The 72,089-nt window shown below is 41.9% G+C and overlaps 2 protein-coding genes across 5 annotated transcripts in view; one reads left to right on the forward strand and one right to left on the reverse strand.

The window, feature by feature from the left end:
• On the forward strand, positions 485–59,605 carry ADGRE3 (adhesion G protein-coupled receptor E3). Its single transcript, XM_021083689.1, is given in 17 exon segments — positions 485–622; positions 8,073–8,123; positions 16,700–16,822; positions 18,420–18,575; positions 23,694–23,731; positions 28,409–28,592; positions 32,631–32,744; positions 38,962–39,146; positions 43,116–43,182; positions 43,185–43,282; positions 44,680–44,877; positions 45,273–45,508; positions 45,999–46,065; positions 46,285–46,376; positions 48,827–48,995; positions 54,785–54,880; positions 57,830–59,605. Coding segments are annotated over 17 exon segments (1,914 nt in total). The 5' UTR covers positions 485–597; the 3' UTR covers positions 57,845–59,605.
• The window catches only part of CLEC17A (C-type lectin domain containing 17A), a 17,095-nt gene continuing 11,286 nt past the window's right edge, over positions 66,281–72,089 (reverse strand). For 2 of the 4 annotated variants that reach the window (XM_013994657.2, XM_013994658.2), the window contains exon 10: positions 66,285–67,600. In XM_013994657.2, coding sequence (XP_013850111.1) covers positions 67,468–67,600 — 133 coding nt within the window. In that variant the 3' untranslated portion in view covers positions 66,285–67,467. Of the gene's footprint in view, positions 67,601–72,089 lie in introns of all 4 variants that reach the window. The other 2 variants (XM_003123367.4, XM_013994659.2) reach the window with 2 other exon arrangements.

A 72,089-nucleotide genomic window follows, 5' to 3' on the forward strand; every position in this document is an offset into this window, starting at 1 on the left:
AATGATTTAGAGGCCTTTTCTCCTAAATCCTGAAATTGGTCTAGCTAGCCCCAAATAACCAAATAATACATCACCTTCTATGAGACTTTGAGACTCCAGTCAGATCTGGTCAGTGCCACATTCTGGGGGAAAGGAGATCCCAAGACTTGTAAAAAGTGACACTTCCAGAAACTTTTGATATCAGTAGAGATACTCTAAATCCTGGCTTACCCAGCTCAAAACCACAGGGTTATTTAAGGTTTATTTTGGCCCACAGTCACTTCCTGCTCTTCGGACAATTTTCTGTAGGTAAAGGACATTCTTTTCCTAGGATCCATTGCTTCTGTAAGCTCAAAGGCAAGCAACAATAACTAGGAAAACCTACTATAAAGGAAGCATATGAAAATAAGAAAAGTTACAGAAAACAAACAAATGAAAAGCAGAACCATGGTCTGATGGTGAAAGACAAAGAAGTTCACTTTTCTGATAGCAGTTTCCTAGGTCAGCTGACATATGTACCAATTCTCGTGAGATTCCCTTAAGATAGGAAACGTGGTTAGGAAGGAGCACATCAGGGAGCTTTGAGAACTGGCTGGTGAGGATTGCGTGCACCCAGGAATGCGAGGGTCATTGCTTCTTCCAGGTATGTGTAACCTTGACAATGACTGTGCCTTAACCTACCCCATATCAGAAACTACTTGGTTCAACAATTATTCTCTTTTCCTTATCTTCTTATTTATGCTCTGATTTGAACACACACTTTTTCCCCTTGCATGACTGTTTACTCCCTCGCCACCATATTCAAACTACACTCTTAGATATCCCTAAAATTTTCCTTATGAATTTTCCAGTTCAATGAGTTGTTCATCTTGCTCTTCACAGGTTTTGTTTTCTAATCAATATCCTCTCCTGCTTGATAACCTCTGAGACCTAGTACTGCCCTGACGACTTTCTCTCTGCCTTTCTTGCTATTCTTTCTTCCCCTCCTTTTTCCCTTTCCTGAGTGTTAATAACCAACATTTTGGAGCACTCACTATGAACTTTGTGTATTAGCCCATGTAATCCTCATAAAAGGCTCATGATGTGGATATTAATATTATTCCCACCCTACAGATAAGAAAACTGGGGCACAGAGTGGTAATGTTCCTTGTCCAAGGTCACCTAGCTTTTAAAAGGCAGAGCCAGAATTTGAACCCAAGCTCCCTGGCTCCAGATCTTTGTTAATATGTCTTTGTTTTTACTTCTCTTTTCTACTTCTCCCTTGAGGAATCTCAAGCTCCCACGGCTTCAACCACCACCTCTGTGCAGATGGTCCTCCAGCTTTGAAATCTTTTCCATGCTCTAGCTCCAGATCAAATAACAATATTAGACATTGCAGTATCAACAATAGTTAACACATATTGAGCACCTACTTTAGCATGGTATCAGGGTAAGACTGCTTCTACATTCATTATTGTACACTGCAGATGCAAAATGGCATCACAGAGAGGTTGCTCAAAATCTCAGAATTATTTAGTTGCAGAGGCAGGTAATAAAGTCTATCAAAATAATATAAATTACTTGAAGGCAATGCCAGGTCCCCTCACCTTTGCAGCTCCTTCCACATCTTACGTTTGAGAGGTATCCAATATATATCTGTGGAATTAAATTTAAGTGAGAGAATGTGTAACTTTTTTGTAGATCAATTGTACTTCAGTAAAGCTAAAAAATTCTGTTTTATTTTTATGTTTATTTTTATAATGATTTTTATTTTTTTCATTATAGCTAGTTTACGGCATTCTCTCAATTTTCTACTGTACAGCATGGTGACCCAGTTACATGTATAGATTGTTTTTTCTCACATTATCATGCTCCATCATAAGTGACTAGATATAGTTCCCAGTGCTACACAGCAGGATCTCTAAAAAATTCTTTTAATGAGAGAATTCAAACAAGATGTTTCCTGCTTTGGGACAACTGCAGGCAGAGTCCTGGAAACATCGATTATTTGTGAATTTCAGCTATCCATGCACTCTCTGCCTGGATCACTAGATGGAACAGGCCTTGTCTTAGAATGAGCATCAGGTAAAAATTAAAATAGAATTCTAATGCAAATAAAATGATAATAGAGGCAGCTAGCATTTATGAAGTTATTTCAGTCAGACATTGTGTTTTACACATTCCCTCATTTATGTCATTATCCCAACCCCTGGAGGGAGGCAATGCTGTCACCCTGTTTCACATATGGAAACTTAGAGAAGTTAGGCAACTTGTCCATATTTGCACAACTGGTGTCTGAAGTATTTGGTCACTGGGGACCTGTTTCCTCACTAACAAAAATAGTCAGCTGATGATTTCGAAAGCTCCCTAGAACTCTGGGGTTCTGGCATGTTAATGACTCTCCAAGAATCCTAATTTAAGACCCATGCCCATATTACTGAGCATGGAATTTCTGGGGGGCTGGAAGGAGACCCTGAAGACCAGTCTTGCTGAAACATGATGGTATTCAGACTGCCTGAATGGTGGAAACCAGGAAATACTTCTTTTAATTTATTGAAGTATAGTTGATTTACAATGTTGTGTTAATTTCTCCTGTACAGCAAAGTGATTCAGTTATACATATATACATTATTTTCATATTCTTTTCCATTATAGTTGATCACAGGGTGTTGAATACAGTTACCTGTGCTGTGCCTTAGGATCTTGTAGTTTATCCATTCTATGTATAGTAGTTTGCATCTGCTAATCCCAAATTCCCAATCTACCCTCTCCCCTCCCCCCTCTCCCCCTTGGCAACAAACTCTATTGTTAGCTTTTTGAGGAACCTTCATACTTTTTTCCATAGCAGCTGCACCACTTATATTCCCACTAATGGTGTAGGAGGAGAAACCAGGAAATATTTTTCAGCCATATGTTTTACTAGTTGCCTCTGCAAGTTCTAGTCATCATTTGGGCAGCTGTAATGTTAGTGTAGCTGCTGCAAATTAATTATTACACAAAAGTGGGGAAAAGGGACATTTAAATTCAATACGCCGGAGTTCCCGTCATGGCACAGCAGAAACGAATCCAAGTAGGGACCCTAAGGTTTCGGGTTTGATCCCTGGCCTTGCTCAGTGGGTTAAGGATCCGGCTTTGCCGTGAGCTATGGTCACAGACTAGGCTCGGATCTGGCATTGCTGTGGCTGTGGTATAGGCCGGTGACTACAGCTCAGATTCGACCTCTAGCCTGGGAAACTCCGTATGCTGTGGGTGCGGCCCTAAAAAGACAAAAGACAAATAAATAAATAAATTCAACATGCCAAGATCCTGCCATCAAGCAGTTCACATCCCAGCTGAGGATATATTCGTTGGACCACCAAAAATATTCTAAATGCTGCATGAAAGTAATTGATTATGATACAGACCCGGCAATTTCTTTGAGGAAGGATAAGAGCCTAAAAGGATGAATAATGCCCCCCAAAAGATGTCATCATCCTAATGCCCTGGGACCTGTGAATAAGTTACCTTTCACATATAGGAGAAATACAAATTCTCCTCTACCCTTTTAGGGTCTCCAGCTGGGGAAAAGAATTACATTGACCTAAGGCAGATTAATAGGAGAGAAGCATATAGGGTTAATTAAACTTTAACGTGTACCTGGCAGCCCTCACAAGAAAATGAAGACCCAAGGAAGTGACAAGAGCACAAAGCTCTTGTACCTTTTAGACAAAGAAATGGTATATTTGTGAAGGAAACAAGACAAAGGGGTTTGGGCTAGGTGCAGTAAATTATGAGGAGGTGACTAGGAGATACATGGGAGGGAAAATTAGTGGAAGACAGGGTTATTTTAGTAAGTGTGTTTGTGCAGGCCCACTTTAGTTTCCATTCCCAGTCTCTGGGAGGAAAAATGTGCTTCTCATCCTGGTACAGGGACAGCACCTTTCTCGCAGGAAATTTTATAGCTGACTTTTAGGTAGAAAAGAGTAGGTCATAAAGCCCTTCCCACATCTCCTGTCTCTCAAGTGCCTTCATCTCAAAATAACCAAAGTGGCTTCTCCTATAGCACTGCAGGTTGAGGATCTGGCGTTGTCACTGCATTGTCCCCAAATGACCAAGTTAGCCTGTCATATCTTCTATTGGACTTTGAGATTCCAGTCAGATCTAGGGAGCAGCATCTTCTGGAAAAAAAAGGCACCCCTTCCTCAAGCCACTGTCACAGTAAAATGCCAACTTCAGTGTCTATAATCTGAATAGCACCTCCTTGGCTGCAGCACCGTGTGGGATTTCTGAAAGGGAGGTCCTGTGGGATGGTAGGTTAGCAGCAGGAATCCAGAGCCTGGGTTTCATCTCAGCTCTGCCACTGACTAGCCCTGGCAACTGGAGAGAGTTAATTACCCTCTCTGTGCCTGTTTTCTTAATCTGCACAGTGGAGATAATATTAATAGTAGTCACCTCTTAAAGTCGTTGCAAAGCTGAACTTACTTTACACATGCCTAAAATGCTCAGAACAATAGCTGGCATATAGTAAGAGCTCAATTCCCCGTAGATGTTATGGAGTCTGCCCTTATAACTTGACCTAATCCCCCTACTACCACCAAGGAACTCCTCTTCCCAAGACATGAGCCGCTCTCTTCAAGGGAGACTTCACTAGTGTGGTCATAGGCAAGGAGGAGGGGTGTTTGCATCAGAGGGCATGCTTCATTTTAATCCAGAAATTCCCATTTCCTCCAAGTCTTGCTTCACAATCAACAGCCGCCACATCCCCTGCGCCTCCCCAAGGGAACCAAGACACCCCTTCAACTTCACCAAACTCTCAGCCTCAAACAGTCTCCTAAGTCATCCAATCCCAGTCCTTTATAGACAGAAATCAGTTTATCCAGCTCCACCCAGCTAGTCCACCCTTAACCCAACCCATCATCCAACTTGGTAAACAGAGATCTTCCAGATCCTTAACCCACTGAGCGAGGCCAAGGATCGACTCTGCATCCTTACAGGGACAATGTTGGGTCCTTAACCTGCTGAGCCACAACAGGGAACCCCTCCCCCTGCCACTTTCTTTTTTATTTTAGCTCTATTGAGGTGTAACTGACATACAAAACAATGGCACACATTTAATGCATGCATCTTGATGCACTTGGACATAAGCATACATACACCATACACCCAGGATATCATTACCGCAATCAAGGTACTAAGCATATCCATCACCTCCAAAATTTTCATTGCATTCTTCTGTGAAAGAGTCTTTCTTATTTCCTTCCTTCCTTTCTTTTTTTTTTTTTTTCTTTTTTTGGTAAGAATAATTAACATGAGGGATTCCCGTCTGGCGCAGTGGTTAACGAATCCGACTAGGAACAATGAGGTTGCAGGTTCGATCCCTGCCCTTGCTCAGCGGGTTAACGATCCGGCGTTGCCATGAGCTGTGGTGTGTAGGTTGCAGATGCAGCTCGGATCCCGCGTTACTGTGGCTCTGGCGTAGGCTGGTGGCTACGGCTCCGATTGGACCCCTAGCCTGGGAACCTCCATATGCCATGGGAGTGGCCCAAGAAATGGCAAAAAGACAAAAAAAAATTGGAGATACTAAACTCAAGCTATAGAAAAAAGTGTGATTCCTATGCATGATAAAGGACTGAGTTGGCATTAAGTAAGTTAATTTTAATACATTTAAATGCAATATAATTGTGCTATTCTCAAGATCATTGCAGAATGTATAAAAGGAGAATGAGTTGTACAATGGGTTTGACTCTGGCTCAACCACTTACTACCTGTGTGTCCAAGAAATAGCAAAAAAAAAAAAAAAAAGACAAAATAAAAAAAATAATTAACATGAGTTCTATCCTTATTTTTTTTAATTAATTAATTTTGTCTTTTTGCCTTTTCTTGAGCCGCTCCCGTGGCATATGGAGGTTCCCAGGCTAGGGGTCCAATTGGAGCTATAGCCACCGGCCTATGCCAGAGCCACAGCAACACGGGATACAAGCCGCGTCTGTGACCCACACCACAACCCATGGCAATGCAGGATCCTTAACCCACTGAGCAAGGCCAGGGATCCAACCCACAATCTCATGGTTCTTAGTCAGATTCATTAACCACTGCACCAAGACAGGAACTCCTATCTTTTTAATATATATGTTAAAGTGAACTGAGTTGTTAACTGTAGTGATGTTTTACAGCTGTTCTCCAGAACTTATCTTGTATGATACAAACTTTATCCCCATAGAAAAATAGTTCTTCCTTTTCCCTACTCCTAACCCCTGGTAACCACTATTCTATTCTATGCTTCCATGAATTTGACTACTTCAGATATTTCAAGTAAGTGAAATCATGCAATATGTGTCCTTTTGTGTCTGGCTTAATTTCATTTAGCATAATGTCCTCTAGGTTCATCTATGTTGCTGCAAATGGCAGGATTGCCTTATTTTTTAAGGTTAATAACATTTCACCACAATTTCTTTATCCATTCATCTGCAGGACCCACTTTCTTAGGAGTAACCAAAGTTGCAAATAAGATTACTAGTCACCAGAACTAAACTTCAACCAGTAAATACCAGAAGAGCCATATTGTTTGCCCATAATGAAATATTTTCACACCATTTGAAAATAATTATTGTCCATAACCAGCTCTCAGGACATTCCTGCCAGCCCAGACCCTGACCTGGGGTGCCATTGACTGCCTTACAATTCAGCAGCTGAAAGATTAATACCTGCTGCCTCAGAGAGGGTCTCCAATGTCCATTCTGATTGATCAATTCCTACACCATTCCAGTTGTTAAATATTTTGAATATTTTACTGGCAAAGGGCAAATTATTCTTGGCATTAGTATGTAATAAGAGAATGACGAGAAGGCAAAACGAGAACTATTGATCAAAGCAGTTTAAGATTTATTAAGAAAGGAAGAAAGGAGCTCCCACTGTGGTACAGTGGGTTAACGATCTGGCTTGTCTCTGTGGAGGCACTGGTTCCATCCCTGGCTCAGCGTAGTGAGTTAAGGATCCAGTGTTGCTGTAGCTGTGGTGTAGTTCACAGATGTGGCTTGATCTTAATCCCTGGCCCAGGAACTTCCATATGCCACGGATGCAGCCGAAAAAGAAAAATAAGATAAATAAAATGTAATTTTTTAAAAAAAGAAAGCAACAGAAAAGCTACCCATCTATCTAACATCTTCACTTCTTTGCAGAAGCAGGAACATGGCTGATGATAACACCAGATGTTGGGAATGTTTGGGGAAGAAAAAAGAGCACTTTAACAGCATGCACATAGAGGCAGCCTTTATTTTCCAAAAAGATGAAAACAATACTTCCCTTCTAAGATTTGTTTCTAGAATCTTGCCATTCCTCTATCAAGAGGAAGATCCTAGGAGTTCCATTTGAACTCAGTGGAAAACAACTTGACAAGTTTCCAAGAGGATGCAGGTTCAATCCCTGGCCAGTATGTTAAGGATCCAACATTGCCTCAAGCTGTGGTGTAGGTAGCAGACACAACTCCAATCCCGCATTGCTTTGGCTGTGGCATAGACCAGCAGGTGAAGCTCCCATTTGACTCCTAGCCTGGGAACTTCCATATGCTGCAGGTACAGCCCTAAAAAGCAAAAAAAAAAAAAAAAAAAAAAAAAAAGGAAGACTCTAGTTCTGGTGCAGTTAAAGCAGAATGGTCTTGTGACTTAATTGTAACCGAGGGAATATGGTAGAATGGAGCTGCATGACTTCCTGGACTGGAGCTTAAAAGGAGAGGTAAATTTGTTGGCAGGAACACTCATGCTTAGAGCTCAGAACACTCATGCTTAAAGCTCTGAAGTGCCATGGAAGCTGCCTGGCCAAGGCTGCCATGTTGGAAGGAAGTTCAAACTACCTCAGACCCTGAGACTACATGAAGAAACAGCAATGCCTAGCCAGTTCCAGCCCAACCACTGACTAACTGCAACTGTATAAGAAACCCCAAGCCAGAACACCCAGGCAACCCTTCCCCAGGTTCCCAAATCACAGAAACCATGAGAGATAATAAAATGGATGTTGTTTCTTAAGTCAACTACATTTTGTGATGCTTTGTTATTCATCCATCAATTGATAACTGATACTCAGCCGTTGGAGAATTCCTCAATTGTTTCATGTGTCTCTCTTCTGCTTCCCTGTTCCAGGACTCTGCTTTCTGCTAAGCTTGTCAGGAGCTGTGGCTCGGAAAACCACAGGTGAGTGCTCAAACCCAGACTTTTCCATAGCCAGAGATCAAGGAGAGTGTAGACTAACAATACAACTGGGACCACTCACATCCTCCAACCAACTGGGAGAGAGGAGGCTACTTCAGGAAAAGAACTCATGCAGTCTTAGTCCTATAATTCTTTTTAATTCATTTCATCAAATTTGGATATCTCAAGTTATCTTTTTATTGTATTGTTATTTGTCTATTTATCTGATGATTTTTTTTCTTTTACTAGCCAAACCTGTAACATATGGAAGTTCCTGGGCTAGAGGTTGAATCAGAGCATCAGCTGAGGCCTGTGCCACAGCCACAGCAACACTGGATCCAAGCCACATCTTTGACATACCCCACAGCTTGTGACAATGCCAGATCCTTAACCCACTCACCGAGGCCAGGGATCAAACCCACACCCTCACAGAGACAACATCTGATCCCTAACCAACTGTGCCACAATGGGAAGTCCTATTTATTTGGTTTTGGAAACCACAATGAGCCCGATGTCGAATAGTGACTAAAACACACAAAGTCATGCATCTATTTGACAGCCCTAGAGTGGTTACTAACTGTTACTAAGGTTACCACTACAGATGCAAGAAAAATGTGTCTGGTCTAATTGTGACAGCCCAGATTGAATGGAGGAATACACAGAAAAATATTTTGTAACTCATATATAACCTTGTGAATATAAAAGCCTACTTTATGCCAAAGAATAATTTGAGTTTATAAGAAGTATTTAGAAAATTACTCCCCTACACCCTTGCCTTCTGATTGATTCCACATGTAAAAGCATAAATGTTAAGTCTAATTAAAGGCAAGCCAATGATTCTTTAAAAAATAAAATAAAACAAAACACTGAAAATCTCATGAAGTAAACATTCTGGTGGGGAGAGAGAGCATGATGGTAACCTTTTCATTCTAATCATGATCAAGTCAACGAAATATGAAAAAGATCATTTCGGCTTAACTTTTTTTATTTTATTGGAGTATAGTTGACTTAAAATGTTGTATCAGTTTCAGGTGTACAGCAAAGTGAGTCTTTCTTTTTTCCCACATAGGTTATTACAAGTTACAGAGTAGATTTCTCTAAGCTATACAGTAGGTTCTCATTAGTCATCTGTTTTATACAGTAGTGTGTACGTTATTCCCATCCTCCTAATTCCTACCTCCCCAGCCCCTGTGGTCCTCCTATCTTAACCATAAGTTTGGTTTTGAATCTGTGAGTTTGTTTCTGTTATAAATAAGTTATTTGGAGGAAGAATCAAGATGGTGGAGGAGTAAGATGTAGCGTTCACCTTCCCCCCCAAATACATCAAAAAAACACATCTACATGTAGAACTATTCACACAGAACATCTACTGAACGCTGGCAGAAGAATTCAAACCTCCAAAAAGGGGAAGAAACCCTCCACATAACTGGGTAGAAGAAAAGAAAAAAAGAGAGAGAGAGAGAAAAAAGGAATCAGGTCTAGACTAGCATTCATGAGAGGGAGCTATGAAAAAGAAAAGGAACCCACACCCTGGGGACCCACACCCTAAGCGATGGAGAAAGCAGCTGAGATGGAGGAACCTCAAAGTCACCAAGAAAAGTGCAGCAGCTGGACTGAGGAGGGCTAAGCAGAGAGAGAGCCACAGGGATCATCTGCACCACTGCCCAGGACACCACAGCCTGAGATGCTCAGGTGGGGGCTGGGTGCTGAGACTCAGGCTCTGGAGTCAGCAGGGACAAACCACAGCAGTCATCTCAGAAAACCAGAGGGGGATGTGGCCTGCCACCACTAGGGGGTCTGTAAACAGGCTCCATCTGCAGCCCCAGTCACCTCCAAGGTCGACAAAAAAGAGGGCACTGCAACTGAGCACCACCCATTGTTGCTCTCACTCCCCTGGAACACACCCACCCTGCTGCTGCCACTGCCAAACACCCAAGGTAGTGCCCAGAAGCTTGATCACTGTCCCTTCCCAGGACCCTGCAACTAGAAGCAGCCTGTGCATACCTCCTGTGTGGGCTAAGCAGGACAGGGTGCTTCTTGCATGGTCTGCTGATGTTAGGGCAAACCACTGCAGTTATCTCTGACTCCAGATGTGGGCATGGCATGCCACCACTAGGGATCCATGAACAGGCACCACTTGCAGCCCCAATCACCTCAAAGGGCACCACAGAGGAGGACATTGCGACTGAACACCATCTGTTGTTCTCACTCTCCTGGGAACACACCCACCCTGAACTGCCACTGCCAAATGCTCTGGGCACCTCCTAAATCTGCTTAAGCCTCATGACCACTCCCCAGGGCCTTGCAACTAGGAGTAGCCTGCACCACCTTCCTGCAAGTCCTTGCTACTGTCAAGAGCCCAGCAACCAGGCACTGACTACTAACCCTAACCATTGCCTTCTTCTCCCTGGAAACACACTCAGCACCCTGGGAATAACAGTCTGCTCACACCAAAGAAAGAGACAGCAAATATCCAAACTCCTATGTCAAAAATAAATAGTAATCCTCCACAAAATACAAAGGGGTGCCCTTGCATAGAAATATCCCTCCAAGACTACACTTTTGTTCCCTTAAACTCACAGAAAAAGAAAAATATAAGCAAGATGAAGAAGCTCAGGAACCATTTCCAGTTAAAAGAGAAGGAGAATTCACCTAAAGCAGCAAACAATGAAACAGACCTCTGCAATCAGATGGACACTTAAGTTCAAAAGGAAGAAAGTGAAAATACTGAAGGAATTAAGGCTGAATATCAAGGCATTAAGAGCAGATATAAACAGTAATGCAGATTACTTTAGAAAGGAACTAGAATGCCGGAGGCCAGCTCCGGCGGCCAGGGAGTGTACACTTTTCCTGAAGGAGAGGGACACGCAAAGGCTTTTGCAACAGAGACAGCCTCTTTTTCCCTTCTTTCAGGGCACTGGACTGCTCAAATTTTATCGACATAAGTGGTTGATTATATAGACAGTTTCTAACTACAGATTACATCATAGTGTTAAAAGTACATCGGTTAAATTTTACATGGTACAGCAGCTATACATCACGTTCTAAGATCTTTGTCTTAACTAAATTTAGTGAGTACAATTTAAAGGCAATTGGGTACAATACATCATGTGGAAAGGAGGAAATTCAGTACAAATCATCCCATGGCCAGCCAGTCTCCACAAGTTGAAGAGGTCACAGACACAAGAATTTGGCATTTACAAATCTTGTTTTTAGACTGGTGCTTATCTTTAAAGCGTTATGGCAGGGAGACAGTGTAAGAAAATATAAACCGGAGTTCCCAACGTGGCGCAGTGGTTAACGAATCTGACTAGGAACCATGAGGTTGAGGGTTCATTCCCTGCCCTTGCTCAGTGGGTTAACGATCCAGCGTTGCCGTGAGTTGTGGTGTAGGTCGCAGACGAGGCTCGGATCCCGCGTTGCTGTGGCTCTGGTGTAGGCCGGTGGCTACAGATCCAATTGGACCCCTAGCCTGGGAACCTCCATATGCCACAAGAGCAGCCCAAGAAATGGTAAAAAGACAAAAAAAAAAAAAAAAAAAAGAAAGCAAAAGAAAATATAAACCGACTTAACTAGCTATCACTTAAAAGCTTCTATAACTCATAGCTAGGTGTCTTTTGGTCAAGAATAATATATATCTAACTTCTATGAACCTCATTAAAATCCTAAGTCTAAAGTTTACTGTATAACTAGTTAGTAGATAAACACTATGTGTTAACTAAGTTGGATTTAAATAGGGAAAGTCCTTCAGTATGAAATTTTTATTATATTATTGTTGTAATTTTGTTAAACCACAAATCGCCACAGGAAAATAAGAATAATAAGCAAATGATCAGGAAAGACTGAGGAAAACTGAATAAAAAAACAGCAGGAAAGACTAGGTCACCAGAGATACAATCCATGTTCTCTGGCACAAACATGGAAATTGTTTTCCCAGGAAAGCACCAATTCTTCCCCATCAACATCAAAATGAGAGCTGTGAAACCTGAGGCCTGCCCTCGGCTTGTACCATACAGGCAGGCTTTAGCCTGCCCTCGGTTTTGCACCTTTCAGGCAGGCGTTTATCCTGACCAGAAGCCCACCTTCGGCTTGTACCGCTCAGGTGAGCTCTCTTTCTTGGTTAGGAACCTGCCTTCAGGTTTCTCTGCTGTCAGGCAAGGTCCTTTTTTCAAGTCCCTGCATCTTCTCAGCTCCCCGCACTAGAAAATATGAGGAATCAAGAATAATTAGAAAATTCATTTTTCAGACACAAACTGAGCTAAAGGCATTAAAGAGCAGACTGAATAATGCAGAGGAACAAATTAGTTACTTGGAAGATAGAATGGAAAACATCCAATCAGGACAGCAGACAGAAAACCAAATGAAAAAACACAAAAGCAATATAAGAAATCTATGGGACAATATAAAGCAGACCAATCTACACATAATAGGAATTCCAGAAGAAGAAGAAACAGAAAAGGGGATTGAAAATATATTTGAAGAAATTATGGCTGAAAACTTTCCAAATCTAAAGGAAACAGATATCAGGATGCAGGAAGTATAGAAGACCCTGAACAAGTTGAACCCAAACAGGCCCACACCAAGACATATTGTAATAAAAATGGCAAAAGTTAAAGCTAAAGAGAGGATTCTAAAGGCAGAAAGAGAAACATAAAGCATTAATTATAAGGGACCCCCCCACACATAAGGCTATCAGCTGATTTCTCTACAGAAACACTACAGGCCAGAAAAAAAGTGGCAACATATATTCAGAGTTCTAAAAGGAAAAAATTTGCAGCCTAGAATACTCTACCTAGCAAGAATATCATTTAAAATAGAAGGAGAAATAAAGAATTTCTCCAACAAACAAAAGCTAAAAGAGTACCGCAATATTAACCCACTCTAAAATAAATACAGAGGGCTTCTCTAAATAAAAAGAAGTAAGAAGAAATAGGATCGAGTAAATCAAAATTGGACAGAAATCGCTTAAATAACCCAGTATACAGGTCTAAAAGGTTAAAAAAATAAAAAAGAAAAAGAAAAACTACTGTAAAAATAATGATAAACACAAGGAACAGTAAAAGGACAAACATGAAAATATTAAAAAAAAAAAAAGGACTTCAAAATGATAGAATGTGGGGAAGGAAAGTAAGAAAATCTAGACTTTTTTTTAATAATGTGTTTGAGCCTATATGACTATCAGGCTAAAGCAAGCAGATATAGGAAGGGATTAAAATAATTAAAAAACAGGGCAACCACTAATCAAAACCAAATATTACATTCACAAAAAATAAAAAATAAAAAATGCACACGCATAAAATAAATGGAAATCATCAAACCAAAAAAAGAAAGGAACAAAAGAGAAACATAGAATCAACTGGAAAACAAGTTTAAAATTGGCAATAAATACAAAAAAAAAAGTTCTTTGTGTCATTTTTATTAGATTCCACATATAAGTCATATATGATATTTGTTTTTGTTTGACTTACTTCACTCAGTATGATAATCTCAAGGTCCATCCATGTTGCTGAAAATGGCATTATTTCATACTTTTTTATGGCTGAGTATTATTCTATTGTATATATGTACCACATCTTCTTTACCCATTTCTCAATCAATGGACATTTAGGTTGCTTCCATGTCTTGGCTATTGCAAATAATGCTACAATGAACATTAGGTTCATTATCTTTTCTTTTCTTTTCTTTTCGTTTTTCTGTTTAGGGCCTCAACCATGGCCTATGGAAGTTCCCTGAGCTAGAGGTAGAATAAGAGCTGAAGCTGCAGGCCTGCACTACAGCCACAACAGCGACAGATCTGAGTTAAGTCTGTAACCTATGCTGTAGCTTGTGGCAATGAAGGATCCTTAACCCACTGATCGAGGCCAGGGATTCAACCATATCCTCATGGATACTAGTTGGGTTCTTAAACCACTGAGCCACAACAGGACCTCCTCATGTATCTTCTAAAATTAGAGTTTTCTTTATATATATGCCCAGGAGTGGAATTGCTGGATCATTTGGTAGTTCTATAATTAGTTTTTAAAGGAAATGCCATACTGTCCTCCATAGTGGTTGAACCAATTTACATTCCTATCAACAGAGTAGAAGGATTCCCATTTCTCCACATCATCTCCAGCATTTATTGTTTATAAACATTTTGATGATGGCCATTTGACAGGTGTGAGGTGATACCTCTGTAGTTTTTGACTTGCATTTCTCTAATAATTAGTGATGTTGACAATACTACCCAAGGCAATCTACAATCAAGTTCAATGCAATCCCTGTCAAGTTACCAATGACATTCCTCACAGAACTAGAACAAAACATTTAAATATTTATATGGAAACACAAAAGACTCTGAATAGCTAAAGCAATTTTGAAAAATAAAAACAGACTGGAGGAATCAGGCTTCCTGACTTCAGACTATACGCAAAGCTACAGTCATTGAAGAGTATGGTCCTAACACAAAAGAGAAGTACAGATCAGTGGAACAGGATAGAAAGCCCAGAAATAAACCCTAGCACCTATGGTCAACTAATCTATGACAAGGGAGGCAAGAACATATAGTGGAGGAAAGACAGTCTCTTCAACAAGTGGTGCTGGGGAAAATGGACAGCTACATGTATAGAAATAAAATTAGAACACTCTCCTGTTATTATTTGGTTTTGCCTCCAAGCTGAGGAAACTGCACCTTTTTCCTTTTGTGTGCTGTCAGTACATTAAAAAATTAGAGATACTAGGACTTTCCATCATGGTTAATGATTCCAACTAGGAACCATGGGGTTGCAGGTTTGATCCCTGGCCTTGCTCAGTGGGTTACGGATCTGGCATTGCTGTGACCTGTGGTGTAGGTCACAGATGCAGCTCGGATCCCGCGTTACTGTGGCTCTGGCGTAGGCTGGCGGCTACAGCTCCAATTAGACCCCTAGCCTGGGAATCTCCATGTGCCATGGGAGTGGCCCAAGAAATGGCAAAAAGACAAAAAAAAATTGGAGATACTAAACTCAAGCTATAGAAAAAAGTGTGATTCCTATGCATGATAAAGGGCTGAGTTGGCATTAAGTTAATTTTAATACATTTAAATGCAATATAATTGTGCTATTCTCAAGATCATTGCAGAATGTATAAAAGGAGAATGAGTTGTACAACGGGTTTGACTCTGGCTCAACCGCTTACTACCTGTGTGTCTTTTGCAGGTGTCCTAACATCTCCATGCCTCAATTCCCTCATATGTAAAATGGGCTATTGTGAGGAGTAAGTGAATTAATACATATAAAATGCTTTGAACAGTGCCTGGCACATAATAAGGGTCAGCTATGGTTATAAAACTTTGAATTTGTAGGGTACCACAGGACTTATCTTCTGATAAGGGTACATGTTATCTTTGTGACTCCATGTATAACTTCACTTAGACAGAGATCACTAAAGATCTTAATCTGAGGTCTCTTGAAAATGAATGGAAATAATGGTGCTGAGGAACTATCTCAAGCTTCAGCTCTAGTGGTGAAATCTGGGTTCTATTCAGAGTTCATGGGGAATGGAGGCTGGGAACATGATGGCAGGCAATGTGTGGATCCTGGTTACTCAGAATGCATTCCTTGGTTTTTGCCTGGAAATGTAGAACCTCAGGCTCCACCCTAGGCTTGCTGACTCAAAATCTTGTGAGTTCTCCAAGGGATTAAAGTTAACCTGTTCTGGGCATATATCCAGAGAAAACTCTAATTTGAAAAGGTAAATTCAGCCCAATGTTCATTGCAGCACTATTTGCAATAGCCAAGACATGAAAGCAACATAAATGTCCATTGACTGAGAAATAGATAAAGAAGATGTGGTACATATACACATGGAATATTACTCAGGCATAAAAAAGAATGAAATAAAACCATTTGCAGGAGTTCCCATCATGGCTCAGTGATTAACGAATCCAACTAGGAACAATGAGGTTCGATCCCTGGCCTTGCTCAGTGGGTTAAGGATCCGGCGTTGCCGTGAGCTGTGGCGTAGGCCACAGATGTGGCTCAGATCCCGCGTGGCTGTGGCTGTGGAGTAGGCCGGCAGCTACAGCTCCAATTAGACCCCTAGCCTGGGAACCTCCATATGCCACGGGTGCGGCCCTAAAAAGCCAAAAAAAAAAAACCATTTGCAGCAATATGGATCGACACTGAGACTATCATAGTAAGCAAAGTCAGACAGAGTAAGAAAAATATCTTATATCACTTATATCTGGAATCTAATAAAAGTGATACAAGAACTTATTTATGAAAGAGAAACAAACTCACAGATTTCAAAATCAATCTTATGGTTACCACAGGGGAAAGCATTGGGGGAGGGTGGGAATAACATATACACACTACTGTGTAAAATAGATGATTAACGAGAACATACTGTGTAGCACAGGGAAATCTACTCAGTAACTTGTAATAACTTATATGGGGGAAAAGAATGGATATATTTATATGTATGACTGATTCAATTTGCTGTACACCTGAAACTAAGGCAACATTGCAAATCAACCATACTCCAATAAAATTAAATTTAAAAAAAATAACAGGAGAATTTTGACCCTGGTGACATCTGACCTGCATCTCTTCTTCTTGCAGGGACCTGTCATCCGTGCCCCCAAAATGCTTACTGTGTCAATGGCACTTACTGTACCTGCAGCCACGGATACAAGTCTGAATCTGGACAGATATACTTCACTTTCCCCTTGGAGACTTGTAAAGGTAAAGGGGTGATTTTCAAATCCCCCAGAGGTAGAAGTGAAAGGAAGGCAGCGTAAGGATCATGAGGACGTAACAGCAATGTGCAATGCTGAAGGCTCTGCCAACTCGAACTTCACCCAGAAATAATTGTTTTTATGGAATCAGAAAAATAGGCTCTTCCAGAACCTAGCCAAGTCTCAATTTTCTCCTCCGTAATGTGAGGATAGTAATACTGAATTCATGAGGATAGTAGGGGGATTGAATAAGGTTAATATATGTGACCTACTTCATGAATCATAAAGTATTGTGCAATTTCTTTTGCAATTTTTTTAAGGAGAGAGATTATGCACTGAAGCCACAGCAAAGAAAGAATAAAAGCTTGGGCAGAAACTTTTCTAACATAAAGTCATGTGATCACCTAAGATACAAGGTTTAATCTCAACTCAATAATTTAAATGTCCAATCCTAGGGAAGAATAAATACCCCAGACTTGAGTTAATTATTAGGTTTTTCCCCTGCCCTAGATCAAGCTCCCCCCTGATTGGAAGCCTACAGTTGGGAGTAGGGTATATAATTGGTGTATATATAGGGTGTATATATAGGGTGTATAACTCTCCTCTTTCCCCACCTAACATCCCGCTTTTTTTCAGCCTATCTTGTTAGAGCTGTAACCCAGCAGGAAGATGAGGAAAGAGGAAAGTTTTTACTCAGCCGAAATTCCATGATCAAGGTGTTGGCAATTCCATTGCTAAGGAGATCTGCTTTCTTGCTGTATCTTCACATGGTCTTTCCTTAATGCATAAAGGCAGTGGCAGTGTTTTGGGGAAGAACTCTCTTGTCTCTTCTTATAAATTCACTAATCCTATCAAATCAGAGCCCCATTCTTATGATCTCATTTAATCTCAGATACCTCCTAAGAGACCCGTTTCCAAATACAACCATACTGGGAGTTAGGGCTTCAACATATGAATTGCAGGGGGAATACAAGCATCCAATCCATAACAGCAGACATGGCCAGCACCCCATTTATATGCCCTTGGCATTTTCCATTCCTTTTCACACCAAGTCTGAGGCTTTCTCTGGCTCCTGGAGACCACTAATCCCACACTCAGGACTAATGGAAGTACCAGGGAGTTAACACTCTCTGGGAACACTCCTCTACCAATAAATGATGAGATTTAGCAGGTAAGTACCTCACACCCTCACCCTCAAGTATGGTTACTTGAAGAACATGCTCTATACTTCCTCCCAGAGGTTTCCAGGGGAATTGAAGTTCCCCACAGTGGAAACTCGCTTGCCAATACTCCCTTTATTTTCTGCCTTCCCTTACCTGTTGTGTTTCACTACTTCCCTTCCAGTGTTTTCTGGGATTATCTCCCAGATAAAGCACTTGCACTTGAATCCTTGTCTTGATGTCTTGCACTTGAATCCTTGTCTTGATGTCTGCCTCAGTCAAAGTCAACAAAGAAAAGAAAGAACAAAAGACAATCATTACTTTAACTGAGTTGTCTTAGAAAGTCAGGTTGGACCCTGGGCAAAAGGTATAGTTTCTGACACAGAGCAGATGCTCAATAAATCTTTGTCAAATGAATGACCAACTCTCTCCTTTGTGTTCCAGATATTGATGAATGTAAACCACCCATTAATATATATTGTGGAGTGAATGCTAAATGTCAGAATACGGAAGGAAGTTTCTACTGTCACTGTATCACTGGGTATAGACTCCTCTCTGGGGATGAAAAATTCAGTAATTCCAGTGAGAACACTTGTCAGAGTAAGAAAATTCTTGTCTTTTTGTCTCTCTTCATGATTTTTAATTGAGTCTAACATCAGAAAATATATATTTGTGGTGGGGCCAGTATGTGTCTGTTTTCTGGAGGGAAATGGGTGATGGAAAGAAGAGGAGAAAAGGAAAAAAAGAAGTTTAGAGGGATAATGGGGTTAAGAAGGCAAGTGATGTGGTTGCCAGGGGGAGGGATGAGGAAGTGGGATGGATGGGCACTTTGGTCTTAGTAGATGCAAACTATTATATTTAGAATGGATAAGCAATGGGGTCTTACTGTACAGCACAGGGAACTATATCCAATCACTTGTGATCGAACATGATGGAAGATTGTACGAGAAAATAAAGTACCTATATGTATGACTGGGTCACTATGCTGTATAGCAGAAATTGACCCAACACTGTAAATCAACTATACTCTAATAAGAAATTTAATTCAGTTTTTGATCCAATAAAAAAAAGAAGGTAAGTGAATTTTGGAGATGGAGGTGACAGAGTGGCGATTGAGACAGGAATCTTTGAATTTCAAAATAGAGAAATCCACTCAGGCTAACCTAAGCAGAAAAGATGAGTTTATGAGAAGGATGCATGGATATGTCTATATACAACGGAGATTCTGGAATGACCTGAAGCTGGAGACCCATTACCCTCAGGGTACCCCAGTCTCTCAAACTCTCTATTTTCTCTTTTCTTCTCTCATTGCAAACTGGCTTTCTCAGTTCCCTAGTCTACAGGACAGGAAATATGGCCACCAATAGCTCTAAATCTTACCATTGTTATTGATCAAACCACCCAGAGAAGGATCAATTGAATCTCTCTTGGACATAATAGCAAATTCTTTGGAAATGTACAAATTGGTCCAGTTTGAGTCATATGCCCACTCTTGGATCTATGCCCAGGGAGAAATGCCATGTTGGATAAGCATGATCACTATCATAGAAATCATATAGATGGGGAAAGTCTATACGTAAGAAATATAAGGAATTTGGCAGACCATCCATGAAGAAAGAATCTTTAAAGCTAAACTCTAGGAGTACCCTGGTGGCCTAGTGGATTAAGGATCCAACATTGTTACTTCTGTGTCTCAGGTCACTACTGTGGCACAGGTTCGATCCCTGGCCCAGGAGTGGCCAAAAAGTAAAAAAAAAAAAAAAAAGCTAAATTCGAAGAAATCAATTAGTGGAGAAACAATAATATTGATAAATTATATTAACTTCAACTGTACTATGTGCCAGGTACTACACTAAGTGCTTTACATTCAGAACTTCATTTGCAATAATTACATGAAGTAAGCACTGTTATTACAGTACTCTCTCTACATAGATAGATAAATAGATAGATAGATAGATAGATAGATAGATAGATAGATAGATAGATAGATAGATATGTAGATACATAGATACATGAATACATAGATACATAGATACATGGATAGATACAAAGATACATAGATAAAGAAACTGGGAGTTCCCCTCATGGCACAGTGGAAACAAATCCGACTAGGAACCATGAGGTTGCAGGTTCTATCCCTGGCTTTTCTCAGTGGGCTAAGGATCTGGTGTTGCCATGAGCTGTGGTGTAGGTTGCAGACGAGGCTTGGATCCCATGTTTCTGTGGCTGTGGTGTAGGCCGGCAGCTGTAGTTCCTATTGGACCCCTGGCCTGGGAACCTCCATATGCTGCAGGTGCAGCCCTAAAAAGCAAAAAAGAAAAACCAAACAAAAAAAAGAAACCGAAGTACCCAAAGTTAAGTAACTTGCCAACAGTCAGCCAGCTGACAAGATAATTTTTAACTTGGGTCAGCCTATACTGAAAGCCCACACTAGTAGCCACTTTCTGCATGGCAACATGGGTCTCAGGGAAGCCATAAAAGGGACAAAGAATTTCTTTTCTGTAGCAAAAAAATAATGATGATGATGAGTTGTCCCTCTTTATCAGCCAAAATCCAGCTTGGAAAATAGAAACACATGCTAAGTCTTTTAAAAATAAGTAATTCCATATAGAGAATTGGTGCTGGTGAAGGGAGAGCTGAGACATCAAAAGAAGGAATAGTGAGGCAACCCAGAGATTAGCAATAGCAGAAATCCACATCATCCTAAACCTAGGAGGACAAGAGAGGAACTGGTATAACCAGGACCCAAGATCTGGGTCCATCTAATGAGAGCTAGAAATTTGGAAGATACACAACTAATGCTGGAGATGGGACAGGTGATTAATATTCTGGTTCCTTCCTTCCTCTGTTCTCCAGTATTCTATCAGTATTTCCCATTGGCTAAACATATAAGGAAGCCACAGGGTAAAAGATCTTGGCAAATAGAGCTTGCTTAGAAACAGAACAGAACATGCAAAAAGTAAAATCTGAAGGCAAACTGACGGCCACTCGTTCCCAAGAAAATGAATTCTTCTGCTTATAAATATAAGTTAAGGTGGGAGACAGGTAAGACTGTGTAGATTAAATATGATTGATGGTTCTCATGATAGCTTTCTTCAAGATAGGAAATTTCCCTGTGAATCCGTTTCTACCTCCATGCTCTCAAATTCTGTCTATTCCATTTTTACCCTCCCCTACGTAGAGTCTCAATTTTCCTTTTCTTTTTTTTTTTTTTTTTTTTTTTTGTCTTTTGCCTTCTATCTTTTTAGGGCCACACCCGCAGCATATGGAGGTTCCCAGGCCAGGGGTCTAATCAGAGCTATAGCTGCTGACCTACACCACAGCCACAGCAACGCCAGATCTGAGCCACGTCTGCAACCTACACCACAGCTCATGGGAACACCGGATCCTTAACCCACTGAGCAAGGCCAGGGATCGAACCCACAACCTCATGGTTCCTAGTCAGATTTGTTTCTGTTGTGCCACGATGGGAACTCCTCAATTTTCCTTTTAATTGTTGGTTTTGTCACTGGGTTTGTGTCTGAGCCAAGGTTTATAGTTGATGACTCCATCTGGGGAGTAGAGAAAAGATAATTGATAATGTTATGGGAGAAGCTGGCTGAAGGTGTCCCAAAGTCCTCTCATCCTTCTCACACTAACCCTGTACTGTTATAATGATTTTGGTTTTAAGTAATATTATACCTGACTGTAAATGATTCATCAATAGGGATTATCAACAAATCTCATGTAACAAGAAATCCAGACGTAGATACTTTCTCACTTTGCTAATGTAGCATCTTCATAGAAGAGCTCCGGGTTGGTCTCTGTTGGCTTTACTCATGATTCCAAATTGGCTGCCACAGCTTCAAACATCATATCCTCATACATCCATGCCTCAAAGAGAAGGGACTAGGTACCATTTAAAGCACTTAGTGCCATGCCTGTAAGTGTTTGCTAATGTTGCTAGTGTTTCATCTGATTCTCAGGAAAACCAAATAGGTTAAAACCCCCGCTTCAGATGGAAAGGTCTGGGAAAGTTCAGGTAGCTCTTTAATACCAAGAGTATGTTTTCTACCAATGGGAGGTGCTCCTGCAAAATTTAAGCCCATGTTCCTGTATTTCCCCAAGTCTCAAGCTGGAGCCCACACCAGGGTCTTGCAGCTCCATGGGCTCCAAATCTGAGACTGGGATCCAGGTGGGGAGGGTGAAAGTAACAAGCACCAGGTAGGTAGAAAGGGATTGCTGTGCCATAAGTCCACCACTAATCCAGATAATCAACAAAGAGTTGAATGAATTAATTAGTGAATGAATGAATGAGTATGATTGAACCCAAAGTGAACTGGTATTTTACTAGGCAATGGGCACCTCTGTCGACAACATATAAACAGACTGAGATTCTACCTGGGTTGTGATATTAATCTATTAAATTCACCTTATTTTACAAGAAAGAGAAATGACTTTAGTTATTTTCCTAATTTTAAGACCCTTCCTAATTTTAAGAGCTCATTCAGATGGACTGGGTCCATTGGGATTAGTTATTGCCAAGGCCGGTAGGTCCAAGAAACCCCTCACACAAAGAAAGTATGCAGTCTTCAGCCAAAAGCACGTTTTTCTACAACAAATGTGGTTTCTAATAACAAGCACTTTCTGAATTCAAGGTTGTAAGTCCAAGTTCTTGAACTCTTAAGACAAAATCTTTGATAGTATAGGAAAACTCTTTGCTCTTTTTAACAAATAGACTCAGCAGAAAACCAAGACACAGAATAAGTATAGATTTAAGCTCAGTATGATGGGAACAGGAATGCAAACATTTGCTAGCCTTTTCTCCTCTTTCTAAAATAGATAAGATGGCTGTCCTCACAAAGTACAAGAAGCAACACACAAAATTCTCCTTAATAGCTGATGATCATAAACTGACATTTCTGTTTCAGTTGTAATTCTAAGCCAGGCTGAACTTTAAAACCTGAAGCATCTAATTTTCTGTTTCTGCAGCCATTTCAGTTATAATGTCCAGACATGACTAAATTAAAGAATTTAGGAGTTCCCATTGTGGTGCAGTGGAAACGAATCCGACTAGGAACCATGAGGTTACAGGTTCAATCCCTGGCCTCGCTCAGTGGGTTAAGGATTTGGTGTTGCCATGAGCTCTGGTGTAGGTCGCAGACGTGGCTCAGATCTGATGTTGCTGTAGCTCTGTTGTAGGCCAGCAGCTATAGCTCCGATTAGACCCCTAGCCTGGGAATCTCCATATGCCACACGTGTGACCCTATAAAGACAAAAGACCAAAAAATATATATATATTTAGAGTTTACAATTTTTTTCTTTCTCTAAGCCAAGGTATCGCTACCACAGCAATATTGACATTTGGGATCTAACAATGATTTGTGGTCCAAAATTATTCTGTGCATTATAGTGTGTTGAGCAGCTTGCATTATAGTGTGTTGAGCAGCTTCCCAGACCTCCACACACTAGAGTAGCACTCTAAGTCATGACCACCAAAATGTCTCCAGCCATTTCCAAAGTCCCTTAGAAGAAAATCACTGTAAGCTGAAAAACAATGCTCTACTGCACAACAAGGAACTCGAATGCTGATCTCCCAAAAGAGCAAATGACCTTTTCATTGAACATTAAGAATATGAGTTCAGACCTTATAGATGCAAAGTTACCCACCTTACCTGCTGACCTCTTCAGGCTTTCACTTTCGGTTCCAACAGTAACTTCCCTTGATGTCTTTTTCAGAAATCACCCCCTCAAATAAAACCAAAGACACAAAAGAGGTGAGTGGAAGCTGAGTCCTGGAACCTAGTCAGGTAACAAATACTTACAAGTTTCAAAATGAGCAAATGGAGGTGCATACTATATATCTCATGTGTGCTATATGTCATACATAATGTATATAATAATATTAAAATATAGGTTCCTGTTGTGGCTCAGTGGGTTAAGGATACAACAGAGTTTCTATGAGGATGAGGGTTCAATTCCTGGCCTCACTCAGTGGGTTAAGGATCTTGAGTTGCCGCAAGCTGCAGCATAGGTCACAGAGGTGATTCAGTGTTGCAGTGTTGTGGTGGCTGTGACATGGGCCTCAGCTACAGCTCTGATTTGACCCCTGGCCTGGAAGCTTCTGTATGCCACAGGTGTGGCCATAGAAAGAAAAGAAAAAAAAAAGGTAAGAAAAGAGAGCCCCCACTATGACACAGTGGGTTAAGAATTTGTGGTGGCTCTGGCTGCTTCAGAGGCATGGGTTCAATCCTCTGGTTGCTTCAGAGGCACAAGTTCAAATCCCAGCACCGCAGTGTTAAATGACACGGGCAAAATGGAAACCTTGCTGTATCACTCATGGTTCTCCAGAGAAACAGAAGAAAGGGGAGACATAGATATAGACATCTGTTATAAGGAATTGACTGACAGGTCCCTGCAGTCAACAAGCTGGAGGTCCAGAAGAGCTAATGGTGTATTTCCAGTTTGAATCAGAAGCCTGAGACCCAAGAAAAGCTGATGTTTCAGTTCAAGTCTGAAGGGGAAAAAAATGTCCCAGCTCAAGACTGGGACAGGTGGTCAGGCAGGAGGAAAAGCCCCCTTACTCAGACTTCTAGTTCTAGCTAGGTCCTTGTTTGACTGGATGAGGCCCACCCACATCAGGGAAGGCAATCTGTTCTACTTCATCCACCCATTCAGACATTAATTTCCTCTAGAAATACCCTCACAGACACACTCAGAATGATGCTTGGCCAAATATGTGGTCCAGACCAGTTGACACATGAAATTAACCATCATGCTCTTCAAGATCAATTTACTCATCTGTAAGGTAGGGATAGTTTTGGCGCCTACTTCCTTGGATAGATGAGAGGGTTAAATGAGATAATATATTCAGCGCAGACCCTGGTCCAATGTACACCTTCCATGCATGTGATCCATTGTCATCTTTGGCAAACTGATAACATTTACATGGTGCATGGTCACCCTCTAGACAGTGAGCTTCTTGAGGGCAGGAATCAGACCAAGCCCACATTGGGAATTCAGTAACTACTCATTGAAGTAATGAACAAATAATCATGTTATTAACAGGAACATTTCATTACAGAATGTCATTGCCAGGTTCCTCCAAAAATTAAACATAGAATTGCCATATGACCCAGCAATTCCACTCATAGGAATATACTCAAGAGACTGGATCATTCTTTGTGTGGGGGCTGTCCATGCATTATAGGATGCTGAGCAGCGTCTCCGGCCTAAATAGCAGTAACACTCTTCAGTGGTGAAAATCCAGATGTCTCTAGATATTACCAAATGCCCCCGGGACTCAAAATCACCCTCAGTTGAAAACCACTGGTCTATTTCTAGAAACCTTACCACTTCCTTGTTGGTAAAAGATGTTCGTAATAACTAACACTTATATGGTGTTTACCAGGCACAGACACTGTTCTAAAAACATAGCATCTCTCAGCCTGGAAATAAACCCACACACCTATGGTCAATTAATCTTTGATAAAGGAAGCAAGAATATAAAATGAGAAAAAAGAGCCTCTTCAGTAAGTGGTGCTGGGAAAGTTGGACAGCCGCATGTAAATCAATGAAACTGGAACATATCATCACACCATGCACAAAAACAAATTCAAAATGTCTTAAAGACTTAAACATAAGACATGACACCACAAAACTCCTAAAAGAGAACATAGGCAAAAACTTCTCTGATATAAATCATACAAATTTCTTATTAGGTCAGTTTCCCAAGGTAATAGAAATAAAAACAAAAATAAACAAATGGGACCTAATCAAACTTACAAGATTTTTCACAGCAAAGGAAACCATAAAAACGACAACCTGCAGAATGGGAGAAAATAGTTTGTGATGCAACTGACAAGGGCTTAATCTCCAAAATATACAAACAACTCATATAACTCAACAAAAAACAAACAACCCAATCAAAAAATGGGTAGAAGACCTAAATAGATATTTCTCCAAAGACATACATATGGCCAGTAGGCACATGAAAATATGCTCAACATCACTAGTTGTTAGGGAAAACTACAATGAGGTACCCTCTCACACGGGTCAGAATGGCTATCATTAAAAAGTCTACAAATAACAAACACCAGAGAGTGTGTGGAAAGAAGGGAACCCTTCTACACTCTTGATGGGAATATAAGTTGGTGCAACCACTATGGAAAACAGTATGGAAGTCCCTCAGAAAATTAAAAATAGAATTACCATGTGATCCAGCAACCCCACTCCTGGAAATATATTCAGACAAAATTATAATTCAAAAAGATATATGCACCCCTATGTTCATGGTAGCACTATTTACAATAGCCAAGTCATAGAAACTACTTAAATGTCCATTGACAGATGAATTTACTAAGGTGTGGTACACATATACAATGGAATACTACTCAGCCATTAAAAAAGAATGAAATAATGTCATTTGCAGCAAATGGATGCATCTAGAGATTATCATACTGAGTGAAGTAAGTCAGAAAAAAAAAAGCCACAATTGAACCCGTCTACAAAACGTAAACAGATTCACAGACATAAAGAACAGACTTGTGGTTGCCAACAGGGAGAGGGGAGAGAAAGGGAGAGGGATGGACTAGGAGTTTGGGGTTAGTAGAGGCAAACTATTACATTTAGAATGGATAATAATGAGTCCCTACTGTACAGCACAGGAAAATACAACCAGTCTCTTGGGATAGAGAATGAGGGAAGATAATATAAGAAAGGGAATCTTTATATATGTATGACTGGGTCGCTTTACTATATAGCAGAAATTGGCACAACACTGTAAATCATCTAGACTTTAATAAAAAGAATAAAAATAAAGGGAAAAAAATGCCCTCTAGCTGATGTCAACCTCAGGGTGAAAAACCTTCCTTTGCAAGTTCGGTATATCTGACTGTGGTTGGCAGTCTTCCAGATGACCCCCCAAACAATCCCTATAGCTTGGTAGTCATGCCCATTTGTAGTGCTCTCTCTGACAATAACTCAAAGCTGGTCCATGTGATAAATATAATGGAGATTATAGTTTGTGACTTGTGAGGTTAGATCATAAACGGCTTGGTGGCTTCCACTTTGGTCTCTGCCATGTTGTAAGGATACTCGGTCAGCCCTTTGGCGAGGCTCACATGGCAAGGACCTGAGGCCTCCTGCCAACAGCCCCTGTGAGTGCACCATCGTGGAAGCAGACTCTCCAGCCCCAGCCCAGCTTTCAGATGACTGTAGCCCCAGGCAACATCTTGACTGCAACCAGATGAGAGATCCCAACACAGGACCACCCAGCCAAGCTCCTCTTGAATTCCCAAACTTCACAAACTGTGAGATAATAAGTGCCTATTTTTTAAGACATGAAGTTTTAGGATAATTTGTTATGCAACCGTAGTTAAATTAGCCTAGAACTTCACTGTGGAATGTGGGAGTACTGAGCACCTATCATACTAAATGTAGTAAGTCAGAAAGAGAAAGATATGACTTTAATTCCACACATTAGTGATAATGATATCACTTATACGTGGAATCTAAAATATGGCTCAAATGAACCTATCTACAAAACTGTGACACAGATTCACAGACATAGAAAACAGATTTGTGGTTGCCAAGGGGGAGGGGGTTGAGGGAGGGATGGACTAGGAGGTTGGGTTTGGTAGATGCAAACTCATATTTAGAATGGGTAAACAACAAGATCCTACTGTATAGCACAGGGAACTATATACAATCTCCTGGGATAGACAAAAATTGAAAAAATATTAAAAAGAATATATAGGTGGGGAAAAAATGTAATTGTAATGTATACATGTAAGGATAACCTGACCCCCTTGCTGTACAGTGGGAAAATAAAAAAATTATTTAAAAAAAAGAATATATATAAGAAAATGAATTATATATATGTATAATAAATACATATAACTGAATCACTTTGCTGTATAGCTGAAATTGGCACAACGTTATAAATCAGCTATACTTTAATTTTTAAAAATCAGCAAAAAAATAAAAATAGCATCTCTCAGCTCATTTAATCTTCCCTCCAAACCCTGTGGGGTCCTCATACTGTCCTCATCCTAAGACAGGCAAACCGAGCATAGAGCAATTGAGTGACTTTTCCACAGTCAAACAGCCAGTGAATGGTGGAATCAGGATTTTTTTAATTCATTTTTATTGTTTAACTCTTTATTTTGAAATAATATCAGACTGACAAATAATTCTGCAAAAATCATACAAAGAATGAGTGTACACTCTTCACCCAGATTTCCCTCATATTACCATTCTATTTAACCACCGTAGAGTTATCCAAATCAGGAAATCCACATTGATAGAATATTATTATCTAATCTATAAACCTGGAATCTGGATTTGAATAGGGTTCTCTGCCTCCAGTACTTGCTTTCTCGTGCTTTCCACTGAGCCTCGGGATATGGGACCTATCTGATTGGATTTTTTTTTAATTCTTTTTATCTTCAAAGCTGCAACGTGTTGTTGAGAGGATTGAATCACTTCTCAACAACAAGACTCTATGGGGAATGGAAGAGAGGAGAAACATTGCATCCACCGCTACATCTTTTCTCCAGACTGTGGAATCGACTGTTCTGGATACTGCCTTGAAAGCCCCAGACCAAAAAATCCAGAAAGTCCAAAACAGTACACTGGGTAAGAAGAAAATAAGGCCTGATACACACAGGAGCATTTTTACTAACTGGGCTATGGATTTAGCAATGAGAAAAGTAAATAAGTACTGCATGAGTCCATTTATGTAAAAGTCTAGAAAGTGCAAACTAATCTATAGTGACAGGGACAGGAGGGTGGGCAAAGGGATGAAAAAGGGGCATGAAGGAGTTCCCTGGTAGAGCAGCAGGTTAAGGATCCAGCATTTTCACTGCAGCCGCTTGGGTCGCTGCAGTGGCACAGGTTCCATCCCTGACCCAGGAATTTCCATATGCCACAGGCACAGCCAAAATTTAAAAAAAAAAAAAAAAAAAAAAGGAGCATGAGAAAATTTGGAGGAATTGATAGAGGGTGACGGAAAATATCTCTACCTCGATTGTGGTATTGGTTTTACAGATGTGTACACAGGATAAAACTCATCAAGTTGTACACTTTAATGGGTACAATTTGTTGTACATCCATTACTCCTCCATAGAGCTGTTTATAAAATTTGCCAGTGGTTTCCAATCCTAGGTCTGGGATTCTGGCTTAAGGGTAGTTTTTCTTTTTTAATCCTGTGCCTATATAACCTATCAGCACACATCAGGGTGATGCTACTTTTGAACCATCCCAGAAGGAGCATCTTACTACACTTTTATTGGGGGGGGCCCTGCTCAGACAGCAAGTGGAAGTCCCTGGACCAGGGACCGAATCAGCACAACAGCAGAGACCCAGCCACTACCATGACAACACCAGATCCTTACCCCGCTGCACCACAAGAGAACGCCCTTTAACTACACACATTTAAAATAAAAATACTTCCATTTTATATATATATATATATATAATGGCAATATATATATTGCCATACATATAAATTATATAGCCATATAATGGGGTGATATGCTAAGGTGCTTGGCTGCAGTAATCATTTTACCATGTATTGTGTATCGTCTTCATATTGCACACCTTAAATATACTCAATTTTTGTTTTAAAAAACAAAAATAAAATGCCACACCTGGCACTTGGTAGGCATTTAACAAGTCACAGCATTATTTTTATGACCCTGGAGGAATACAGGTAGCACAGAGAATCAGAACAAACCCCCTCCCCACCCTCCCCCACCCACATAACAGGATACCCACGTTAGGCAGCTCTGACCCCGGACAGGCTTGTGGCCAAATAAAGGCAGTGAGATCTGTCTCCGATGGCCCCTCCCCCTCTCAGAACCCCCTCTCTAAGGAAAAGCCTTAAGATGCTGTCCCCTTGTTCAGTGTTACAAGAGACTTGGCCAAAAACACCTCTCAAGCTAATCTCTCAATGGTGGATGACAGTTTTATATTGAGGTGGGTGACTCAGAACATGACTTGTAGGCAGCACCTCCATACCACTTCCTTGTAAAACTGGCCATGCCTCTGTGTGAGTGTGTGTGTGTGTTTGCACGTCAAAGTCTGAGGCGTGTTTGGAGGAGTGTGTAGGAGCTTGTCTGTGTATGCCTCTGGACCCGGACAGAGAGGGACAGGGTCTCACCCCACTGAATCCCTTTTGGCTGCTGGAAAGACCTAGGCAGACTCATCTATGGACCCAGCTCAGGCCGTCAGAGTGGTACCTGAAGGGTTAATCTGTTCCTGTGTCAACCAGGGTCAGTGAGTGCAGTGTCACTGAGGACTCAGTGGCTGACCCTGACTCTTCCTGGCCCTTTGCTGTTTCCAGCACCTGGCTTACTTCCAGCACACAGTAAGCACTCAATAAATGTCTGCTGAGAATGGCTAAGAAAAAAATAAATAAAAATAAAAAATAAAAAAATAAAATACCACGGCAAAGCCAAGTATTAAGGTTGTTTAATTTTTTTTTAAATGTACACAAAGTTAAATTTAGACCAGCTAAATCAGCCCACAACCCAGTCTTCCAGTCTGATAGCCATGTAGGTACATGTTTGATGAAGAGACACATATTTGTTGTGTATGTTATATTTTACATACAGTTGCACAGCCTGCTTTCTCACTCATTACATTACTAACATCTTTCCAAGCAAATTATTTGTCATCATTACCTATGTTGTCTTTAATGGTTTATAGAGTTGCACTGCAGATAAAACATTTATACTATAATTTATTTCCCTATTCTGTGAAATGTGAGTTATTACCAAACAACCCTGTGACAAAAACCACTGAAAATGTGTGTGTGTGTTTGCTTGATAATTTCTTAGGATAAATTCATAGAAGAGAAATTGTTAGGTCAAAAGGAAGAAAATATTTTATATGCTTTTGATGCATATCACTATATTGGCCCCCAGAAATGCTGTTTGCTGTGCTTTTTATTTGTCTCAGAGAATAGTTATGTATGCCTAATTAACCATTTTGTTTTACCAACTCATATAATAAAATACATGTATTTTACAATATATAAAAATAATAATTTTTTTAATTTTTAATAAAGTAAAATTCAGTGCCTAACCTTCTTGGAAACCAGAATCTGGACATTTTCATTCAAAATTAAACCAGATTATGAGTTACTCTCATCCTTCCTGATTTGGCCAGGCCCTAATCATCTAATGGATAACCGGTACCCTCATCTCAGTGGGCTTTAGTCTCCTTATCGGTAAACTGAGATAATAATACTGCATAAAATGCACTTAGAACTAGGGTTGGTAATTGCTAAAATTTCTATCATTCTACTTTCTACTCTTTATTATTATTAAATTTTATTAAGATATCATTTTTCATATTCCTATCTACTTTATAGTAGCATCGTTCTTCAAGTGCTATTTTGTTACTTGCTTTTTTTTTTTTCTTTTTGTCCGCACCCACGGCATATGGAAGTTCCCAACCAGGGATTGCATCTGAGCTGGAGCTGCCACGGACGCCATAGTTGTGGCAGTGCTGGATCCTTAACCCACTGTGCCATAGTGGGAACTCTCGTTACTTGCTTTTTTAAAAGCTTTTTTAACATATATAAAAGGAAGCATAATAAGCCTACTGCACCTGTCACCCAGCTACAATAACTTCCAACCCATGACCAGACTCATACTAATTTTTAAGATAAATATTTTCATGAGCTTATTTCTTATTTTTCTTTGACTTCATTTTTATTGGAAGTATGGTTTCCCATTATAGAGATAAGCCATAAATTATTTAATCAATTCCTTCTTGTTAAACATTTAAGCCATTTCTCATTTTTTCACCCTTATGGTCTTTGCTGCTGTGAACCTTCTTATAGCTAAATCTGCCCTCTTCTCCATGATTGTTTCTGATAATAAATTCCTAGAGGAGTTCCCATTGTGGCTCAGCAGTAATCAACCGGACTAGTATCCATGAGGACATGGGTTCAATCCCTGGCCTTGCTCAGTAGGTTAAGGATCCAGTGTTGCTGTGAGCTGCAGTGTAGGTCACAGACGGCTCAGATCCCAAGTTGCTGTGGATGTGGTGTAGACCAGCAGCTACAGCTCCAGTTTGGCCCCTAGCCTAGGAACTTCCATGTGCCATGGGTGTGGCCATAAAAAGACATAAATAAATAAATAAATAAATAAATAAATAAATAAATAAATTCCTAGAAATGGTATTGTTGCTTCAGAGAGGATGTGCTAGTTAAGAACTTGGTTTCATGAGTTATGAAATTCCCTCTGTGGTGCAACAGGATCAGCAGTGTCTCCCTAGCGCTAGGATGCAGGTTTGATCCCCAGCCTGGCACAGTGTATAAAGGATCTGGAGTTGTCGCAGCTGCAGCATAGGTCATAAATGAGGCTTAGATCTAATCCCTGACCTGGGAACTCCATATGCAGCAGGGTAGCCAAAAGAGGAGGAAAAAAAAAGAACTTGGTTTTTGGAGCTAGAGTCTTACTTAATTTCTGAATTTCAGTTTCCCCATCTGGACAATAGTCCCTCATGGGGTTATACGAGGCTGTTATAAGATGACAGTGCACAAAGCTTTTAGCCCAGTGCCTGGCACATCCTAGACACTCCGTAAATGGGAGCCCTTTGGGTAGCTATGCACATTTTTTAAATTATAATAATGGCAAACTTGCCTATTGCTTTTCTTACCAGCTGTTGAAACTCGAGTTGTTACAGATTGTTCCCAGGGAATCATGTTCAACTTGAAGGCCCAAATGAACTCAATGGATATCCACTGTGATGACATCATCCAGGGAGACATACAAGGTACATGTGGTATCTATATTCAGAATCCCTAAGACACAAAAGCAATTTCCTCACTACTGTGTGAGTAGTAAGAAAATGTCCCAAATTGGTTCCTCCCTAATAGGTCTGTTACCCTAAGACTGTGTCATTTGAGTCTTTTCCTTAAAAAAAAATCTTCCTAAAGTGGGTCTTTCTTTTCTTCCACATGAAAGAGTCTTCTCTGCAATTTGGGGGCTATTCAGTTTGGGTCGACTCAGATGCGGTCCCTGAGACAAGTGTCAGGAGTTCAAGTATAAGGATTGTACTTGGAGATGATCCCAGAAGCACCAGCAGGTATATGAGTCAGGGTTCTCCAGAGAAACAGAACCAATAGGATGTGTATGTGTAGAGACAGCGAGAGACAGGCAGGACAGAGACAGAGAATTTAAGAAGAATTTAGCTCATGAGACTGTGGAGGGTAGCAAGTCTAAAACCCAAGCAACAGGCTGAAGACACAGGGGAAGATTGATCATGCAGCTCAAGTCTGAAGACAGTCTCTTCCTTGGTGGGGAAGTCATTCTTTCTTTTAACACCTTCCACTGATTGCATGAGGCCCACCCACCCACATTATGAAGAGTAATCTGCTTTATTCAAAGTCTACTGATTGAACTATTAATCTCATCCAAAAACACCTTCCCATGGAATTCCCATTGTGGCTTAGCAGGTTAAGGACCCAACATTGTCTCTGTGAGGATGCAGGTTCAATTCCTGGCCTCGCTCAGTGAATTAAGGATCTGGTGGCATAGGTCACAGATGTGGCTCAGATCCTATGGCATAAGCCTCAGCTGCAGCTCCGATCTGACCCCTAACCCAGGAAATTCCATAGCTGCATGGTGCAGCCTTAAAAAAAAAATACCTTCACAGCAATATCCAGACTGGTGTTTGACCAAATATCTGGATAATATAGCTTATCCAATTGACACATAAAATCAAACATCCTAATAAAGAAAATAGGAAGTGAGACTGGGAAGAGAAGGAAGCCCATACAGGTATTGTTATGTTAGTGAGTAGGTTACTGCTGGTGGTGACTGGAGTTCAATTCCACTGAGTTTCCCCATTCAAGGAGAGAGAGCTGGGCTATTTATACACCTGCTCTGACCCAACATTGGTTGAGAGCCCTTCCAGGGGGTGGAAGGTGAGGTAAACCTTTAGGCTCTTCCAGCCTGCCCTGTATACATATCAAACACATTTACTCCAGGGAAAGCTCCCAGACAGAGTCACAGCTGCTTGCAGTAGAAACTAAGAGTGCCAAAGGAATAAAGTCAGGGTACCTAGAACATCTGCTACGGCCTGTGTAAAAAGGGACAGATTGTTACTATTAACTGTCCCAGTATCACCAGACCTTCTGATTTTTCAAGAGAAACCAAAAATTGGGTTATTTGCATGAATACCTCCAATTTTTTAATTTGGCAAGAACACTTCTATTATAATTGCCATATAGTTATAATTGCTATAGCACAATAAATGGGCTCTCAAAATCCAATTCCATAAACACGGGGTACTGCTGGTCTACACCATCACCCAAAGAACCAAAGTAAAGACAATAAACACAGAGACAACTAACCACATGCAGAACTGAGAAAGTCTCATGTAGCAATTAGTTCCTGTTTCTTCCTCTCCTCCCCTGAGAAGATGAGAACTTGAATCTGCCTCCATTTGAGGATGGGCCAGGTGGAAGATGAAAGCCAAACAAAAACCACATAATTTCGTGCTTGCACTGTCACCAGGTTCCCTTGTCACTCGCAATTTGTAGAGAGAGCGTGCAAGGTTTCACGGTGCAGGCCAAACCAAACACATCTGCAACCCAGTTTGCTCCTTGGTCACATTCTGAGGCAAGGGGAGGGGGGGTGGGGAAGGGGTGATTAGGATGATGTCAGCATATGAATTTGGGGAGGACACAGCTCAGCCCATAACAACTGTCTAGGCCGAATTGTTTACATGAATTGCAGACATCATAATGTGACTGCATGCGCCTTGGGGAGCATCTGGCACAGACATGCCCAGCAGTTGATTATTTATGTCCCCTAAAATGGCCCCTTTGGCCTCAGCTCAGAGCTTCTGCATTGGCTCTTCCTCTGCCAGGAATGCCAACCACCACCCCACTGGGTGGACTTTTACTCTTCTTTCAACACAGCTCAACTTTCATCTCCTCCATGAAGCCTCCCAGGACTGCCCATTTCTATCACAGCCCCACAGTCAGGCCCTCCTTCCTCCGTGCTCCCTCAGCACCATGAACCTAGCTTATCATGGTATCTAATGTGTTGTATCTGTCAGTTGACTTACCTTAAGGGTAAAAATCATGACTTCTTTCTCTGTGTAGTCACCTTTACCAGCATGGTATCAGAGAGGAGCAACAAATGTTCAATGAATTAAATTCTACATTAGGTTGAGGCCTCGATATCCCTAATGAGAGACAAGAACCCATTGTCGGGTGCTTGACAAGCTTGTAAAGGGACATTTTTTCCTTCCTTCAGTTTCTCTCATGGGCTGGACTGTTGTGGGTACTATACTCTGCCCTGTAGGATGTTGAGCAGCATCCCTGGCCTTTATCCACTAGATGCCAGTAACAATCCCCCAGATGTGACACCAAAAATTCCTCCGGACATTGCTCAATGTCAACTGAGGTTGAGGGAGAGAAGAATAGCCCCCCCACTTGAGAGCCTCTGGTCTGGAGCAACCTTGTAATTTCTCTAAATGGTGACACTTTTTTTACGTATAAATATATCCATTCTTTTTTCCTTTATAGGGTATTACAAACTATTGGGTAGATTTTCGTGTCTATATAGTAGGTTCACACTGTTAATCATCTGTTTTTTACAGTAGTGTGAATATGCTACTCCTACCCTCCCAATTCTTCCCTCCCCCCAACAGTTTCACCTATGGTAACCACAAGATTGGTTTTGAAATCTGTGGGTTTTTTTCTGTATTATAAATAAATTCTTTTATATCATTTTATTAGATTCCACATATAAATGATATCATATGATACTTGTCTTTGTCTTACTTACATCACTCAATATGATAATCTCTAGGTCCATCCATGTTGCTGCAAATGGCATTGTTTCATTTTTTATGGCTGAATAATCTTCCACTGTATATATGTACCACATCTTCTTTATCAATTCTTCTGTCAGTGGACATTTAGGTTGGTTACACTTTTAATATTGGAAGACAGTACTATTCAATCATACCAGAACACCAGGTGTGAACTAGAACTGTCATAGGTAACCAAAGATGCATGATCACATGACTCCCCTCTTTGCAAAACATCTCAGAGGAAAAACCCAGGCCACAGAGACCCACCTTGGGAAACTCGAGAGCTACTCTTCCCTTTTCTGCTTATGACTTTGCTCTTACACCAGAATATTTCAGCTCAGAAACAAGCAGTTTCCAAGCATATGATCAGGTGGATATAGCACCTGCTAATGTCTTCCAACCACATGCTGCTGTTTCGTTCTAACAAATGGAAACTACCATTAACTCAGAGAAAATTGAAGCCCCTGCTTCTCGTCCCCTGCATGAGACCAGAGAAGGATGATTAGAGAAATCCGCTGAGGTATTTATTCCAGTGGGATGAACCACACAGTTAGTAAGCGACAAAGCTGGAATTTGAATCCAGAAACCTGGCTCTGTCCCTAGTCCTTAACTACTTGCTCTATAAGACCCCTTTGTCATGTGGACTTCTCAGCAGCTGCAAGAATGAATACTTATTAACATGGGAATGTTTTCATTAATATATTATCACATATATAGTCTATATATATATATATATATATATATATATATAATATGTAGGTCTGTGTGCATATATGCGTATATGCATTATATGCTATGGCTGCTGTAAGATACCAGACTAGGTAGCTTAAACAGGAAGAATTTATTTTCTCACAGTTCCAAAGGCTCGAAGTCCAAGATGAAGGTGTTGGCAGGGATGGTTTCTTCTGAGGCCTTCTCCTTGGCTTGAAGGCAGCCACCTTCCCACTCTGTCCTCACTTGGTCTTTTCTCTGTGTGCCTGCATCCCTGGTCTCTCTTTTTTTGAGGGCCACACCTGCAGCATATGGAAGTTCCCAGGCCAGGGATCAAATCCGAGCTGCAGCATCTACCTATGCCACAACTGAAGCAATGCCAGACCCTTAACTCACTATGCCGCAGTTAGAATTCCCCTGGTCTCTCTGTACATGTCCAAATATCCTCTTATAAGGACATCAGGCAGATAGGATTAGGACCCATTCTTCTTTTCTTTTTTTTTAACAGCCACATGTGTGCCATATGGAAGTTCCTAGGCTAGGGGTCAAATCAGAGCTGTAGCTGCCCACCTATGCCACAGCCACGGCAACACTGGATCCAAGCCACATCTGTGACCTATGCCAAAGCTTCTGGCAATGCCAAACCCTTAACCCGCTGAGCAAAGCCAGGAATCAAACCCACATGTCAGGTTCTTAACTCACTGAGCCACATCGGGAACTCCAAGACCCATTCTAACAGTTTCATTTTCACTTGATCACTCTTTGAAAGCCCTATCTTCAAATACAGTCAAATTCTGAAGTACTAATAAGACTTCAACATATGGATTTAGGGAGTTGGGGGACACAGTTTGACCCCATCACTATTTATATATATCATGTGCATGTCCTAATATATAATAAGATTATAAATATATGTTATAAATATAAATATATCATGTATCTATCTTTTCTAGCCTATTAAATCATGTTAAATTACACCATTGCCTTGCTTAAAATCCTCCAATAGTTTTCCATTGGCTTAAAATAAAAGCAAACTTCTTCCCAAGGCTCAGAAGGCCATACTGTCCGAAGCAGTATCCATCATCTCTCTGCCCCTTACTTCACTTAATTTTTTCCATAGGACTGAGCATTCTCTGATATATAACCTTATTCGTTTGTTTATATTTGTCTGTCTCCTGCATCAGAAAGTAAGATCCATGAGTTCCCTGGTGGCACAGTGGGTTAAGGACCCAACATTGACACTGCAGGAGCTTGGGTCAGTGCTGTGATGCAGGTTCAGTTCCTGGCCTGGGAACTTCCTTGTGACATAGGTCCAGCCAAAAGAAAGAAAGAATCCATAAGAGGAGAAACTCAGTTTACTCTGTCCCCCACTGTATCCCCAAAATAATTTCTGAAACATAGTAAACATCCCACTAAAAAAAAAAAAAATTGAATAAATAAATAGATATGGAGTTCCCTGATGGCCTAGAGGATTAAGGATCTGGCATTGTCACTGCTGTGGTGCAGGTTTGATCCCTGGCCCAGGGACTTCCACATGCCTCAGGCATGGCTGAAAAATAAAATTTAATTTAATTTAAAAGAATGGATGGAGTTCCCATCGTGGCGCAGTGGTTAACGAATCCGACTAGGAACCATGAGGTTGTGGGTTCGCTCCCTGCCCTTGCTCAGTGGGTTAACAATCCGGCGTTGCCATGAGCTGTGGTGTAAGTCACAGACGTGGCTCAGATCCTGCGTTGCTGTGGCTCTGGCATAGGCCAGAGGCAACAGCTCCAATTGGACCCTTAGCCTGGGAACCTCCATATGCCGTGGGTGCCCTCAAAAGACAAAAAAAAAAAAAAAAAAAAAAGATAGATAATCATTTCCACATATATTATCTATATCTAGATATGGTTTACATATATAATATGTAGAAAGGAAATGATTACATACAAACACAATAGACTAGAAATACATGTAACCCAACTATAAATTGATTTCCTTGGGTCCAGCCTGTGGTGTATGTTGCAGACACGGCTTGGATATGGTGTTGCTGTGGCTGTGGGGTAGGCTGGCAGCTGCAACTCTGATTCAACCCCCAGCCAGGGAACTTCCATATGCAGCCAGTGTGCCCCCCCCCCAAAAAAAGTATTCAGAAATGGTGGCACTTTTTGTTTTTACTTTTTTTTTTTTTCTTTTTAGGCTGCACCCACGGCATATGGAGGTTCCCAGGCTAGGGATCCAATCTAAGCTACAGCTGCGGCCTATGCCTCAGCCACAGCAACGCAGGATCCAAGCCACATCTGCAATCTATACCACAGCTCATGGCAATGCCATATCCTTAACCCACTGAGCAAGGCCAAGGATTGAACCTGAAACCTCATGGTTCCTAGTCAGATTCGTTTCCGCTGCCCCACAAGGGTAACTCCCAGAAATGGTGACACTTTTTAAAGAGTCCATTATTCTTTTTACTTAGGTCCTAGTGCAGTTGCCTTCGTTTCATTCTCTTCCCTTGGAAATATCATAAATGCAACTTTCTTTGAAGAAATGAATGATAAAGATCGAGTTTACCTGAACTCCCAGGTAGTGAGTGCTGCTATTGGACCCAAAAGGAACACATCTCTCTCCCAATCTGTGATTCTAAATTTTCAGCATGTGAAGGTGGGTCAAAGCTGCAGTTTGAATTTGCTTAGGTTTCATGGGTGTTAGGCCAAATAATTTGCAAATACTCCCCAGTCAATGGTTCTGGGTCCACCTGTCCAATATCCTAGCCAGGAGCCAACTATGTTGAGCATTTGATACATGGTGAGTCCGAATTGAGGTTTTGAAGACTTAGTATTTTCACATTTAGACTTAGTGTTTCCAGACTTCTAAGACTTAGTAAGAGAAAAAAATGTGTTAAACTTCTCAATAATTTTATATTTATCACAAGTATTGATTTATATTGACATATTAAGGTATTATTTTGAATATAGTGAGTTGAATAAAATTATTTTATTAAAATTAATTTGAGGGGGTCTCATTGTGGCTCAGTGGTAATGAACCCAACTAGTATCCATTAGGACACATGTTCGATCCCCGGCCTGCTTAGTGGGTTAAGGATCTGGCATTGCCTTGAGCTGTGATGTAGGTCACAGACACAGCTCGGGATCTTGCATTGCTGTGGCTGTGGCGTAGGCCAGCAACTGTGGCCCCAATTCAACCCCTAGCCTAGGAACTTCCATATGTTGTGGGTGTAGCCCTAAAAGGACAAAAAAAAAATTAATTTGACCTGTTCTCTTCCCTTTTTAATGTGGTAGTAGAAAATTTCAAATTACGTAAGTGGCTCACATGAAATTTCTCTTGAGCAGTGTCATTCTAGTTCATGGAATTATTTTAGTAGCAGGTACCTCCTACATCTGTGAAATTTTAACTGAGCCATAATATTCATTCTTGCGCAGAAGCCTGGAATTAATTATTAGGACTACATAACTCAATCAGAAGAAATACTTTCATATAATCCATTGCCTTTTCCTGTTGTTCTCTGCCCAAACTCTTAAAAGCAAGGGTGTTAATAGGCATACATAGCCAGCTCTGTTTAGAAAGTAAGAGTTGGGAATTCCTGTCGTGGCTCAGCGGTTAGTAAACCGACTGGCATCCATGAGGACATGGGTTCAATCCCTGGCCTTGGTCAATGGGTTAAGGATCAAGCATTGCCAGGAGCTGTGGTCCTGAGATGAGTCTCAGATCCCACATTGCTGTGCTGTGTGGTAGGCTGGCAGCTTCAGCTCTGATTGGACCTCTAGCCTGGCAACTGTCATATGCCATGGGTGCTGCCCTGAAAAGAGAAAAGGCAAAAAAAAAGTAAGAATTGAAGAAAATCTTCCCTTTTTTTGAAACATGGACATTGTGGAGAAGTGAAATAAGTCAGAGAAAGACAAAGACTGTATGATCTCTTATACTAGTGGAATCAGAAAAAACCAAACTCATAGAAACAAAGGACAAATTGGTGGTTGCCAGGAACGGGAGGTTGGGGGGAGAGGTAATCGTTTTCAAAAGCTACAAACTTCCAGATACAAGATGAATTAGTTCTGGGGATGTAAGGGAGAGAGAATGGTGACTCTGATTAACTCTAGTTAACAATGCTATACTGTTGGGAGTTCCCGTTGTGGCGCAGTGGTTAACGAATCCGACTAGGAACCATGAGGTTGCGGGTTCGCTCCCTGCCTTGCTCAGTGGGTTAACAATCCGGCCTTGCCGTGAGCTGTGGTGTAGGTCGCAGATGAGGCTTGGATTCCGCGTTGCTGTGGCTCTGGCATAGGCCGGTGGCTACAGCTCCGATTCAACCCCTAGCCTGGGAACCTCCATATGCCTCGGGAGCGGCCCAAAAAATGGCAAAGAGACAAAAAAAAAAAAGTTCTCCCCACAAAATAAAAATTGTAACTATGTGAAGTGATTGATGGATGTTAACTAACCTTGTTGCAATAATCATTTTGCAATATATACATGTATCAAGTCATTACACTGTACACCTTAAACTTATACAATGCTATATGTCAATTAAATTTCAACAAATCTGGAAAAAATAAACGTTTTTTTTAATTTTTTTTTTTTTTTTTGTCTTTTGTCTTTTTGTTTTTGTTGTTGTTGCTATTTCTTGGGCCGCTCCCGCGGCATATGGAGGTTCCCAGGCTAGGGGTTGAATCGGAGCTACAGCCACCGGCCTACACCAGAGCCACAGCAACGCAGGATCCGAGCCACGTCTGCAACCTACACCACAGCTCACGGCAACGCCAGATTGTTAACCCACTGAGCAAGGGCAGGGACCGAACCTGCAACCTCATGGTTCCTAGTCGGATTCGTTAACCACTGCGCCACGACGGGAACTCCCTTAATTTTTTTCTTTTCACAACCATACCTACAGTATATGGAAGTTCCCAGGCCAAGGGTCAAATCAGAGCTGCAGCTGCAGCCTATGCTACTGCCACAACAACACCGGATCTGCAACCTAAGCCACAGCTTTCACCAATGCCAGATCCTTAACTCACTGAGTGAGGCCAGGGATCAAATCCACATCCTCACAGGTCCTTAACCCACTGAGCCACAACAGGAACTCCAAATTTTTTTTAACTTTAAGAAAATAATTCAGGAGTTCCCAGCGTGGCGCAGTGGTTAATGATTCCAACTAGGAACCATGAGGTTGCGGGTACGGTCCCTGGCCTTGCTCAGCGGGTCAATGATCTGGCGTTGCCGTGAGCTGTGGTGTGTAGGTTGCAGACAAGGCTTGGATCCCGCATTGCTGTGGCTCTGGCGTAGGCCGGCGGCTACAGCTCCCATTCAACCCCTAGCCTGGGAACCTCCATATGCCTCAGGAGCGGCCCAAAGAAATAGCAAAAAGACAAAAAAAAAAAAGGAAAAAAAGAAGATGATTCAGTGGTAGAAGGTGAGGAAAGGTAGGCTTTATCTGATGCATAAAACCTAGGAAAGGATTTTTTTTTTTTTTTTTGTAAGGCCACACTTGTGGCATATAGAAGTTCCCAGGCTAGGGGTCGAATCAGAGCTACAGCTATGAGCCTACACCATAGCCACAGCAACACCAGATCTGAGCTGCATCTGTGATCTACACCACAGCTCACAGCTACGACGGATCGTTACCCATTGAGTGAGGCCAGAGATCAAACCTGCATCCTCATGGATACTAGTCGGATTTGTTTCCACTAAGCCACAAGGGGAACTCCTAGGAAGGGAATTTTTGCTGTATGGCCTGGGCAGCAGAAGTGGAGCAAGACATCTGGGGATGGTCCAGGGGATTATCAAAGGCGGTACAGCCCCCAACAGGAGAATATCTAACTCATCTGTTTAGCCCCATAAAGTGATGTTCTGGACTCCCTTGGAACAAAAGGAAGAGGTTGAAGGCTAACTTTATTCTCTCTCCTGGTGATGTTTCTTTCCTACACTACCCCTGCCATCTCATGAGCAATTATTGTGTTGTTGTACAGGTCAAGAGCAGAACTGATGTGAAGGGACCAGGGAAATTTGGCTTAGAGAGTATTGGGGAGAAAGCTTTTTTTGTTCAGTTGTCATGGTGGGGGACAAAGCCTTTTTTTTTTTTTTTCTTTTCTTTTTTTTCTTTTTTTTTTTTTTCTTTTTTTGGTTTTTAGGTCTACACTTGCGGCATATAGAGGTTTCCAGGCTAAAGGTCCAATTGGAGCTACAGCTGCCAGCCACAGCCACAGCAATGTAGGTTCCAAGCTGAGTCGGCAACCTACACCACAGCTCACGGCAATACCAAATCCTTAACCCACAGAGCGAGGCCGGGGATCCAACCCGAATCCTCTTGCTTCCTAGTCAGATTTGTTTCCGCTACACCATGACGGGAACTCCAGAGGACAAAGTCTTGAAACCAATGACATATTGTAAAGTTCTGGCTCCCTAAGGGAGAGAGATGGGCTTGCTTTCTGTTATGTGGACTCCTAATGGAAGTGGGACTATGGGGGTGGCTGTCCTGGTGGTCATCCTCATCACTTAAAACTGAAATCACCTGATCTCTCCTAACCTGTGTGTCACCTCTTTGAACCCTACCAGTGTAGACCAGCACTCTGAGAGCTGTCCCTCCCTAGGAAGGACACGACGAGCCTGTTCTCTTTTCAGATGAAACCGGGTATCAAAAAGATCTTCTGCGTCTACTGGAAAGGCACAAAGGAGGGCGGCCACTGGTCACAGAGGGCTGTGTCTTGATGCAAGCAAATGAAACTCACACCACATGTAGCTCCACCCATCTGTCCAGTTTCGCTGTCCTCATGGCCTTCCACAGCCAGGTATGATGTGAACATTTAATTTCTCCAGCTAATCTTCTTTGAGGCTCTGCTAGGGGGCAATAAGTGCTATAAAGAATATTTTATTTTATCTTATAAGAAATCAACTATACTTTATAAAGAAAATTTTAAAAGAGCGTGTATATGGAGTGATTGCAGAGGGGTGCTACGCTGGATAGAGTGTTCAGAGAAGAGTTAAATATTAGAGCTGAAATCTGAAAATAAAGTCAGTAATATTATAATAGGGATGAATCTCAAAAATATATTGAGTGAAAGAAGCTAGACACAAAGGACCACATAATGTAGAATTCTACTTACATAAAACATCCAAATCCATAGAGAAAGAAAGCAAATTGGTGGTTTCTAGGGGCTGGGGGAAGGGGCGAATTGGGAGTAACTTCTTCATGGGCCTGGGGTTTTATTTGGGGGTGATAAAAATGTTTTGGATCTAGATAGAAGTGGTGATAAAACAACACCATGAATGTACTAAATGTCACTGAATTGTACAGTATAAAGTGGTTAATTTTGTATTATTTGGATTTTACCTCAATGAAAAAAGATCTCAGGGATTTCCCATTGTGCCTCAGTGGGTTAAGAACCCAACATAGTGTCCGTGAGGATGCGGGTTCCCTCCCTGTCCTTGTTCGTGGGTTAAGGATCTGGCATTCCCGCAAGCTGCACATGGGTAGCAGATGTAGCTCAAATCCGGCATTGCTGTGGGTGTGGTATAGGCCAGCAGTTGCAGTTCTGATTCAGCCCCTAGCCTGAGAACTTCCATATGCCATAGCTGCAGCCCTAAAAAGAAAAAAAAAAAGTATTGGGAAAGAGCATCCCAAGAAGAAATACATGTATGTGTAAAGGTCGTGAGAGAGAACAAACTTGGTGTGTTCCATAAAGAAATGTAATTGCAGTGGGGTGAACAAGAGGGAAGTGTAAGAAGTCAGGTTAAAGAGAAGGGAGCAGGGAAAATGTGTCAGATCTCCAATGCATGGTCAGAACATTTAGATTTCATACAAGTTGCAACTGGAAGGCAATAGAGGGTTTACACCAGGGATGCTGCATATTGATGTTATTGGAAGATACCTCTGGCTCCTGGGTCGAGAATGGATGGTGATGCAGCAGGAGTGGACTAGCAGAGAGTTGGTGGTGGTCAGGATTTGGGTGGCAGCAGCAGAGGTGGTGGGAGGAGGTTGAGTTGGACACATATTCCAGAAGTGGGGTCAAAGGACTTACTGATTACGTAGGTGGGGTGACAGCACACAGGAAATCCTGCATCCCTCCTCTCCCTGCAGAGACAGAGATGGTATGCCTATGTTTGAGGCTCCTCATTCAAAGGGGTGGGGGAGTATAATCTGAGAGCAGAAAAGTGTGACAGTGATCTCCTCTCTGCTGGTTCCCAGAAGCATGATCCTGCACTAAATGTGATCACCTACGTGGGGCTGAGCCTCTCTCTGCTGTGCCTCCTCCTGGCAGCCCTCACCTTCCTGTTGTGCAAACCCATCCAGAACACCAGCACCTCGCTCCACCTGCAGCTCTCCATCTGCCTCTTCCTGGCCCACCTAATCTTCCTCACAGCCATTGACCAAACAGAGCCCAAGGTACCAGCAGTATCCCAGAGGACTCTGTGCCCTGCCACAGGGGATGCTGAATTCATGGAGTTCATTATAATGCATTAATTAATGTAAATTATAATATGATATGTATAATATGTTATAATATATTTTATATATTAGATATAATAATATTATATATAATGCATTAATTCATACATAATGCATTAATTCAATAATACATGAGTTCATTATAAGTTCACTAATAAAATGGCCTTGGGTCCCAGAGGAAGGTGGGAGGAGTGGTACCAAGGTGGGCAGTGCTGGCATTGATTGTCAACCACATTTACTTTCAGTGAGCTCAATGACAGTTTAAAGGATAGGTCCCCGGGCCATGCTCCACCCCAACAATCCCTCCCAGTAATACCTTACTGTTCCCCCAGGTGCTGTGTGCCATCATTGCAGGTGCCTTACACTATCTCTACCTGGCCTCCTTCATCTGGATGCTGCTGGAGGGCCTGCACCTCTTCCTCACTGCACGCAACCTCATGGTGGTCAACTACTCCAGTGTGAATAAGTTCATGAAGAAGCTCATGTTCCCTTTAGGCTACGGAGTCCCAGCTGTGATTGTGGCTATTTCTGCAGCATTCAAGCCTCATCTTTATGGAACACCTGATCGGTGAGCTGGACCCTCATCCTGTGCCACAGACAGAACCGAAGACAGTGTTAATGATGATGACTGGATTGTCCACATCGAATGCACTCTACATTCCCCTTGAGTGTAAGGGCTCTAACCTCATTCCCAGTGAAGCAGGGAAAGAAGTAGAAGGTTCTGGAAGGAGAGAATTTTGCAGTTAGTTCCCAGCTTTATCCCTCCCATAGTTAGTGACCTCAAGTCCTCAAGTCCCCTCATTAGTAAAATGGAGATAATGGTCCTCTTCCTGGTTCCACCCTCACAATACTGGTGTGAAAATTCAACAGGACTGTGCTTGTGAAATGTTTAATGTAGTAATAACACATGGTAGTGAATAATCAAAGTCTTCAATGTCATCAGCTGACATTTTCAGGAAACCTTGGAAAAGTTCTCTGTTAGGAAAAGGTGTCACTTCATATCCATTTTGTGTGCTTTCTCTGATCTCTCTTTGTGTCCCCTTTCCCATTGTTCCCAGATGCTGGCTCCATACAGACCAGGGATTCATCTGGGGTTTCCTCGGCCCCGTCTGTGCCGTTATCTGTGTGAGTAACTATGTGGCTCTGATGTTCCTGACCTAAGAAGAAGTGCCAGACATGGGTGCAGGATAGCACAAGGGACATATATTTTCTCAGTTGTATGGTTTGATTTTTCCACCAGCTACAAATTAAATCCATGTGCAGGGAGGTGGGAATTGTGTGCAACTTACAGTGGACATGGAACATTTTAATTTGCATTCTACTTGGTCTGTTTTATTCCTGCAGGTGAATTTTGTCTTTTTTTTCTTGGTGCTATGGATTTTGAAAAGGAAGCTCTCCTCTCTCAATAGTGAAGTGTCAACCATCCAGAACATAAGGTAAGATGAAGTAAGTGGTATTTTCTAACCCCATTTTCCTCTACTCACCTGCCATTGGTCCCTCCTACATATCCACACAAACACACACCCAATAACCACACTATAGAGATTAGCACTGCCACTGCCATCTCCCATTGTCACAATTAATGAAAAGCTGTATTCACTCAAGTACAGGCTAAATTGCTGTAAACCACCCCCCCCCCAAAAAAGGAGTAAGATAGTTTATTTCATTCTCATGTTACAGTCCAGAGGTGAAGAGTCCAGGGCTAATGGGGAGGCTCTGCTCCACAAAGTGACGAAATTCTTTCTATTTTGTTGCCTCCCCATCCCATAGGGTATAATCTTTATCAATATTTCACCCTTGGGGAGGAGGTGACATGGAATTTGCAAGTATCCCATTAGCTAGACCTTGGTCACATAGTGACACCTAGCTGCAAGGTAAGCTGGGAAATGTAGTCTCTAACTGGGTAGCCATGTTTCCCTGATAAATCTCAAAAAGAGATCTAACACTAAAAGAAGAGAATGAGAAAAACCAGCAGTTTTTGCCACACAACACAAGAGGCAATAGGTTGGGGAAGGATTTTGATTAAAATATATTTTGTATAATATTATTTCAAAATATTGAGAGCTGTGTCTTTTTTTAATTTGCAACATCCGCCTTAATTTGAACATGCAATTTGTTGAGTTTTTCATTTTAATCACAAAAATAACACATTCGTTAAATTTTTTCAAAAGTTTTCGAAATATATAAAGTTAAAAGTGGAAGTGGCTTACTCTCTTTTCTCCTGCCACTTTCGCTTCCCAGGGAAGCCAGAGGTAACAAACTGTATGAGATATGTTTGATATTTTCCCAGCCATTTTTCTGTGCATTTTCTATAGTATAAACAGGCACACATACAACAGCATCACACTGCACTTTTCTCACTTGGGTAATATTATCTTTTAAAATTATGGATGTGGGAGTTCCCGTTGTGGCGCAGTGGTTAATGAATCCGACTAGGAACCATGAGGTTGCGGGTTCGGTCCCTGCCCTTGCTCAGTGGGTTAATGATCCGGCGTTGCCGTGAGCTATGGTGTAGGTTGCAGATGCGGCTCGGATCCCGTGTTGCTGTGGCTCTGGCGTAGGCCGGTGGCTACAGCTCCGATTCAACCCCTAGCCTGGGAACCTCTATATGCCGCTTGAGCGGCCCAAGAAATAGCAACAGCAACAACAACAACAACAAAAGACAAAAAATAAAAAAAAAATAAAAATAAAAATAAAATTATGGATGTATAGGGAGTTCCCATCATGGCTCAGTAAGTTAAGAACCCAGTGTTGTCTCTGTGAGGATGTGGATTCGATCCCTGGCCTCGATCAGTTAAGGGTTAAGGATCTGGTGTTGCCACAAGCTACAGCACAGGTTTCAAATATGGCTCAGGTCTGGTGTTGCTGTTGCCATGGCTGTGGTGTAGGCCACAGCTACAGCTCTGCTTTGACCCCTGGCCTAGGAACTTCCATATGCCATAGATGCAGCCATAAAAATTAATTAATTAATTAATTAATTCACTTAGGGATACATACATTTAAGGAGGGTGGCTTTACATCTTAGTTTGCCTGGGACAGTCCCAGTTTATGTTTGTCAATGCATTGTAATTATTAATAGCATCCTTTTTTATTGACGTCTAATTGATTTCCAATGTTGTGTTAGTTTCAGGTGTACAGCAAAGTGATTCAGTTACACATATATTCTATTTCAGATTCTTTTCCATTATAGGCTATTACAAGATATTGCATGGAGTTCCCTGAATAGCACCCCTTTTGATCTCAAAAGCCTCCCTATTTGAATAACAAATTATATGACCCCCATCTATAAATGATACATAAAGAGCTTTATATATATATATATACAGTTTTAGAATGCTTTATTCATGTTTGTAACTAATTTTGTTTTATCTGCTATCTTAAATATTTTCCATATGATAAAGTCTCATTTAATCTTTGCAAGCACACTGTGAAATAGGACTATTATAAAGATTAAGGCGTTCCTGTTGTGGTGCAGTGGAAACAAATCCAACTAGTATCCATGAGGATGCAAGTTTGATCCCTGGCCTCCCTCAGTGGGTTAAGGATCCGGCACTGCCAGGAGCTGTGGTGTAGGTCGCAGACGCAGCTCAGATCTCACATTGCTGTGGCTGTGATGTAGGCTGGCAGTTATAGCTCTGATTCCACCCCTAGCCTGGAAACTTTCATATGCCTAAAAAGCAAAAAAATAAAAATTAAATTTAAAAAAAGATTAAGGAACTGAGTTACAGAAAAGTAAAGTAAATTGCCCAAGGTCCCACAGTTAGTGCTGGCTTGAATTTAAACCCAGGCATTCTAGCTCCACAGTCCTTACCATTAACAGCTATGCTATACCAGTGTTCTTGTCCATTACTAGCTTTTTTACATTATCAATTATTACTCCCTTCAGGATGCTAACACTCAAAGCAACAGCTCAGCTCTTCATCCTGGGATGCACGTGGTGTCTGGGTATCTTTCAGCTGGGCCCAGCTGCCCACGTCATGGCCTACCTCTTCACCATCATCAATAGCCTTCAGGGATTCTTCATTTTCCTGGTGTATTGCCTCCTCAGCCAGCAGGTAGACATGGACCTGTCTCTTTATTGTTTTAAAGTTGAGAAAAATTTGTCAGTATGTACTTTAAGGAACACTTAACTCCATGTTCTCTAAATTTTCATATGAGCTTATGTGAACGCTACCTACATTTTCTCTACTGTGAGATGCTGTTGATTGTAAGATGCATTAATTTATTAATGGCTTTCAGAAAGTAAACAATTTCTACATCAAGGAAATATCATGTTTTTCATCAACTTTCCCGCTGGTAATAGTCATCTATTGCTATGTCACGAACATCCTCAAAAATCTCAGTGGCATAAACGCAAATATTTACTTTTCTCATTTTGGAGTCTGCAGGTTGATTGGGGTTCAGCTAATCTTAGCTGGACTCAGCTTGACTTGGCTCTAGAGTGCTGATCACATTCAGGTCTGTTTTTTGTGATCCTGAGGCTTGTAAGAAAAGGGAGAAGCTCCCCAACATAAGTTCCTCTCATAACAATGTCAAAGTCACAAGAAAGCAAGCCTCAGTGGGCGAGGCAATTCTGCCTGCATATCACCTCCATTGAACAATATCTCATTGTCCAAAGAAGGTCTCCTGTCCAAGTCCAAAGTCAACAGGAGAAAAACGTTCCTGGAGTTCCCGTCGTGGCGCAGTGGTTAACGAATCCGACTAGGAACCACGAGGTTGTAGATTCCATCCCTGGCCTCGCTCAGTGGGTTAAGGATCCCGTGTTGCCATGAGCTGTGGTGTAGGTTGCAGACACGGCTCAGATCCCGAGTTGCTGTGGCTCTGGTGTAGGCTGGTGGCTACAGCTCTGATTCGACCCCTAGCCTGGGAACCTCCATATGCCGCGAGAGTGGCCCAAGAAATGGCAAAAAAAAAAAAGAGAAAAATGTTCCATCCACCATGAGGCTAAGACAGAATATAATACTACTACAGAAGAGTTAATAACTGAGATCAATAAAGCAATCTAGGAGTTCCCACTGTGGCTCAGCAGGTTAAGAACTCAACACAGTGCCATGAAGAGGTGGGTTCAATCCCTGGTTTCTGAGTTCCCATTGTGGCACAGCAGAAACAAATCCGACTAAGATCCATGAGAATGTGGGTTCAATGCCTGGCATTGTCCAGTGGGTCAGGATCTGGCATTGCCAGTGAGCCGTGGTGTAGGTCACAGATGCGGCTCAGCTCTCACGTTGCTGAGGCTGTGGCATAGGCTGGCAGCTACAGCTCCAATTCGCCCCCTAGCCTGGGAACTTCCATATGCCATATGCTTTTTAGGTGTGGCCCTAAAAAGCAAAAAATAAACATTAAAAAATAAATAAATAAATTTTTTTTTTTTAAATCCCTGGCCTCAATCAGCGGATTAAGGGTCTGGCTTTGCCACAAGCTTTGGCATAGGTCACAGATGTAGCTTGGATCCAGCATTGCTGTTGCTATGGTGTAGGCCAGCAGCTGCAGCTCTGATTCAGCCCCTAGTCTGGGAACTTCCATATCCCGCAGGTGTGGTCATAAAAAGAAAAACATAAAATAAAGCAATTTACCACACCACTTAGCATGAATTCTTAAACACATTTCCATGTGATGGTGTAGTCTCTCTACTAATGTTTTAATAGCTTTATAATGAAATTACACAAGACAGTTTTTTGAATATTTTATCATGAATATTTTCAAACACAGAAAAGAATTATGTGGAGAATACACACCTACAACCACCTAGATTCTGTGAGTAACATTTGGTACATTTGTTTTTCACATATCAGTCCATGTATCTCTTCTTCTTCTTCTATTTTTTTTGTCTTTTTAGAGCTATACCTGTGGCATATGGAGGTTCCCAGGCTAGGGAATCGAATCAGAGCTGTAGCTGCCAGCCTATGCCACAGCTCACGGCAATACTGGTTCCTTAACCCACTGAGCAAGGCCAGGGATCGAACCCGCGTCCTAATGGATACTAGTTGGGTTTGTTACCCACTGAGCCACGACGGGAACTCCAGTGTATCTATTCTTCTATCCATCCATCCACTTCATTGTAAACAGTGGTAGCTTACTTGTATAGCCAAAGAAAACTGTAAGCAACTCTCTTCAGTGGATTATGCACCTGAGTGAGCACAGTGAAAAAGACATTTATAGGTACTCTTCCCTAGTTCATCTAAGTTTCTGAGGCATCTCACAGTGTGAGCTTCCAGTTTTTCAAAATGTATATTTTGTATTCAACATGGCTACTAAGCACAAACCAATTCACCTCTCTGTAGCTGAACAAAAGAAACAGTATTTCAGGCATTTGGGAAATACTGTCTGCTTTTGGATTGTTGAGATAAACCTCTAAGATGGTGCCTTACTATAAAGAAGATGTGCTACATATATAGAGTGGAATACTACTCAGTCGTTAAAAACAAAGAAATAATGCCATTTGCAGTAACAACAGGGATGCATCTAGATATTCTCATTCTAAGTGAAGTTAGAAAAAGACAAATATCACATGATATCATTTATATGTGGAATCTAAAGTATGACACAAATGCATCTATTTACAAAACAGAAACAGATTCACAGGCATAGAAAGCAGACTTGTGGTTGCAAGGTGTAGGGGGTTGGGGAAAGAATGGAGTGGAAGGTTGGAGTTAGTAGATGTAAACTATTATATGTAGAATGGATGGACAATAAGATCCTACTGTATACCACAGGGAACTGTATTCAATATCCTGTGACAAATCATAATGGAAAAGAATATGAAAAAGAATGTATATATACATTTTGCTATATAGAAGGAATTAACACAACATTTTAAGTCAACTGTATTTCAATAAAAACAAAATAAGAGAGGGTGCCTTACTAAGGGGTGCTCAGGAGTAATGTGGACTGCCTGCTGGCTCTAAAATTGAACCCCAAGCAAGATGCTACCCTACTGTGTACTATTGAACTAAGTTAACATATTTCTACCTAGATTTAGTTAAGTAGCACTACATCTATAGAACTGGATACTATACAACCAATAAATATAACGTAAAAGACTGAAAGAAACCCCAATGAAACTGAGATGTACATGATCCAGGCCAGGAGGTATAATGGCTGTATGAAGATATTCAAGCAACTGAAGAAATACAAAATCACCCAAGTTCTTTATCTGTACTTCTCAAATACCATGAAGAAGACACATAGTGCAAGGATTCTTTTGCTGAGTTCAGCCACTAAGATTTTGGGGTTGTTTGTTACTGCAGCAAAACATGTCCTGACTGATACTCTTTTTTTCCTGATACTCCTTTTCCTATTCTACTCCTTTTCCTCCTCCCCCTCTTCTTCCTCCTCCTTTTTCTCCTCCTCCTCTCTCTTCTGTCTCTCTTCCTCCTCCCTTCTCTCCCTCATCCCCTCATTCCCTCCACTTTTCCTCAGCTCTGCATCTACATGCCTCAAAAACCAAACTGGGAGGAGTTCCCATCATAGCTCAGCAGAACTGAATCTAACTAGTATCCACAAGGACGTGGGTTCAATCCCTGGCCTCGCTCAGTGGGTTAAGGATCACAGATGTGGCTCAGATCTGGCATTGCTATGGCTGTGATGTAGGCCCGGGGCTACAGTTCCAATTCAGCCCCTGCCTGAGAACCTCCATATGCCGTGGGCGTGGCCCTAAAAATACAAAAAAAAAAAATGGGAAATGAAGAACAGATCCTCAGAGGATGAAGACGAGAAAAAGACTGAGCTGACAGAGCAGTCATTTCCTAGAAAGCAAAAGATGAGCATAGGCTTAGAACAATTAAAAGTTAATTTTGTCCCAACACAAGAATATCTTATGACTGGAAGGATACTCGAAATATGTTAGTGAAAAAGCAAATTTCGAGAGTTTCCATTGTGGCTCAGCAGGTTAAGAACCCAGTAGCAGGAATTCCCATCGTGGTGCAGTGGAAACAAATCCAACTAGGAACTATGAGGTTGCAGATTTGATCCCTGGCCTTGCTCAACGGATTAAGGATCTGGCATTGCCATGAGCTGTGGTGTAGGTAGCAGATGCGGCTTGGATCTGGCGTTGCTGTGGCTGTTTTGTAAGCCAGCAGCTACAGCTCTGATTGGACCCCTAGCCTGGGAACCTCCATATGCCACGGGTGTGGCCCTAAAAAGACAAAAGACAAAAAAAAAAAAGAAGAAGAACCCAACAGTGTCCATAAGGATGCAGGTTCAATTCCTGGTCTCACCCAGTGGGTTAAAGATCTTGTGTTGCCACCAGCTTCAGTATAGGCTGCACACTTGGCTCAGGTCTGTCATTGCTGTGGCTGTGGTGTGGGCTGGCAGCTGCAACTCCAATTTGACCCCTAGCCCAGGAGTTTTCATATGCCACAAGTACAAAGGTAAAAAGAGGGGAAAAAAAGAAATTTTCAAAATGTTGCTTCAGAAGGCTTCCTTTTTTATATAACATATATAAATATTCATTGCTTATATTATTGTTATGTATTTATTTATATGTGAGTAGTGGTGTCTACGGAAAACACCAATTATTCTCAAGCAATTTTGCCACCCCCAGGGGGAATATTTATCAATGTCTGGGGACGTTTTTGATTGTCACATTTAGAGGGAGGGGTACTACTGTCACTGATTGGGTATAGACCAGAGATAATTGCTAAATATCCTACAGTGCATAGGATAGTCCTTATTACAAAGGATGATCCAACTCAAAATGTAAGTAATGCCAAGTGGGAAACCTAGATGAAGCAGAAGCTATTCATGGCCCTCTCATATCCCTTTGCATTTTATTCTACATGCCCCAGGTTGCTTTTTGAAAACACCTGTGACTCTGTGCCCATGGGCTTCTTACTATCCATAAGACATGCCTGGTCCATGCATGGGGAAAGCTGGTGATTCTAGAGAGTAATGGCCCTTGAGAGCAGCCATCAACCAATGACTGATGGGAGCTAATAGAAAGATGGCCCAGCTCCCTTGTCCCTGAGGCGGGATGACTCTGAGGTGCGCCTTTTGTTGTCTCCAAAGCCCCCAGTGGGTCTGAACCCCAGTTGTCCACAGTGGAAACACAGTGGAAAGGATTACTGACCCTTTGCTAGCTGCCTTCCCTTCCCTACCTCACTTCCCCACTGATCTGTTGGTGTTTCCTGGGATCACCCCTCAAATGAATTCTTTACAGTTTACAATCTCAGGGCCAGCCTGTGGGGAACCCCAAACCAGGGCACATGGAAGGATACCACCAAAATCTGACCAGCGATTTTTCACTAGATTGAGGAATTATGTGTGGCTTTTTTCTTCCTTTGTTTATGCATATTTTGTAAATTTTCTACAACAAAGATGTATTCTGTAATATGAAAAAATTATGGTGTTAAAATATGCATAACATACATTTTACCATTTTAACAATGTTTAAGTGTACAGGTCAGTGGCATTAAAAACATTCACATTGTCATACAACCATCACCACCATCCATTCCAGAACTTTTCGATCATTCCAAACTGAAACCCTATACCCCTTAAACAATAAGGCCCCATTCTCCCCTGCCAAGCCCCTGGTAACTGCTATTCTACTTTCTGTCTCAATTAATTTGACTATTATGAGGCTCTCATACATGTGAATTATACAATATTTGTCCTTTGGTGTCTGGCTTATGTATCTCACTGGTGTAATGTCTTCAGGGTGCATCCATGTTGCAGCATATTTCAAAAGTTTATTTCTTCTTAAGGCTTATTCCACACCATGCATATAGCACATTTTGTAGGAAAGTGTTTTTAATCATGTCTCTATCCTCTTCCTAACTCACTGACTTTTCTCCTCTCCCTTGTTATAATAAAAACAATCCTGGTATTTCTTTCGATGTTCCAGGTCCAAAAGTGGTTTGGAGAGATCATCAAATCTAAATCTGAATCTGAGACTCATACACTTTCCAGTAGGTTTGGTCCCGATTCAAAATCCAGTGAGGTAAGAAGACTTGTGATTTATTCTAATGTTCCCCACGTCCACCCCCAACACTCTTAACTTCCTCTCCTTGTCTTAGTACAAGCTCCCTTTCTTGCAGAGTATGAGGAAGGGTTCTTTTTCTGATGACCTGGTTTGCATTCCTCATCACCACTGTATTTTTTCTCAGTGACTCTCCTGCTTACTAATGCTGGTTAGGCTGGATTTTGTATATATTCTTGTCATTCAAAGTATGGGTAAAACATATCACCAGCATTACTACCATCTAAAGCAGAATCCTTGGAGTTCCCACTGTGGCTCAGTGGGTTAAGACCCTGATGTAGCCTCAGTGAAGATGTAGGTTCAATCCCTGGCTTTGCTCAGTGGGTTAAGGATCCAGTGTGGTGGCAAGCTACAGCATAGTTCACAGATGCAACTTGGATCCCATGTCGTTGTGGCTGTGGTGTAAGTCAGGAGCTACAGCTCCAATTCGACCCCTAGAATGGGAACGTCCATATGCTGCAGGTATAGCCATAAAAAGAAAAAGAAAAAAAATTTAGAATCCTTTAAAGAGAGACTTACTATCATAGACATAGCAGAGTGGTCATCATCCCCCAGATCTCACTGTCTCATTGAGATGGGGGACTGGGAGTCCCCATTGTGGCACAGTGGCTAACGAATCCGATTAGGAACCATGAGGTTGTAGATTCCATCCCTGGCCTCGCTCAGTGGGTTAAGGATCCCGTGTTGCCATGAGCTGTGGTGTAGGTCACAGACACGGCTCAGATCCCGTGTTGCTGTGGCTCTGGTGTAGGCTGGTGGCTACAGCTCTGATTCGACCCCTAGCCTGGGAACCTCCATATGCCACGGGAGTGGCCCAAGAAATGACAAAAAGACCAAAAAAAAAAAGAGGGGGGGACTGGAGCCCCATGGAATTAGGGATCCAGGAGAGGAATTCCACCACAGACACTCTATATAGTTATAGGGGATGACTGCATGTGATGATGGGACCTTTCCAGGAAAGAAAATGGTCCTGTTAGAAAGGGAACCTCTCTGGAATTTGGTTGCTGAGTTTTGTTTTTGTTTTTGTTTTATCTTTTTCTCTTTTCTAGGGCCACACCCTCGGCATATGGAGGTTCCCAGGCTAGGAGCTGTAGCCGCAGGCCTACACCAGAGCCACAGCAACACAGGCTCCAAGCCGAGTCTGCGACCTACACCACAGCCCACAGCAACGCCAGGTCCTTAACCCACTGAGTGAGGCCAGGGATTGAACCCACAACCTAGTCGGATTCGTTAACCACTGAGCCACAACGGGAACTCCTGGTTGCTGGTTTTTGTCTGTTCTTCCATTGAGCTAACTCAAGATCAGTGCATCAGTGCTTCAAGAAATGAGCTTCTAGCACTATCTGAGTCTTCTCCCCACAGTTGTCCCTTAATTGCTCTTTTAGAGAAATGAGAGAACCTGCTTGCAAGAAGGTATGTCACTAAATGAGCTGGATGGGCTCCAAAGCTCATAATCCATAAAAATTCTCCCAATTTTGTTTGTTTTTATGCCTTCCATGTACATGCCTTTCACATCTGCTGGCCAAAGAGCCTTAGAATATGTTATTTTTAAGCCAAACAAAACTGAGAAATTTCTGATACATTGTATTCTACATTTCTTGAGCAAATATGGCGTTTTCTTCAGCAGGGGAAATACTGAGGTCACCGAAGAAATGTCTGTTCCTTATCCGAGAGAGGAAAAGGGAATTCATCCCAAATCTTTCCAAAAGGACCAAGAGGAAAATGGAACCAGGAAAAAGTTTTATGGCAGGCATGGCAGCTAATCAGAAAACAGTTTTATAAATATTTAGCTTAATCATTCTAATCGCTTCCTGGCCTTTTGGCTAAGATCAAGTGTAAGCTTAATCGTTCTCAATAATAGTAAAATTGTGGTAGGTGCTAGCCATTGGCTGTGACCTTTGAAACGTTCCCAGATAATCCAAAATAATCCCCAAAACTACCAGCACTCCAGCTACTGGTTTCCCATGGTGAATAAGGAAAATTTTTTAAATTATTATTGTTAACATTATGGAAATTGAATAAGATGGGTATGTCTTTAAAAGAGGAGATAAATCATATATTCATACATTTTGTATTTATTTTATCTTTTATATGTAGCTGCATTTAAGAAATACATTTGCTTTAATTAAGAGAATTTCTTAAGCTTTTATTTTTCTAAGCACAGACTGCGAGTAAACAGCTAACAAAACACTTTGTCCTCCACAGACAAATTTGATCTTGGGTTAACCTTCTAGCTCTGTTCCCCAGAAACTTGATAATGTTGGAAGGTAAATTGTGTAACAAGGGAATAATGTTTATGGGAAAAGTCATGCTTGACTGGACAGGAAGTCCTGGGAATGAACCGTAAATACCAGGGGAAAAAGCATGGCTTCATATAACGACTTTTATAACTAAGCCAATAATTCCTATTCTCATGGACTACTGCAAGAGATTATTTGTTCCTCTCTGGAGCTTGAGGACTTTAAACTAAACTGTAACTTGTAGGGGGCAAAGAGAATATTTGTTGAGTTCTAAAATGTGCCAGACACTATTATAGGCAATGGACATACAAAAGCAGCAATACCAACACAGTCCCGACCTGGAAGGAGCTTAGAGTCTAGCCTTTCTTCATGGCCAAAAACAATACAGAGAACTGAAATTATATGATGGGATCCTATATCCAAAGTTTTTTGCATAAAAAAATACTTCTTCATCCTGGATGTTTGAGAAATCTTCCCACTATAAGTTAAAGATGGCCACACTTGTCCTAGAATTCCAAAATGCTAGGATACTATGCCATCCTTGCCTGATGAATGGAGCTTTCCAACTTTAACCTGTTCCTGCTGTACCTCTCTGTTTTGTTTTTTGTTTGCTTGTTTGTTTGTTTTATCCTTATATTTACCTTTAATCTACACATCTTTTGTTTTCCAGAACAAGCAAAGATAAAAATATTAAAAGCCAAAACATTAAACTCCACATGGAAATTCATGCCTGTGGATCTGGTTGGCATGATGAAGAATGAAAGTGGGAACAAGGAGAACCATTACACATGTCATCCCTGGAGAGGACATGTTTAACCTTTACTTCCTGAAGTGTTTATTCTTCATGATGGGCTCTCAATAAGTGTGTGTTCAATTGGATTTCTCTTCATTATGATTTATTTAATCATAAATGATTTATCAATGCTTGTTTCTGAATACGCAATCATGACCATTGCAAATACTCCTTGGACTTTTTGTAAATGAGGAAGCCTCTTTCAAGGCCTTTTTTCAAGTTCTTACTCTCTCTCTCATCCGAAACTTACTCCTTAAACTCATCTAGTCCCTCAAACCTTCAGCTTCTTCCAAACCATCAGCTTTATCTCTTTTCTTATCCAGACAAAATCTTGTGATCAACCATATCAAATGATTCTCTCTCACACTTGCAACACCTTTGCTTCCTCCTTCTAATTCCATACCTACCTGGGAAAACCTAAATCTGGGACTGATCCAATCATGGAAGCCACTGTGGACTGTCTCCTCACAGCCAGCACCACCACCACCACATAGTCCTAATTAACAAAATTTGATTGTTTTCATATTTGGAACAGCCATATGCCTGGGCTTAGGATATCAGTTGAGATTGGTTTAAGCCCAGTGATTCTCAACTGGAGGTGATTTCTCCCCACCATTAGGAACATTTAGCAATGTCTGGAGATACCTACTTGAACATAATTTTTCTCCTTGAGAAAAATAAAGACAAATTTGAAATACCTTGGTAGCAGCAGATTAAGGATCTGACATTTCCATTGCTGTGGCATGGGTTCAGTCCCTGGCCCCAGAACTTCTGCATGCCACAGACACAGTCAAAAAAAAATAAATAAAGGCAAATTCAAGGAGAGCTTGCCTATTACTTCCTAGTTGCAGCTGCTATCATATAATAATACAATACTTGGAGAGAACATATCATGGACATACTAAGGATGGAAGACTAAAAAGAAAAAAATAACTTGGGCTTTTGTGACACTGTTGGGTTGCTGATCAGTCCTTGAATTTTTTTCATAGGCAAGACAAATAAATCCCTTTTGTTAAATGACTTGCAACCTAAACCATCCTTTTTTATGAACCAACCATGTCTCTTCTCCACTCTCCATCAGGGCAGTGAGATCCCAGAATCATTCAGCAGGAGCCATTACAAATGTATGCTTTCTTATATAAACAAGATCTTCCAGGCTACCTGAAACTCATTCTTCCTATCACTTGTTGACTTCCCCACGTGTAGAGTTCCAGTTTTTCAGTTCTTTACTCTTTCTGCATCCCCTTTCTGCATATAAGGTAGAAGACCTTGTCGCCTACTTCACAGAGAAAATAAGCATCAGCTGATGGGAGCTCCCTTAACCTTCTGACATCCCTTACAAATCTACCCACATCCACACCTATCTTTGATTCCTTCTCCCATTGACGCCCATCGTCTCCTCCTCCATTCTTCCACAGCAGCAGAGGGGTCCTTTTTCTTGTTGAAAAACTAACCTCCCTGTATGTGATTTCAATCTTGTTCCCTCCTGCTTCTTTGGGATCTTTTCTCTATTGATAATCTCCTCTCTCTCCTGAGTCTTCCACCTTTCTCACGTCCTCTCTGCTGGGCCTTCCTCAGTGGTATTTATATGCTAAAGATGGATGAGCAAACTTTTTCTGTAAAGGTCCAGATAATAAATATTTTAGACTTTCAGACCTTATATAGAGATCGATAGATAGGTAGATAGATAACCTCACTCTATTCAGACGTAATAGATGCATGTGATATATTGTAAAGGGATATATGTATATATCACTTTAGAAATGCAAAAACATTCCTAGGTCCTTGCTGGCCATACCAAAACAGGCTGCAGGCAGGATTTGACACACATACCCCAGGTTATAGTTTGCTGGCCCCCATGATAAAGACAGATGGCAGATTCTAGGAAAATAGCCACCTGCACAGTCTCAGTTCCCCTCCACTCCCTACCCTAATATATCTACCTCTTTGAACCAAAAGTCTCCTGGGACTAATGGCAGCTGGATGGGCATGAGAATATTATCTCTGGGGGAATCCCCAAAGGGAAATCTGGGGTTGCAATGTCTCCCCCATGCACCAGGTGGAAAGTTCCAAAATAAGCTGAAGAGCAGTCTGGTGAAAATCAGACACAGTTTATCCTAGGACAAGTCTGACCCACTGGGGTCCATGGACCTCTTGGGATAAGGTCAGCATTACTGCCAGGTGTGTGTGTGTCTGATCCCTCTGGCCCCCAAGAACTCCAAGAGGAGTGCTACTTCTGAATCTGGAGTAAAGCAAAGAGATTGGGGAGCAAGGAATCACCATTTCTGCACACCCAGTGCACACATGGACCTTCTGGGGTAAAGAATCCATTCCGGAGTTCCCTGCGTGGCTCAGTGGTTCTGACCAGGAACCATGGGGTTGCAGGTTCGATCTCTGGCCTTGCTCAGAGGGGTTAAGGGATCCGGCATTGCATGAGCTGTGGTGTAGGTTGCAGACGCAGCTCAGATCCCGCGTTGCTGTGGCTGTGGCATAGGCCGGTGGCTACAGCTCCGATTAGACCCCTAGCCTGGGAACATCCACGTGCCATAGGTGCGGCCCTAGAAAAAAAAGACAAAAAAAAGAATCCATTCCTGGAGTCCCGTCGTGGCGCAGTGATTAACAAATCCGACTAGGAACATGAGGTTGCGGGTTCGGTACTGCCTTGCTCAGTGGGCTACGATCCGGCGTTGCCGTGAACTGTGGTGTAGGTTGCAGACTCGGCTCGGATCCCGAGTTGCTGTGGCTCTGGCGTAGGCTGGTGGCTATGGCTCCAATTGGACCCCTAGCCTGGGAACCTCCATATGCCGCGGGAACGGCCCAAGAAATAGCAAAAAGACAAAAATAAAATAAAATAAAATCTATAAAAAAAAAAAAGAATCCATTTCCTTCCATCACTTGGGAAAGTGTCACTGCTTAGAGTTCTCAACCCCCAACCCCCAGAGAAAAATAATAATCCATGGCGCAAGCTGAAAAAAATGATAGTCCGACATAATTGTCGCCCAGGAAAATAGAACTCCTTGAATAGAGAGACAAATTTAAACAAGAATAATAAAAAGATGGGAGTTTCCATTGTGGCTCAGCAGGTTAAGAACTCGACGTAACCCTGTGAAAATGTGGGTTCAATCCCTGGCCTTGCTCAGTGGGTTAAGCATCCAGCATTCCCGCAAGTTGTGGCGTAGGTCACAGATGCAGCTCAGATCCCACATTGCTGTAGCTGTAGCATAGGCCACAGCTGCAGCTCCAATTTGACCCCTAGCCTAGGAACTTCCATGTGCCATACATACAGCTGTGAAAGGAAAAAAGAAAAAGAAAAAAAAGAAGAATGAAAAGAATTCAATGATATTCAAGGACAGCACTAAAATGCTCTATGGAACCAAATTTTTAAAATGAATAAATAAAAAGATGAATGTTACTGGATGAATTCAAGAAGAGGATGATCACTGTCAAGAGCCAAATTAGTGGGTTAAAACAGCATGTGGAAGAAATATCTCAAAAAACAGAACAGGGAGTTCCCGTGGTGGTGCAGTGGTTAACAAATTCAGCTAGGAACCATGAGGTTGCAGGTTCGATCCCTGGCCTTGCTCAGTGGGTTGAGGATCCAGCATTGCCATGAGCTGTGGTGTAGGTTGAAGATGCGGCTTGGATCCACATTGCTGTGGCTCTGGCGTAGACCAGGGGCTATAGCTTCAATTCGACCCCTAGCCTGGGAACCTCCATATGCCATGGGAGTGGCCCAAGAAATGGCAAAAAAGGCAAAAAAAAAAAAAAGAACAAAATGCCAAAAGATGAAAATCACAAAGGAAAAAATTGAATCTGGAAGACCCAGGAGATCTACTCTGGGAATAATTAGGGTGGGGTTGGAAGAGTAGGAAGGAATCACATTCAAGTCTCTTCTACTCAAAAAAATCTTCCCTGCTGCAAGAACCACTCTCTGTCTCTTTTCACAGCCAAAATTCTAGAAAACTTGTTTACACTCTGCTGTCCCCACTTCCTCCCACCCCTCACTGCTCAGCCCTCTGCCGGCAACACACCCAAGAATGACTCAGTGTCCCAAATGCTTCCTCAGTGCTAAGTCCACTGGTTGCTTCTCATCCTTTCCTAACTTGAGCTTTGGGTCACATTTCACTGGTCCTCCCTTCTTCTTTTTTATAAACAAGTATTTTTTAAGTTTTTTCCAACTTTATTGAGATATAATTAACAAATAAAAATTGTACATGGTTAAGATGTACAATATGATGATTTTATCTGTGTACTCATTATCTCACTCCGTGTGTGTGTGTGTGTGTGTGTGTGTGTGTGTGCTTTTTAGGGCCTCACCTGAGGCATATGGAAATTCCCAGGCTAGGGGTCAAATCAGAGCTACAACTGCTGGCCTACACCACAGCCACAGCAATGCAAGATCCAAGCCATGTCTGCAACCTACACCACAGCTCACAGCAACACCAGATCCTTAACCCACTGAGCGAGGCCAGGGATTGAACCTGCAACCTCATGGTTCCTAGTACAAATTTGTTTCCAGTGCGCCACAATGGGAATTCCTCCCCTTTCCTTCTTGAAGCATCTCTTCTCGTGGCTTCCCTAACATCACACTATCCATCTATAAGGGTGGTCGACTCATCCCAGTTCCCAGCTTTGGCACTAAAAGTCTTCCATCCCAGAAACCCCTCAGTCCCAGGGGTCGGGTTAGAGTTAGGGGTTAGGGTTAGGGATCGAACCCTAACCCCTAACCCTAACCAGAATCATGTTGCAACCTCATCTTTTTCCTGTCCCATAAAGTCTTAGTTTGGGCTCCCCCAAGAATAAATTCTGAGACACTATTTGAGTAAAAGTAGTTTATTTTGGAGCTGATCCCAGAGAGCATCAACTGGGATACAAAGAAGTGAATCAGGGGGAGAAGGGCAGCCTCTACAAGATGTGTTCAAAATGTGCTAACAAGGGAGGAGGCTCAGCAGTAGAGAACACAGGTTCCATCCCTGGACTTGTTCGGTTGGTTAAGGATCCAGTGCTGCCATGAGCTGTGGGGTAGGTTGAAGGTGCAGCTCAGATCCCGAGTTGCTATGGCTGTGGTGTAGGCCAGCACCTGCAGCTTCATTCAGATCCTAGACTGGGAACTTCCAAATGCCGTGAGTGCAGCCCTAAAAAGAAAAAAAAATGCAAACAAGAAGGCAATGGGAGCTTGATCCCAAAAGGGACTTCTGGGCAAGCCATAGAACACGCATTGCAGATTCATCTCACCTGAAGGGTAAAAGAGCTGGGGCATGTGTACACCAAGTTCAGGCTTTAGTTGAGGGGTGTTCTAGGAAGCATTTAGCTCTTCTCACCTGCCCTCTGCCAAATAAAGTGGACTCCAGTGGCAGCTGCTAATGATCAGAAATCACTGAAAATGTGAGGATCAAGGAGAGAAGCAGGGCACGATCACAGCTGATACACACAATATTCCATCCTTGACCCAAGAGACGTTCTAAGAATTTGGCAAAGTTCATGAACCATCTAAATGTTTACGGTTTGCATAAGCATTTCTTCTTCCCCATCTCTAATAATAATAACTCCTGCTTTCTTATTATTTAAGCTGAAACCTTGGAATGATTCTTTAGTCTCCTCTTTCTCTCACACCCAACATTCCATTCATCAGCAAATCCCATTAGGTATATCTTCAAAATAGATTCAGGATTCTGCCTGCCTTCACAATTAGCTCCCTGGTCCCCAGCATCACTCACCTGCATTACTGTGATAGCCAGGAGAGCCACACAGATTATTATCGACAGATCCAGAACCCAGCTCCTGGTTTCCTATCTCAGCCCAGGTTGTCTGCTCTACCACATCATGTTGTTCCTTTCATATAACTGCCAGCCAAGGCAAGAGTTACAAGGTTGGAATTTCCAGGTATAATTCAGGTTTATAGACAGTCTATTTTTTTTTGTCTTTTTGTCTCTTTAGGGGTCACACCCGTGGCCGATGGAGGTTCCCAGGCTAGGGGTCCAATCAGAGCTGTAGCTGCCAGCCAAGCCACAGCCACAGCAACGTGGGATCTGAGCAGAGTCTGCGACCTACACTACAGCTCACGGCAACACTGGATCCTTAACCCATTGAGCAAGGCCAGGGACTGAACCCACGTCCTCATGGATACTAGTTGGGTTCATTAACCGCTGAGCCACAACGGGAACTCCTAGAGACTGTCTTTTGAAAGGCAGCAGGTGCTACAGAGAGAAATCAACCATTGGAGGCACAGAGTCAGTCCAAATACATCTCTACCACTTATCCACTAAATGACAATGAAGAAGCTATGAAACCCCTCTGGGCCTCAGTTTTGCCAGCTATAAAATGAGGTTAGTCATTGTTTCAACCTCACAGAATCATTGTGAAGATTAAATGAGAGCTAATGCATCTATCTAGTGCATGATGTATGCTTGATAAACCATGGCTTTTTTTTTAAACCACCAAGAATGCCCAACTTTTGGTTCCTGAACCCAAACCAGTAAAGAGGACCTCTTTCATGTTTTCCTCTCTACCTGAAATCAGACAAGTGTGAGAGGTGTGGAAAGGAGGTAGGTTTGGACCAGCTCCACTGTAGACCACCCCCTCACCCCGGCTCAGAATGACTCAGAATTGTAACCACAGCCCCCTGCTTCCCCATTTCTCAACATGCATACTGAGGGAAACTGAAATTTCCTCTTCTGAGATGGGGGAACTTCCCCTGACCCTAGATAAACAGTTTCTTGGGCCAATGGTCCCCTGAGTGGAGGGCTTAGAACAGGATTCCCTGCGCCACTCTGCAGTCTATGTAATGTATGGAAGATTAGTTTTGATACTGATGAGTTCAGGGCAGGTGTGGAAATGGGAAGAGACAAGTACAGAGGGGACAAGAAGTGGAGTGAATTTCAATCCCCCTCTCCCACTGCATCCCTTGCTCAGAGGCTCCTTGCATTAATCACCTGTTCTCAGTCCAAATAGGAATAATCAAGGGCCCTTGGGTTTGGGAGGGGTGTTTTGTTTTTTTTGTTTTGTTTTGTTTTTTGGTCCTTTTTTTTTTTTTTGCCGTTTCTAGGGCTGCTCCCACGGCATATGGAGATTCCCAGTTTAGGGGTCTAATTGGAGCTGCAGCCACTGACCTACACCAGAGCCACAGCAACACGGGATCCAAGCCGCATCTGCAACCTACACCACAGCTCACAGCAACACCGGATCCTTAACCCACTGAGCAAGGCCAGGGATCGAACTCGCAACCTCATGGTTCCTAGTCGGATTCGTTAACCACTGAGCCATAACAGGAACTCCTGTTTTTGCTTTTTGAGGGCCACACCTGCGACATATGGAGGTGCCCAGGCTAGGGGTCAAATCAGAGATGTAGCTGCCAGCCTACACCACAACTATAGCAACAGGATCCAAGCCATGTCTGCAACCTACACCACAGCTCATGGCAACACCAGATCCTTAACCCACTGAGCAAGGCCAGGGATTGAACCTGTGTACTCATGTGTGCTAGTCAAATTCATTAACCACTGAGCCATGACAGGAATTCCAGGGAGGGGTGTTTTTTGGCTGCACCTACAGCATGCAGAAGTTACCGAGGATCAAACCTATATCACAGCAGCAACCCAAAGCTGAAGCAGTGACAACAGTGGATCCATATCCACTAAGCCGCCAGGGAACCCCATCAAAGGCATTAGTTGACCAATGAACTCACTGGTTGTACCCATCCCTGGATTGCTATGTTGAGTTCTTCTCAGCTAGGGGTAGCACCAGCCCTCTGGGGGGGTATTTCTGATTGGCACAATGACTTGAGAGGATCACCTCTGGCATTTAGTGGGTGTTACAGGCTGACTTGTGCCCCCCCAACCACATGTTGAAGACCTAACTTCTAGCACCTCAAATGTGAAAATTTTGGAGATAAAGTCTTCAAAGAGGTAATTAAATGAAGTCATTGGGGTGCCCTCTAATCTAATATGACTGGTGTCCGTAAAAGAAGAGATTATAAGGAGTTCCCACTGTGATTCAATGAGATCAGAGACATCCCTGCATCACTGGGATGCAGGTTGGACCCCCCACCTAGCACAGTGGGTTAAGGATCCAGTGCTGCCACAGCTGCAGCATAGGTTACAACTGTGGCTCGGATCTGACCCCTGGCCTGGGAATTCCAAAAAAGAAGAAGAAAAAAAAGGAGGAAAAGAAGAGATTATGGTGCAGGTGCTTACAAAGTGAAGACCAGGTGAAGACACAGAGAGAAGACAACAACCTTCAAGATGAGGAGAAAGGGACCACCAGACACCAACTATGCCAACGTCTTGATCTAAGACATCCAGCCTCCGCAACTGTGAGACAAGGCATTTCTGTTGTTTAAGCCAGCCTGTGGAACTTTATTAATGGCAGCCCCGGCAAACGAACACAGTGGGCAAGGACCACAAAATGAACTGGCATTTTGAGATAGTCTAACATTGCAAGAGCTAATAGGCCAAGAAGATCCACTCCTAGGAAAAGTGAATTACTTCATTAAAGAGTTTTACAGACCAACAGACAGCCTAAAGGCACATGTTGGTAGATATCTCCATTGCTGTCCTGAGGATCTAACCAAGTCGTGGCCTAGCCTGGGCACAATGCATGGGGAGTTTTGCCTTTCACCTGGTCAGGCTGCCTGGAAGTTCCAAGGGTCAAGTATTTGCAGAAATTGATTCTACAGCCTAGCTTGGGCAAACCAAATCTGGGACACTGAGGAAGTGCATGTCAAGAAAAAGTTTGCCCCACCTGCTTCCAAGAAGCTAGTCCACATCATTCAGGCCATAAGGAATCCCAGCCCCAATTCATGGTAGTCCAGAGAAGCCAGAGTATTTTCAGCTCCATCTCAATCAGTATTAGACCTGGAGCTCCCAGGACCAGTATCATTTCATAAGAATCTTAATCAGGGCCTTTTCCTCTAGGCCCCAAAATGGGAAACCATCACTAAAACCTGGTATCCTTCTAGCTCACCATCTGCTATGGACTGAATTGTGTTGTCGCCCACCCAAAAATTCGTATGTTAAATCTCAACCCCTAGTGTGATGTTATGAGGATGTGGGGTCTTTGGGGGTTATTAGGTCACAGGGGTGGAGCCTTCATGAATGAGATTAGTGTCTTTATAAAAGGGACCCCAGAGAGCCCCAGCCCCTTCCAGCATATGAGAACACAGGGAGAAGACAGCATCTGTGAACCAAGAAGTGGATCATCACTAAACACTGAATCTCCCTGAGCCTTGATCTTGGGCTTACCCAACTTTAAGAAATAAGTTCCTGTTCTTTATAAGCCATCCAGTCTATGGTATTCTGTTACAGCATCCCGAACAGACTAAGACACCACGCAACGGAACAAGCCCCCAAGTCCTTGACCTAGAAACGATCTGACTTGCTCCCTAGGAACTTGCTACATCCAGGCCGCTGGTTCCATCTTGGGTAGTCCATGTCAGTTCTCAGAAGGTCAGGAGGTTCTCATGTCAAAGAGCTGAGGGGCACCAGGTATGGACCTCCACCCAAGCTCAGCTCTGAGGTTCAACAGGAACACTTCCGTTCACAAATCCAATATGTAGTTTTGTCGCAAGAGAGGTCATTCCAAGTCCCACCTCTGTTCATGCTGCCACAGTCCTCCTCATGAAGGTTGTTGGGTTCCTCTGGGTCCCAGAAGCTGGATAGAGGAAAAAGTGGGTGGGGAGGGATAAGCAGGTGGAGCAGTGAAACTACCATTCTACATGATACCATAATGGTGGACACATGACATCATGTGGTTGTCAAAATGCACAGAACATACAACACAAAGAGCAGACCCTATCAACCCTACTTAAAAAAAAAAAAAAAGGATGAGCCCTGAGCAAGCTCCATAACCAAAAATGAAAAAAAATGCAAACCCTAATGTTAACTATGGACTTTAGATCATAATCATGTATTATTTCACAGGTTGTAACATATGCACTACACACATGCAAGATGTTAATAACAGAAAAATGTGTGCAGGGAGAGGAGGAATATGGGAAATTTTCTCTGACCCTTCTGCTCAATTTCTCTGTAAATCTAAAAGTACTCTAAAAAATATACTCTTACTCAGAAATGCAAATCAAAACTACCATGAGATACCACCTCACACCAGTCAGAATGGCCATCATTCATAAATGCACAAATAACAAGTGCTGGAGGGGCTGTGGAGAAAAGGGAACCCTCCTGCACTGTTGGTGGGAATGTAAACTGGTACAGCCACTATGGAGAACAGTTTGGAGATACCTTAGAAATCTATACATAGAACTTCCATATGACCCTGCAATCCCACTCTTGGGCATCTATCCGGACAAAACTCTACTTAAAAGAGACACATGCACCCGCATGTTCATTGCAGCACTATTCACAATAGCCAGGACATGGAAACAACCCAAATGTCCATCGACAGATGATTGGATTAGAAAGATGTGGTATATATACACAATGGAATACTACTCAGCCATAAAAAAGAATGACATAATGCCATTTGCAGCAACATGGATGGAGCTAGAGAATCTCATACTGAGTGAAATGAGCCAGAAAGACAAAGACAAATACCATATGATATCACTTATAACTGGAATCTAATATCCAGCACAAATGAACATCTCCTCAGAAAAGAAAATCATGGACTTGGAGAAGAGACTTGTGGCTGCCTGATGGGAGGGGGAGGGAGTGGGAGGGATCGGGAGCTTGGGCTTATCAGACACAACTTAGAATAGATTTACAAGGAGATCCTGCTGAATAGCATTGAGAACTTTGTCTAGACACTCATGTTGCAACAGAAGAAAGGGTGGGGGGAAAAATGTAATTGTAATGTATACATGTAAGGATAACCTGACCCCCTTGCTGTACAGTGGGAAAATAAAAAAAATAAAACAATAAAAAACAAATAAAAAAAACATTAACAGAAAAAAAATTTATATATATACTCTTACTCAGCCACAAAAAAGAATGAGACTTTTGCTATTTGCAACAACGTGAATGGACTCAGAAGGCATTATTCTAAATGTAATAAGTCAGACAGAAAAAGACAAGTACAGTATGATATCATTTGTACGTGGAATCTAAAAAATACAATGAACTAGAGAATACAACAAAAGAGAAGCAGATTCGCAGATACAGAGAACAAAACTCATGGTACCAGTGGGGAAAGGGATAGGAAGAGGGACAATATAGGGGTAGTGGACTAAGAGATACAAACTATTATGTAAAAAATAAGCTACAAGGACATGTTGAACAGCACAGGGAATATAGCTAATATTTTACAAAACTTTAAATGGAGTATAAACTTTAATAAATGTGAATCACTATATTGTACACCTGTGACTTATATAATACTGTACATCAACTATACTTCAAAAAATAATCATATATTTAAAATTATGATGAAAGAAAAAAGAAAAAATAATAAAGTTTGTTAATTTCTTAAAAGACTATCAGAAAAAATAAAAAGTAAGGCTTTCATGAATCAGGGCTCTTTCTTCCATCTGAATCTTTTATTCAGCCTTTCGGAATTACCTGAAGGTGCTGCATTATCCCCTTCACTCTGTCTGTTCTAACTCAGTCCCACTTCCCTGTTCACCAGAAGGTCTCCTGGCTCCTGAATCTGTTTCCGGCTCCTCTTTCAAAAAACACTTTTTTTTTCATCTTTTTTTTTTTTTAGGGTCACACCCACAGCATATGGAGGTTCCCATGCTAGGGGTCGAATCAGAGTTGTAGCCACTGGCCTGTGCCACAGCCACAGCCACTCAGGATCCCAGCCACGTCTGCAACCTATGCCACAGCTCACAGCAACGCCAGATCCTTAACCCACTGAGCGAGGCCAGGGATCAAACCTGCATCTTCATGGATGCTAGTCAGATTTGTTTTCCATTGAGCTACAACGGGAACTCCTCAAAGAACACTTTTGTTACACCACATTCCTCCCAACCTTCCAGGTATTGTAACCTCTTCGGTCATGTTCCCTTAAAGCAGAGACTGATTCGGCAATTCAAGTGCATGGAATTTATTCAGAGCTGTTCTCAGGAGAGAGGGAGTGAAAGAAACAGGATGGGGCAGGGGATGGAATTAAGCAAGGATGTGGGTTCAGCCTGGTCTAGTCTCAGCCTGATCCCCAGGGAGATCTGGAATGTGAAGAGCACCACAGAGTTATTCCAGTTAGATACAAGGGATCCAGGTTTCTCTTAACCTGTCACTGTCTATGGGGTGACCCAGTGGGAGTGGGGTAACTTCCTAGATGAATAGGCTTCCATTCAGCTGAGGTCAACTCTCTGGAGAAAGCATAACTGTGATCCTTTAGCAGCCAATGCCCCCTGCTGGGCAGAACCTGCACCAGCCCCATGAAAGGGTCTGAGCTGAGCACCTGCAGTGCCACACCATGCCATGCCATCTCTATTAACAGACTTGTGCCTCCTTCCAGGAATCTTTAATAAAAAATAAAATCCCCAGGAGCTCCCACTGTGCAGCAGTGGGATCAGTGGCATCTCGGGAGCACTGGGATGCAAGTTTGATCCCCAGTCCAGCATAGTGGGTTAAGGAGCTGGTGTTGCCACAGCTGAGGCTTAGACTGCGACTCCAGCTCAGATCTGATCCCTGGCCTGGGAGCTCCATATGCCACGGGGCAGCCAAAAGTGAAAAAAAAATTCCCAGACAAAACACTAATATCTCTAGTATATAAAGAGCTCCTATAAATCAATAAGAAAAAGACTGAAATTCCAATATAAAAAATATTCAATATGTATGAATAGATATTCACAAAGTTAATATGTACTGCTATATGAAAAGATACCCAACCTCAGGCATAAGAGAAATGCAAATTAATACTACACTGGGATTCCATTTTTCACCTACAATTAAACTAACAAAATTCCAAAAGGTTGATGAATGTGTGGGCAAAAAAAGTATAGTCAAGCTGGTGAGAGAATAAATTGGTATAACCTATATGGGGGAAGATTTGTTAATAATTATTTAAAATACAAATAAAAGGGGTTCACATCACGGCTCAACAGTAATGAACCCATCTAGGATCCATGAGGATTTGGTTCGATCCCTGGCCTCACTCAGTGGGTTAAAGATCCGGCTTTGCCATGAGCTGTGGTGTAGGTTGCAGACATGGCTCAGATCTGGTGTTGCTGTGACTGTGGTATAGGCTGGTGGCTACAGCTCTGATTCAGCCCCTATCCTGAGAACTTCCATATACTGCAGGTGTGGCCCTAAAAAAATAAAATATAAATATAAATTCAAACGTGTACACTTCCTGAGAAAGTAAAGCATAATGATTAAGAGTATAGGCTTTGAAGCCAGGTTGGGTGGCACTGCCACCTGCTAGCTATCTGATCTTAGGAAGGTTGCTTAACCTCTCTGTGCCTCAGTTTCCTCATCTTTACTTTATTATTGAATTATAGTGGATTTACAATGTTGTGTTAGTTTCTTGTGTGTAGCAAAATGATTTGGTTATATTTATATCTATACCATACATATATACTTTTTCATTCTTTTCCACTATAGTTTATTGCAATATAGCTCCCTGTGCTATATAGGACCTTGTTGTTTATGGCTGGTTTTTTGTTTTGTTTTGGCCATACTTTTTTTTTGGCATGCAGAAGTTCCCAGGCCTAGGATCAAACCCAAGCCACAGCAGTGACAAAAAGACAAATCCTTAACTGCTGGGCCACTAGGGAACTCCATGTTTACTTATTTTATATGTAGTAGTTTGTATCTGCTAATCCCAAACTCTTAATTTACCCCTCCCTCCACTCTTCCCTTCCCCCTTTGTTTTAATTGATCCTCATCTCTAAAACTGAGTAGGAGTTCCAATTGTGGCCCAGTGGGTTAAGAATCTGACTGCAGTGGCTCAGGTCCCTGCAGATGCACAAGTTTGATCCCTGGGTTAAGTATCCAGCATTGGCCACAGCTGAGGTGTAGGTCGGAACTGCACCTGGCCTGGGAACGTCCATATGTCCCAGGTGTGGCCATATAAATAAATAAATAAATAGTCGTTCCCATCGCAGCTCGGTGGTTAAACTGACTAGTATCCATGAGGATTCAGGTTCGATCCCCTGCCTTTGCTCAGTGGGTTAAGGATCCAGCATTGCCATGAACGGTGGTGTAGGTCACAGACACAACTCAGATCTGGTGTTGCT

Source organism: Sus scrofa, chromosome 2, assembly GCF_000003025.6.
Source record: "Sus scrofa isolate TJ Tabasco breed Duroc chromosome 2, Sscrofa11.1, whole genome shotgun sequence".
Classification (NCBI taxonomy): domain Eukaryota; kingdom Metazoa; phylum Chordata; class Mammalia; order Artiodactyla; family Suidae; genus Sus; species Sus scrofa.